Source organism: Erpetoichthys calabaricus, chromosome 2 (genome assembly GCF_900747795.2).
Source record: "Erpetoichthys calabaricus chromosome 2, fErpCal1.3, whole genome shotgun sequence".
NCBI lineage: Eukaryota > Metazoa > Chordata > Cladistia > Polypteriformes > Polypteridae > Erpetoichthys > Erpetoichthys calabaricus.
In genome coordinates, this window is record NC_041395.2 from 130,952,190 (window position 1) to 131,004,412 (window position 52,223).

General features: G+C 39.8%; 1 protein-coding gene across 1 annotated transcript; it reads right to left on the reverse strand.

The window, feature by feature from the left end:
• Nucleotides 1-389: 389 nt before the first annotated feature.
• Nucleotides 390-22,366, reverse strand: LOC114669568 (extracellular calcium-sensing receptor-like). Its single transcript, XM_028825756.2, has 7 exons — nt 22,147-22,366; nt 21,324-21,612; nt 19,467-20,294; nt 17,014-17,238; nt 16,788-16,911; nt 15,689-16,579; nt 390-538 (listed from the first exon to the last, which is right to left on the reverse strand). The coding sequence occupies exons 1-7, from the start codon at nt 22,362-22,364 to the stop codon at nt 390-392; spliced, it is 2,724 nt and encodes a 907-aa protein (XP_028681589.2). The 5' UTR covers nt 22,365-22,366.
• Nucleotides 22,367-52,223: the final 29,857 nt, after the last annotated feature.

Here is a 52,223-nt window from a genome sequence, read left to right on the forward strand (position 1 = left end):
TTTATTTCAGGGAGACAAGGTAGCACAGTGGTTTACACTGCTGCCTCACAGGTCAGACAACATTTTTGGCCACAGTTCCCTGGCCACTAAGTTAATAGGACAAAATATTGTATCATCCGCTTCATTGTGGGTTCAAAATTATGATACTATACCCTAGGCTAACATTCTCAAAAGGTGAATTATCTTTTTATGAACAACAAACATGACTTACTGTAAAATCTACTGTATCCTCTCTACATAGTATATACCAGAACATTGTATGTTCTCTAACAGCTAACAAACATGACTTACTGTAAAATCTACTGTATCCTCTCTACATAGTATATACCAGAACATTGTATGTTCTCTAACAGCTGATGATGTATTATTTTTAAAATGCTTTGAGACATTTAAAAAATTCTGTTGATATCCCTTGAAGTACGGAAGAACAAACTCAGTGGGCACTGCAGCTCAATAGCTGTGTCACGAAGCACAGCACGCTGTGAAAAGTTCTTAGAAGCAAGATATGCATGGATATTTCCATTGTTTAGATGACAATCTACATGGAAGACATGAAAAGTTTAACCATTTATTTTGATTTATATGTATTGTCTCACAAACAAAGCCACGGCAACTGATCATGGACAATACATGGTACAACATGGTGCTGTAGGTTATGGAATACCCAATTACATAATTGAAAAAAATATGTATCTTCTCTATTTACTGTACATGCAAAGCCAAACATCTATGAATAGTGTATGAAGAATGCAGTCAACAGGGAATGTAAATATAACTATATATATATATATATATATATATACTTATAACTATAAGATAGATTTATACTGTGTATTATTTTTCCTGAGTACATAAAATGTTTGCAGTCTATCAGGTGTGCTTAATGTCTTGTTACAAGGTGACAAATAATATCTTGGAAACTGTGGGCATGAAGATGTCTATAGAATACATCAACAACAGCCTTATGTAGGCCTTCTATTTGTAACAGCTTTTAAAGTACCACTGAATGATATATCAGACTAATATGTGCTAACAACTTATGACACCATTAGAAATATCTGGAGCACAAGAATCTATGGTCAATCCATGAATTCAGGCAGTAGAAGTCATTCATAGGTAATAGAAGACACTGCAAAAAAATAGTAGTATTAGTAATAATAGTAGTACTGTTATTAAGATTATTATTAATGGACCAGTCAATAATATCTTTGGGAGAAAGTATAGTATAGTGTTTTAGACTACTTCAAACACTATGTGAATGAATGTTATCAGTGCTCATCATCTCAATAAAGATACTCCAACAGGTTGCCTACTGAACCTACTGAAACATTTCACAGATTCATTATTGAAGATTTATTGAAGGATGACAACATTCATTTGAATTAACACCATACGTTTTTAGATTACTGAAATCTAAATGCAGTGAAGTGTTATTTGCCTGTTGCATAAACTAATGTGACATTATAGTAGTAGCACTCCAAAACTATATCAATCACCCAGAGACATATTTACATTGGTATTCTAAAAATCTATATGCCCAAGGGTCCCCTCTTTTAAAATCGTTGCTTTAATGATGTCCATCTTGTACATTGTATGTATCCTGGATGAACATATTATAATAGATTTGTTGCTAAGGTCAGTTTCAGTGAATAATCTCGTAAATTATGATTTAAAGGTTGGTAGAATATCTTGCCCTGACAAAAGAGAATAGTTTCTGAAATGCATTTCCCCAAGGAGCTTCATTCAATATCATCTGCGTAATAATTTTTATCTCTGCCCCATATTTTACATTTTGGGTTCAAAGTTTCCAATGTTTTTATGGGCTCAAATTAGTGCTTGTGTATAATATGAGTTGTCTCAAAAATATACTTTCTGTGCTACCTACAGTATCTAAGACAGGTTGAAGTCTAAGTAATAAACGCAGACCTCATATTTTTTATTTGATATTTGGGTTGGCCATTTTGTCTGGTATAACATGCACCCAAACCCTTTACCTTGCACTGGCATTTTCCTTTTTGGAGAGAGCCATCTATTTCAGTTGCTTCCGCTTAGCACTGCTCGTTCAATTGACCACTCTTACAGTCAAAGTGTTTTGCTGGGAAAATGTAGTGGTGGTCGCTACATGATTTGCTTGATTTAGTGACACTAACCTAGACATGCTGGGCCTTTGGTTTCCCAAAGTATGCATTGATTTATTATTATTTTCACTCATCAATTGCCTACCACATGAAGCAGGTGCAAGAAATTCACTACCACACTGCTGTTGGCTAATGGAATATACCAATAAGACCAATCTTCTTATTTTTAGACACTTATGTGCTATTTTTATTATTATTTTCTTATTTTTTTATCCTTGTTCTGCATGTTTGGCTTGTTTGTAAATTTTTATAACCCTATTCTCCAGGCGGATACAGATATACACAGTGTGGAGAATCAGCCTTGACACAGACACAGAGACACACAATTTCCAAAAGCACACACCATTTATTTTTCTTTTGCCTTTTACACACTTCACATGGGCTCACCACCTGTAGGAGGGGCCAAGGAGGTTGGGTGCAGTGTGAGTTGGGTGGTGGCTGAAGGTGGGGACCTTGGCGGTCCGATCCTCGGCTACAGAAGCTGGATCTTGGGACAGCGTGGACTCTGGAACTAATCTCCTTGAGAGGGGCTGCACTCTCTACCACTCTGGAGTTGCCCCCGGTGAGAGGTGCGAGCAGGTGTGGGCATACTTATTGCCCCCCGATTTGGAGCCTGTTCATTGGGGTTCACCCCAGTAGATGAGAGGGTAGCCTCCCTCCGCCTTCGGGTGGGGGGATGGGTCCTAACTGTTATTTGTGCGTATGCGCCAAACGGCAATCTGGAGTACCCACCCTTTTTGGAGTCCCTGGAAGGGGTGCCAGAGGGCACACCTTCTGGGGACTCCCTCATTCTGCTGGGAGACTTCAATGCTCACGTGGGCAATGACAGTGAGACCTGGAAGGGCGTGATTGGGAGGAATGGCCCCTCCGATCTGAACCCAAGTGGTGTTTTGTTATTGGACTTCTATGCTCTGTGATTGTCCATAACGAACACCATGTTCAAGCATAGGGGTGTTCTTATGTGTACCTGGCACCAGGACACCCTAGGCCTCAGTTCGATGATTGACTTTGTGGTCGTGTCGTCGGACTTGCGGCCACGTGTCTTGGACACTTGGGTGAAGAGAGGGGCAGAGCTGTCAACTGATCAGCACCTGGTGGTGAGTTGGCTTCAATGGTGGGGGGGGATGCAGGTCAGGCCTGGTAGGCCCAAATGTATTGTGAGGGTCTGCAAATACAGAAATAGCTTCAACTCCCACCTCCAGAAGAACTTTGACCATGTCCTGAGGGAGGTGGGGGATATTGAGTCTGAATGGCCATGTTCCGTGCCTCTATTGTTGAGGCGGCTGACCAGAGCTGTGGCCGTAAGGTGGTCGGTGCCTCTCGTGGCAGAAATCCCTGAACCCGTTGGTGGACACCAGCGGTGAGGGATGCCGTCAAGCAGAAGAAGGGGTCCTACAGGACCTTTTTGTCCTGTGGGACTCCGGAGGCAGCTAATAGGTACTGGCAGGCTAAGCGGAATGCAGCTTCGGTGGTTGCTGAGGCAAAAACTTGGGCATGGGAGGAGTTTGGGGAGGCTATGGAGAATGACTTCCAGACAGCTTCAAGGAGATTCTGGTCCACCATCCGGCGTCTCAGGACGGGGAAGCAGTGCAGTGCCCTCTTTAAGAAAGGGGACCAGAGGGTCCTAGTCATGGAACAGTGGACCAGCTCTACACCCTTGGCAGGGTCCTAGAGGACGCATGGGAGTTTGCCCAACCAGTCTACATGTGTTTTGTGGACTTGGAAAAGGCATTCGACCGTGTCCCTCAGGGAATCCTGTGGGGGGTGCTCAGGGAGTATGTGGTACTGGATAAGGGCTGTTCGGTCCCTGTACAACCGGTGTCAGAGCTTGGTCCGCATTGCCGGCAGTAAGTTGAACCTGTTTATGGTGAGAGTCGGACTCAGCCAGGGCTGCCCTTTGTCACCGATTCTGTTCATAACTTTTATGGACAGAATTTATAGGCGCAGCCAGGATGTTGAGGGGGTTTGGTTTGGTGGGCTCAGGATTAGCTCACTGCTTTATGCAGATGATGCTGTCCTGTTTGCTTCATCAGGCCATGATCTTCAGCTCTCTCTGGATCGGTTCACAGCCGAGTGTGAAGCGGCTGGGATGGAAATCAACACCTCCAAATCAGAGACCATGGTTCTCAGCTGGAAAAGGGTGGAGTGCCCTCTGAGGGTTAGGGGCGAGATCCTGCCCCAGGTGGAGGAGTTCAAGTATCTCTGGGTCTTGTTCACGAGTGAGGGAAGAATGGAGCGGGAGATCGACAGGCGGATCAGTGTGGCGTCTGCAGTGATGTGGGCTCTGTCATGGTGAAAAAGGAGCTGAGCCATAAGGCAAAGCTCTCAATTTACCAGTCAATCTACGTTCCTACCCTCACCTATGGTCATGAGCTGTGGGTAGTGACCGAAAGAACGAGATCATGAATACAAGTGGCTGAGTGCGGAGCTGAGTTTCCTCCGCAGGGTGTCTGGCCTTTTCCTTAAACATAGGGAGAGAAGCTCAGTCATCTGGGAGGAGCTCAGAGTAGAGCAACTGCTCCTCCGAATTGAGAGGAGTCAGATGAGGTGGCTAGGGCATCTGATCAGGATGCCTCCTGGACGACTCCCTGGTGAGGTGTTCCAGGCACGTCTAACCGGGAGGAGGCAGGACAGACTGGAGGGACTATGTCTCTCGGCTGGCCTGGGAACGCCTTGAGATTCCCCTAGAAGAGCTAGTAGAGAGGGAAGTCTAGACATCTCTGCTCAAGCTGCTTCCCCCGCGACCCAATCTCGGATAGGCAGAAGGGGATGGATGGATGGATGGATGGATGCCTTTTACACAGCACACACAGTACACAACCCACCAGGCACTATTGCTTACAGTCCTTTTCTTTCTTTCCTTCTCCTCTATTTTTCACTGCCTCCTCTACTCTCCCACAAGCTCTGTCCTCTGCCTCCTGACTCTGGCTCTCCGAATGGAGTGAGGCGGCCTCTTTTATATATACAGTATACATCCAGGTGCACCCTGATGATTTTCCTGCATTACTTCCTGGTGTGTCAGAAGTGCTGCATGGGCACCCGGAAGCAGTCCAGGTGTGCCAGGATTCTCTTCCAGCAGCACTTCTTGGTGTAGTGGAAGGGCTGCAGTCCATGGCTCCAGGATTGTCCAGGCACTCCCTGGCAGCGGCCATGGGCCCTCACAGGTTTGAGCTTCCAAGCTGTGTTCCCGTGGCCCAACACTCACCAGGGCAGCTGCCCTCTCATATTCTGGGGGATGTACTGCTCCTCTCTCGGTCCTTCTACTCTCCGGGCATTCCGGCTGGGTATGAAGCCCAGCCGTCCTCCACAACAGACACTTTTTATTTTAATAAGATGTATGTTATGGGGTTTTAAAATAATTCTTTTTTGTCTTATAAACTTATATATATTTTTTTGATTAATCTATTATTTTTGCTGTTTGCACATTAATAAAAATTAAACACAAAAAATACACATATTCTTTTACAATAAACAGGTTTTAATATTTCATTATATATTTAATATTTTATTATATATATCAACACCTGGTTTAGCACTGAAAAGTGAAAGATCTTTAATTTATACTCTTGTGAAATCAGAAAGCACGTTTCTATACCATTCTTTATATTTATTTCATCAATGCAAGCGAGCAGCAGCAACTGAACTTGTTACTTTTAAAGATTTAAAGCCACCTATTTTGATACTAGGCTAAACGTCCTGCCAAACAAATACTGTCCACAATTTTTTCTTTGAACATACACCGTTTTAAAGAAAAGATGTGTATTTCCAAAAAGGTTACGTTTAGGGATGAGTTAAGATTGTTCCTTAAGTACTATATATATTTCAGTTTGTTTCTCATATTTTTTCCAATTACTAAAGTTACAGTACTGTCTCTAACACTGCTGTAACTGTTCATGTGCTTTAATTTGGAAAAGTATTTTTATCAACTATTTATGTGTGTAGTGGTTGGGTGTTGTACCATGTTAGCCATAATGGATGCAATGAGAACTCAAGCAAAATGACATCTTTTAGAAACTGCCTGAAGAAGGGGCCTGAATTTGCCTCAGAAGGTTGCATATTGTAATCTGTTCAGTTAGCCAATAAAAGGTGTCATTCTGCTTGACTTCTCATTGTATCAACTATTTAGTCACTTAAATGGTAATGGATGATAAAAAATTTTGAGTGAAAAAAAAACATCTGACACACTTGTTAATTATCATCATGCATGTTACCAATGGTTTTACTATTTGTTAAAGGCTGCTTGTGCAGACTTCATTAAAACAATAATCATCTTCAATTAAATGCTATAGTACGCTGTTTTATTATTAATTGAATCAATTAGATACAAACATGTACATAAACATCAATAAGAATAAAAAAATACTACTTTATAAATCTTGATCTTATGTTCATTACAGCATAATATCCTAATTGATAGTCAAGAGGGAAACAAAATAATCTAATTGTCAAAAATGAATGTGTTAATTAATTAATTGCTCATCTGTACAATCCAATTTGGTGATTCGAGCAATCCAATTGCTCAATTTGATTATGTAGTGGTTTGTATTGTAAATCCATCCATCCATTCACTTTCTGAATGCTGGTTTTATATATATATATATATATATATATATATATATATATATATATATATATATATATATATATATATATATATATATACACACACACACACACATATACATGCATATATATTGTTTTAACTGTTTACCCTTAATACAATACATTATCTGTTAGGTGCTAAAATTATTCAATTAAGAATTGCGTGTGCCCGATTTTACATTAAAAGATTAATGCTTTTAAGACCTGTAAATGTGAGGATTATATGTACTTCATAGTATTACTTTAATATTCCTAGATGGTACTGTTTGATATGCCTTTTGGGTGCCAAATCCCATTGCATTATAATAATGACAGTGTTTATTTTCGTCAGATTATTTTACTGAGATACGTTTCCCCTACCTACAGTATATATGCTTTTGTGTACAACGCAATCAGTTTATAGTGCCGAACAATGGGCTATTTAAATATCACATTAATGATAATTCTTTGTAACAACCTGATGTGCACTGCCGACGGTTCCTTAAGCCCAAAGGCCGAGATGAAAAGTTCAGGCTACACATGTGAACATTTACATTTATATTTATTTGCTTAGCCAACACTTTTATCCAAAGCAACTTATAAAAGAGGTCAACATAATCAAATAACATCAGTCTGGAGAATGTTTGGGAACAAGTGTTACAGAAAAAGGGTACAAAACTGATTTCCACAAGTGAAAATCTAATTTAAATTCTCAGATATACAAAACTAACAGCTTTCACTTAGAAATTTACCAAACAAGATAGTGTTCAGATGCTTCTTGAACACACTGAGAGAGTCAGAGTTTCGAATGGAGGTGGGCAGCTTATTCCACCAGCCAGGAGTTACACATGAACTGGACTGAGATTTGATACTATGCCAAGATGGCATCACCAGATGCAGTTCATCAGCAGATCTGAGGGGTCGAGAAGAACCATAGGACCTCACAAGTGCCTCCATATATATAGTATATAGGAGCAGATGTACTGACTACTGTGTTGGAAAGCATCAATGAATGAGCACACAAGAGCAAATGTATTCTTGGAACACTAGAAAGACCAGGCACAAAGAAACTTTCACATACTCCATACTTTCTATATAAGAAACTGCATTGTGAATATTATGTACAATTAGAAAAAATCATTATGACTATACTAAGTTGAGTTTGCTATGAACATTTTTGTAATACATCAAATTATGCTAAGAAATACAGATTTTTCAAGTAAGGTAGTGATACTCGCATTCACTGTACCCTTTACACATTTTAATAATCACCTTACAGACCCCACGTGCCCTTAATACAGAGACACCATTCATCAATTTATAACTAGCTGATTACCCAGTGGCTTCGCTCACTGAGTGCATGGGAAAAAAACTAAAATGTAGTATTTATAAAATAAGTTTGTTAATTACCAATGTTATTTCTGAACAAATAAAGAGCATTTACAATAAATAGAAATTATATAAATATTAATTATTAAGTAGTAAAACATTTTGATAAAAGAATTTGAAGAAGATATAAGAAGCGTATAAATTATTAAACAGTCAAACATTAACACTTAAGAAGTAAAGATACATTGAGTACTACTGTAGTGGTTTCGGGCAAACTACGTGCTTGACAACCTTGCACTATGTGCCTGTGATTTAAGTGAAAAATTATTCTGAGAAATGTGGACGCTGCCTTTCCGTGCTTAACGGGCAGAAGGTCCAAACAATTCCCAAGTCTAATACTTAACATGAAGAGGTCGGTACATCTTTTTAGATGTAAACCCTCCATTTTCTTAAAAGAATTCGCCACAAAAGCAACCTTGAATGTTGCGGGGTTTTAGTGAACCGATTTCATCTTAAGGGACAGTAAGTAGCCGTGCACCACAATTTACCAAGAGAGTCCCGCTTCGATAGTGCCGATTACACTTATTTGCAAAGATTTCCACTGTCCCAGGAGCCGACAGGGCACTTGAAGTGTGACAAACAGTGCGAGAAGAGAGGACGCTGCCTGAAACTGCGAAGCTGCTGATCAGGAGGAAAAGCCCGACATTCCGCGCCTCCCAGCGTCCACTTTGTTCTTACGACCCCCAAAGAAAAGCAAAAATAAAACACACAAAGGAAAGAAGTCCAATATAATCCAAAACACTGAAAAACGCAGCTGATGATCCAAGGGCACATTCCAAAATGATAATGTCTTTGCAATATTTCATGTTTTGGTATGGATAAGGGGGGGATGTTATCAGCCAAAGGACACATATTATAGCCTGAATTAATGTATATGCAGCCACTCCTAACCATTTGTGTTTGGGACCAAACCATTTCAAATTATTATTACCAGGAACTGCAGCTTTAAAGCCCATTAGGACAACAATCGTCTTGCCTAGTACACTTGAAATACAGAGGACAAACGTGATGCCAAAAACTGTGTGACGAAACATGCATGACCACTGAGACGGTTTGCCAATAAATGAGATTGAGGAAAGAAAGCAGAGAGTTAATGAGAAAAGAAGAAGGAAGCTCAGCCCTGAATTATTTGCTTTGACTATTGGGGTACGTCTGTGATGGAAAAAGACTACTAAAATAGCCACCGTAAGAGAAGCTCCACAAAGAGAAAATAACACTAGCACTATTCCCAAATTTTCATCAAATGAAAGAAATTCAATTTCTTTGGGCAGGCATTGATTTCTTTGTTCATTTAGCCAGTATTGAGAAGGGCACAGCATGCAGTCAATGGAATCTGCAAAGAAGACATTCTGTTAATAATAGATTCATCCATCGCCTCATCCAGGTGGAAGAATCGTAGATTTTATACCCGAGCTCCACACCAGGTAGTAGATCTGTTCGATTGTTTATTTCCTCTACAGCAAATCTCATAGTCTGAGCAAATCTCAGTTCTCTAAAATTTAAACTGTAAAATAAACCATTAAAAAACTTCTGATTTTTTTTTTCATTTTTGGATAACCATTTTCATCTTGTATATAGGTATGAGCATTTACATGTTAGAAGAAATACATACATATCCATATGCTGCAAGTCTTAAATAAATATAAATATAAGTATTATTTGACATTACATGCATATGTATTAAGTGGAGTACCAAAAAAATAACATTTTGAGGAACTAAATTTGTGTAAAAAGTAAAGCTGAAAAGGTTGTTTAAGAAAAGGTCCTAACCTTAAAGAGTCTTAAGCTTCAAAAACACATTTCTTATTTAAACATACTTTTTGAAAGGAAAATACTCAATACACCTACCTCTGGCATTTCACATGATCTGGTTTTGTTGAAAACTGAGCTTTACACTATTTATGGTGTCATGAATTGAAAATATAGCTCCAATTATCACATGGCCATCCTTTGAAAACTGGGGAAAGCCAGGAGTCCCATATAGCTGACAAACTGGAGTTTCAGCCATTGACATCTCAATGCATAGCAGCAGTAGAACAGGCAACATTTCAGATGTGTCACGCCCTGCTTTTACAGACTTTAAGCCTGAAGCTGATGCTTCTACCATTTAAATACAGTATAACCTCTAAAGGGGCGATTGCACTCACATGCTAAATTTTGAACTTCAATGTACTTTCTTTCAGTCCCAAAGGCATAGCCTACTTTCAAATACTGTTAAAGAAAAATGACATTATGTCAACTAGTATACTTTAACTTGAATAACACACTCATTTATATTCAGTAATTGTAGATGATTTACAGTATTATCAGTAATGTTGTTATTATGCCTGTGCAAATACCAAATATACAAATGCTAAACTACACATTTATGAATAGTATATTTCAATAAAAATAATATGATGGAGAATGAATATATCACAAAAGTACTGCTACTACTACTACTAATACTAATAATAATAATAAATTCAAATCCAAAAAAATGAACTGAACAAAAATTAATTTGCAAAGAAAACACAAAAAAATTTAATTATTCCTGACTTACATACTATGTGTTTACTGTTTTACATTATTTCAGTTGTCATACTGTCATAAAATATAAAAAAAGAATCTGCACATTATGGCAGAGTAATGTAATAAGATTAAGTAATAGATTAGTTTTCCCATTTCTTTGCTCATTTCAATAAAATCAGTGTTAAGCAGTAAAGATTCCTTCTCTGATTTTTCTGGAAGTAGTTATTTAATATTTTTTTAAAAATGAAGAGTTGGTCCCAATAAATCCTAATTCTATGAAAAAACTTTATCTCCATTCTCCATGAAAACATGATGTTTAACAGATTTTCTCAGTCTATTACTAAAAACTACAAGTTTTAGGGTAAGGGTAAGCAATGTATAAAAAAATAAATTTTTTGGTGGAGCATTCCTTTAAAAAATCCCGGGCCTTACCAAAAAGTATCCCAATTATTTACATAGTCTGCGTTTTCCTTGCTCAGCAGGTTGATAACTAGTTGGGAAGAGATTGCAGGCTGTTATAAATCACATCCACTCCATATAATTTTGGGAAGTTCCAAATTTTTCTTTAAGCTTTGGTCAGTAGCCGTACCACATGAACTTCAGAACAGGTCCTCCATCCGAAGCTAAGCATGTTTGGGCCTGGCCAGTACTTGGAAGGGAAACCAATCAGGAAATGTTTGGGTTACTGCTGGAAGAGGTGTTGGCAAAGCCAGCAGGAGGCACTTATGCTGTGGTCTGAATGTAGATCCCAGTGCACTGATGGTGTTATAAAAATGGTGCCGTCCTTTGGATGAGATGTAAAATCAAGGTTAAGACTCTCTGTGGTCATAAAAGATCACTGGTCATCTTTTGTAAAGAATATTTTTTTCACAGTGTCCTGGCTATTTTGTTTACCTCAGACTAGTCCCTTTGACCTCCTAATCATCTCCTGTCCCTAACTGGCTAACCTTCTTTCACCCCTTCAGTAACTAACAGCTAATGTGTGTTGAGTGTAATGGCACAAAATGGCAGCCATCGCCTCATCCAGGTGGATGCTGCACATTAGTGGTGGTTGAAGTGGCTCCCTACTCACTATGTGAAGCTCACTAAGTAGTGAGAAAATTACTAAAGCTCAATTAGAAATTGCCAAATTATTTAAACATATCCATGTCAATCCATATTTTAGTTTTTCCATGACAAAAATTAAAGTAACAAAAGTACCAGGATTGAAGTTGATCTCACCATCTCTGTAAAACCTTTGCATGGGCACCATTACCATCATGCTCACATTATTACCTGTCAGAAAAAGGGGTGTACTTATCGCACTTTATACAGTACATGTCAAACTGTAATGGAAAGTCATAAAGAAGTTGCGTACTTTGGCATACTCTACAATTTGTAGACATGCAATCTGACATACTCAGATGATGAGATCAGCAACAGCCATCATAAATCTGACCTCCCTCTTGACTAGAAATCATGTAATGTTATATCAGGTTTTGTTTTCACACATGAGACAAAAAAATTAAGACATCCATGTATTGAGAACCCCAAGTACTTTTATAAGTTGACACTAAATTTGTTGCATATAATGTATACCTAACACATCTGTTGTATTCCTTAATTTTTTCTACCTATATTTATGTAAGAATTCAGATTTATTTCTCCTAACTAACAAAGAACAACAATATGGGGTTTCTTAACACTGCTGATACTATGTAATTTTTGTTAATATATAATAATAATCTTTTATATATATATATATATATATATATAGATATATAATAATCTTTTACAATTTATTACAGAATGAATTATTAAACACAAGGAAAAGGATTGTATGTAACTCAAGGACTAACTAAATGTAAATTAAACCAGAAAGTGAGGTCTCTTCCTCCTCTTAGAGTAGCTACCAACATATTTTTCCAAGGTTGGAATGAGGTAAATGAGTAATAAACACCCCTCCAGAAAGTGGAGATAAGCTGATGGGAAAGCCCATACATTCCTCCTATGCAGCAGTGCTAAGATCAATAGGACTATCCGTAAAACAACCCTCTTAATGAAGTGGTATTCAGAATAATGGGAGAATCGACATGAGTCAGAAATTACTGGTGATGTTTGTTGATTGGCAGAGGTAACAAATTTCTGCATATTAAACCTAAATTATATTATGGTTTACTTTGTGTTGTGTTTTTTTACTTATCTCTTCAACAATTTCTTAAATGTTCAGCCAAAAAGCATGTTACTTTTGTTGACTTCAATATTTTGGATGAGAACAGATTCCTGGAAATGGATTCCAATTCTAATGTAATCACAGCAGTTATTTAAAAGGGTCAGTAATATGCAAATGGTTACCCTTTATTATTATATATTTGTGCTCACATTGTTATGTGAATGCATATGTTTAAAATGTATTTCATCTTTATAGTTCAAGGCTATGTTATACATGAATATTTTATAACCAGAAACTTTATGGAGACAGTGCGGTGTAGTGCCTTAGCACTGCACCCAAGTAAAAAAAGCATAACTATTTATAGCCAACATGTTCTCATGTAAATAGTTAAAACAGTGCCCTTTGTTGTTGTTTTTTTTCCCTTTCTTTCGTTGCAACATCAGGGTGGGTGCTCAAAATGCACTGAGAGCATCACCGGCATCTGAGGGTGGCGGTAAATGCGATGTTGACTGCTGGTCCTGGAATAAAGCCAACCTTAACTGGTACACACCGGTTACCTCAGCAGAGTAGCCGCCATGAAGTGGAGACAAGTGAAAAAAGGAGTCAGGTTATGCACAGAAAAGGGCTAGGAACCGCTGGAGAAATAAGCCGCCGGGCTCCGAGCATGGAGGAGAGTGCTGCAGTATCACAAAAGCACACATTTATAAGAGTTTTTGGGAGGCCAGCAACAAGTAGACTGAGATAGGGTGATGCTCTGAAGCGTCATCCGTGATTGGCTGCTAAGAATCATGTTGCCATATAAAATGAGTGAAGTGGACGCTAGAGGTCATCTGTCTTTGGGCCAAATCTGGGTTGTACAGTAGAATCAGTAGGTGGCAATACAGGTGGCGCAAAGGCAGACAGAGAGAACCCCACCACTGAATATAGAGTGGAGGATGTTGACGAAGAAAGAGAGAGGAGCCGGGGAGTTCCTGATTGCGAAGACTGCAAGGAACTTTTTAAATATTAGATTTTTTGCTTTTTGATTTCACCTGTGGAAGAAAGTTGTGTTTTACTTTCTTTTTCAACCTGCACAATTAAATGTGCAGAACTCGTATATATTGTTTTTGAACTGTTGTCATTTTATAGTTTTAAGTTAAGGTAGTACATTATTATATATAGTAGGTTTAACCTTAATTTCCAATTTTGCTAGAAGTTATGGCTATGAAGTCTATTGTTGTGTTGGCACTCACAATTATGGGGGCAAAAAGGATAGATTAGAAATAGCTTGGTCTCTGTCTCTCCTCCCCCGCCTGACATGCCTAGACACAGAACATGTCCAGAACAAATTGTAACTAAAACGTAAAAGTAGCAGAGAAGGAAATAAGATGAATCTATTGTAAATAGTACCTTAGTTTTTCCTCCTCAAGTATTCTTTGGACTTTTGATTTTACAACAGAGTGGGTGTAGACACAAGTTTTGATTTTTTTGTTTATGACATTCAACTTTTACAGTTTTGCACTTGAATCTTATTGTAATAAAGGACATTAATTTTTGTATTTTCAAGAGTCTTTGTTCCTTTTCTAACATACCGCTGGTTTCAGTTTGACTATGAACTACTATTGTTAAGGTTGTGCGACGGGTTCAAGAGCATGGGGTTCCACAGGTAGTAGTTAGACACTCAGTTTTTCTCTTTGTGATTAGAATTGTCCCACAATAGAGCCAAGAGAAGTCCACTTCCAACTGATAAAAACTCTCATATTTCAATGGCTCCTCACAATACATAATTTCTTTTAGGTGCCTTCTTCATACAGGAAAAGGAGTTGCCAGTGGTGGAGAGTCCACTTAACTTCATCAAGGAATGTTCACAAAAAAGTCTTGCACTACACAAAACATTCTCCTAAAAGTGCCCATCCTTTTTCACTAGTAGCATAGGTAGGTGAAGTGTCATGCTTATGGCAACACAGAGCAAGTCGCAGGATTTGAACCCACAAACTCTGGAAATGAAACCTAAAGCCTTAACCAATACCCCAAACTGCTTGGTTATATTGTTTAATTTGTTACTTCTTGGGTTGCTCTATGAATATTATAATGTAGTGTCTTTGCTGGTGCAAAAGTATTTAATGGTGTCAAAGGGCAACATAAAGTCATTTAGAAAACATTCAAACAGTAATAGCAACACTAGTTAAGATTTGGGGGTGAGGTGTGGTGGGATCAAATATAGGTATGATAAGAATTGTGATTTCATCAAAATGATACTGTTTTTTCTTATTTGGAAGCCAAAGGGGAAATTCTGTACATGTTAGTGTAAATTGTCTAAGTAGAACATGCCCTCAACAGTGGTAGCCCAGAGGTAGTAGGAAAGAGATTGTGGCAACCACAGTGGATTAACCCAGTTTTCAGAGGACAATTGATATAGCAGATGCCAATGATTCCTTGATCCTCCACCAGGTAGAAGAGAGAGAGAGAGAGAAAGAGTGGAGGAAACATGAAGAGCTGGCAAGAAGCCATAAGAAACCCTTTGAGATAGGTGGCAAGTGCTGGGAATTGACACCTTTGACACTGAGGCCAAGGAGAACTAAGAATAGGGAAGTATTTTGTCCAGGAGGATGCTTCAGTTTTACAGTATATGCATACTATAATTTAAAAATATATATATATATATGTGTGTGTGTGTGTGCGTGTGTGCGTGTGTGTGTGTGTGTGTGTGGGTTCGGGTGGGTGTTCAGTTTATGCTGATTTTAATTTTATTTTATTTTTTTGCCCTTCCATTACTTCCATTACTTTCTTCAACATTTCCAATATAAGAACATGAAATATAATGTACAATTCCTTAAACATCAGACATATTTTCTGAAACTCATTGGTTCAATGTTGATTAAATTTGAATACAATACCTACTATATTTAATTGAATGCATTGTATGTATTTGTATTACTTTTGCCAAGAATACCCTTCTTGGTATTTTTTTCAGGTTTCAGTAAAATAATATAACATTTTGGAGCAAATATACAGAAAAGCAATCCAAAACTAGAAGCAAGAATGGCAAATATTTCCACTGCAACAGTGTATTTGCCAGGTGAGCTGACATATGCTGGAATAAATGCCAGCCACACAGAACAAAAGATGAGCATGCTGAATGTTATGTACTTGGCTTCATTAAAGTTACCAGGGAGTTTTCTTGCCAGAAAAGCCAGAACAAAACACATGCAAGCAAGAACTCCAATGTAGCCCAAGACACACCAAAAGGCCAAAGCAGAACCCACATGACATTCCAGTATTATTTTAGAATTGTTGTATTTGGTATTTTTGACAGGGAAAGGGGGCATAGAAATCAGCCAAATTGCACAAATAATGATCTGAATAAAGGTGCAGCAGAAAATCATGATTCTTTGCTGTAAAGGCCCAAACCATTTCATGATGGTGCTTCCAGGTTGTGTGGCTTTGAAAGCCATTAACACAACAACTGTTTTTCCAAGAATACAGGATATACATAATGAGAAGGTAACACTAAACACTGTGTGCCTAAACATGCAAGACCAATCAGCAGGCTCGCCAATGAATGCAATGGAGCACAGAAAGCAGAGGGCCAGTGAAATAAGAATGAAAAAACTGAGTTCAGAATTGTTCACCCGGACAATCGGGGTACTTTTATAATAAAGGAATATGCCAAGGACCCCAAATGTAAGGCAAGCACCAAATAAAGCGATCACAGTTAATGAAGCTCCGATTTCATCATAAGCAAGAAATTCAATCTCTTTTGGTATGCATTCTGTTCTTTCAGCATTGGACCAGAAATCTGAAGGACACTGAGTACATTCTATCGAATCTGAAAAAGAAAGTGTAAATAAAAACAAATTGCAGTTAAAACATGGTGATACTTCAAAGGCACTTGAGCATTTGTGAAAGAAAATCTGAATGTGCTTAGGTTTACAAATACCCTTTTAAAAAAGGATCTGCTGAGATAAACTTTATGATATGCATCAAATCATAATAAAATATGTATGACTGGCAGGGCATCAGGAATAACACCATACCTGTTTGATTACTAGTTTCGCCGTCAGTACATGGTAAGCAATCAAAACAACACAGAGGTTGTCCTCTGCGAACTCCTTTCCTTGTACCAGGGTGGCAGCTTTCAGAACATACTGATGTTGGCACCTTAAAATAAATATTAAAAAAGATCTATCATGTTGTTAAAATTGGTTTTAAGTATTTCTATACCTTTTCATTCCTTTTAATGCTAAAACGTTCACAGCTTGCCTTAGTTTGATGGTTTGTCCAGATGATTGCATCTTCGTGAATCCATAGCTCCTTTCCAGCACCATTAGATGTATCATAGCGTCCAACTGTGACAAATTTAATATTTCCATCTAAACCTTTTTGCCAGTTTATGATATCATATGATGCAATAGGGTCACCACTTTGATCAAAGCTGATTTTTTCTCCCATGATGGTGAAAGAAACATTTTGAATATACTGTTGCAGCTTAAATAAAAAAGTATATAGTACTCATAGTACAGGTAGTAATTGTTACATTTTTGTACATTTTGTACATTTTTGATACTTAAAAGTACCTTAAAGGTAGTAAATGACTACTGCTGGAACATAATAGGTCTGTAGAATGTAATTTAATTTAGTGCGGATTTCATTTGTTTTATCTCTCTATATAAAATCCAACATCTGTCTGTCCACTTTTCATGAGAGAACTACATAACAGATTTAGATTTGTTTTTTTTTTTCTATACTTTGCTTGAACATTCCAGTTGATATTGTGACCTCTCATTATGCTATGTATCATAGTTTGCTTGCAGTACTGATTTATTTGTGTGAATCCGAGAGACACGCAGCGGGCCGAGGGGAGAAAGGGGCGAGGCCCTCCTCACTCACACTCCTGGGTTGGATGTTCCTTACATCCACTTAACTAGCAAACGAGAGAACTACTAAACGGATTAAGATCAGGTTTTTTTCTATAATTTGCTTGAATATTCCAGTTGATTTTGCGACTTCTCTCATTGTTCTAAGAATCACAGTTCAGGAGCGATATATTCACACTAATCCAAGACAGAGGCTGCAGGCCGAGGAGAGGGGGAAGCATGACGTAAGGAGTAGGGAGCTGGGCAGGGCCCTCCTCACTGTACTGTTTCACTACTATGTGGATGGAGCTGAGGGGATGGCTAGTGTATAATATGTAAAGTTGTGCAGTACGTAGAGCACCCTAATTACTGTCTATAGAAATGTGATGGTGTTGAATTCAATAATATCTTGCTTTATTCTATTATAAATCAGCTGTTGTATATCTAACTCTTATTATTTATGCTGAATTTGAGGATCCATCAATAAATGTCAATCTGAAAAATTTCACATACTGAGTTGAGTTTTGTTTCTGCCTACAATACTGGTGCTGAACATGTTGTGCTGCCATTCATATTTTACACTCAGGCAAATTCTATGCATAATTTGTAAACTGTTTTTTTTTTGTTTTTTTGATTCATGTCAGAGAATTTGCAGATTATTTTGCAAAGACCCAATATTTCTTTATTAATATTATTATTACTATTATTATTATAACACAATCTAAAATTCACAAACCTAAGGTCAAAGATTTGCTGGAGTCTATTATTATTTATTTAGCAGACACCTTTTGTGGAGGTGACTTAGAATAACAGGACAAATTAGAGCTGTAAACATATATGTTTTTACATTTGGAGGCAGCTTTGTGTTTTAACATTCATGATACACAGTCTTGTGGTGGTGTTTGCTGTGCAAGATGTTAAAATAGTTAATTGCCTAATACAGTAGTTCCCAAACTCGGTCCTAGGGACCCACTGTGGCTGCAGGTTTTTGTTCCAACCAACTTGTGTTTTTCATTGGACTCCTGGGCTAATTAAAGGAGTCATTATTTCCCAGTTTCTGTGTTTTGGAGTGAATATTGAAATTACAAACTAAGTTTGGTAGATTTTTATTACAATGTAATAAACAGTTATATGGGGAATATGTAGTTTTTTTAAGTCGTTAATATTATTTTCAACTTAATTTCATTCTGCCTTTCCAGGTGTTTTGGTTATTTAATTTATTATTTACTAATTAGCGGGTCTGACACTGAAGTTGTTGCAGCTTTCATGATCCTGGGTGTCTGCTATACTTGTTGTTAATTGTCACTATTAAGATTAAATGAAGGGAACAATGCACTCAGGAAAAGGAGACGATAATAGGAAAACAACAAAAGAGAGTTAAGCATTTATAGCTTTAGAAAAAAATAGAAATATTTCTAAATGTCTTATAAATGTAAAAACCATACTGTTGTTTTTCTGAATGCAGAATAAGAGAATGCAGAATGCAGAATAACACTGATTGTGAATCTGGTTGGAACAGAAACCTGCAGCCACAGTAGGTCCTGAGGACCGAGTTTGGGAACCACTGGCCTAATATAATAATACATGATTAGCAGTGTAACTTTGAAATTGTAACTTTAAAAATTGCTTTATAAAATATATTATTAATCAGAATTATTTTTTGTAACACTGCTCAGATAATAAAGCACACAGTGTATATGTTTCTGGTAATTATTTTTATAACAACACAACTACTTAAAGTTGGTATAATAAGAAATAAGATAATCAAAACAAAGTAACCAGTCAATACTGCCACATTTACGACTATCAGACTACTTTAGAAATTTACTGCACAATGATTTGGCTGAAAAAAGATTTTACCTGCCATGGGCTGATGTTGGTGATATCTGCACATGAGGAATTTTCAAAGGGTCCTTTGCCAGCTTCACAGCTAAGCAGATTATGTAATGAGTGAGCGACTGCATATACTGCTTTATAAACATTATAAGAAACTCTAGTGTTGGACATATCCAAGTAAGTAGAGTATTTTTCTTCTAAGGACTCATGACCAGAACAAAAGGGAAGCATTTTTCCAGACTCATCACTTACATTTAATGGATAGAATGAACAACCAAACATTGTACTCCAAAACTCTTTGACAAGAGAGTTATTAGGGTTGAGTGTTGGATTAACTTGAAGGAGAAAATCCTTTAAGCCTGGGATTTCTCCCCTGCGAATGGCAAACCCTATTATACCACCAAGCGATGGATAGAATTCCCCTGGTGAAAACAAGGAAGCTGTCACCCAAGCCTCACTTGCAATCCATTGAATGCCAGTGATATTTTGATACGCATACTCAGAAAATAAAGGGTAGAGTTCACCTTCTCCAGCAAATGATATGACAACTTTTGCAGTGGACTTCTTAATTACATCTACAATTTCAAGAATTCTTTTTCTGTTGTAGACTTTAGGAATAATTTCATAGTATGCCACGCATACTCCAATTTTTCTGAACTCTTCAAATAGACCTTGAAATGCATATCTGCCATAATCATCGTCTTCAGAAACTGCTGCCACCCATTTCCAGCCAAAGTATTTAACAAGTTTCGCAATTGCTTTTACTTGATGATCATCACTGGGAACCAACCTAAAAAATGTTGGAAATTCTTGTCTGTTGCCAAAGCAAGAGCATGTTGAAAAATAACTTATCTGAAAATCAAAAATCCAAATTATTCATGAAAGTAATATTCTTAAACCTTTTCAATGTATTTTACTGACACTACTTTAATCTTAAGAACAACTTTGTTACTTTATCACGTTTTTTAATAGCTTAAATTGACAGACCCCAAAAATGTATGTTATCTGAAAATAATTTGAAGTTCTGTTCCTCTAATCAATTTCCTAAGGGCAAATATCTCATTTAACATAATTCTGCAGTGGCTTCAACTGCTGATTATGACAATACTAACAGTGAAACGTTCTTTGTACAGAACATGTATACTGTGTCATTTTACATGATCGAGTCACTTCACATTCATACTTCACAATGAGAGCAAAACAGAAACCTCAGAGATCACACAAACAAAAAGTATCTAGCGGAAGATATAAAATTTAAGTTCACAGTATTGTGATTTAAACAGATTAACAACCATTCTGCCAATTTTGTTTTATTTTATTAATTAACTCTTTGTTCAGCCCTATTTTTAAAATAGATACATAGCAAAATATATAACACTCAGCTCAATCAAGTGTGAACAGATTCTCTCTTGGCATCACAGGCACAAGGTAGAAAATGGCTGTGAATAGCATCCCACTCCATCACAGAGCCCACTTTTGCACACACTCACCCAAGTGTTAGTTCAGAATTACCAATTAACCTAACATGCACATCAAACAGACATGGTGAAGATATACAGTACAACATCCATACCAACAATAAACTGTGCTGCTTGTCCAACCATCCACCTTCTTGGATTCATGAAGCAGCTGCATTAGCCATTGCACTACTAGCTTAATATACAGTATTTTAATCTGAAGGGACCCTATTCCGTTGAAAAGAAAAAAAAATCTGACAGACTGCCTGACAGCTTGTCATTTAAAGGTCCTTGTAGCTAAAGCATAAGTAAAATGGTGGGAGGAGGGATTTTGTGAAGCATATGCACCAGATCATCAGATTTAAATAGCTGGAGTTTAACTGACTTTTAATACCCCATTACAATGAAATAAATGATTACATACCATTGGTATTTTGAATGGCTGCAGTAGTCTTGACACCACTGCTGACTGCGATGATCCAGAATCTCCAATAATCATTTTTAATGATGAATGTACAGAACACATTTTACTTGAAGATTCCTTTGGTTCATTAAATATGGATAGGGTGGCCCTTAATGCAGCCACATGTGTAGCACAAGAATCATGAATTTTGTAGCCCAGCTGCACCTTTGGAAGTAAAATTGGATTTGCATTAACGTCTTTTATTGCCAGTCTCATTGTCTGAGCCCAACGAAAGGATCTGGTGTCAAAGCTGGAAGAATAAGCAATAACAATACCATTGCCCAGTTATAAAGGTTTGTGTCTCCTCATAATCTTAATATAGAATGCATCACAACACTAAAAGGGCCACAAAACTTAGCTCAAAATACTATATTAATTTTCAATAAAAATGCTTATTTTTTATTGTTTATTCCCTGTTTACATTGGAAATGGTGAATTTATTTGGATTGAAACAGCCTACAGATTTTATATTGAATATCACATTGTCATTTGTAACCACTGTATAAAAGTCACATTTATTTACCTTAAAATAATACTCAAAATATGTGAAAGAAGCTTATTAAAATAGTTAAATAACAAAAAGTTGTACTTAAAATGCAAAGCTACAAAGTTTTTCTTCATAAATGAGAAGAAAAAATAAATCCTTTGTCTAAAATCAAGTGGAATAAGGTTATTGCTTAGCTGTAATAATACAGTATTATAGTATTATAATAGCTTTTAGTTCTAAAGTTTTATTGTTTTATATATACTGTAGGTAAGTAAGGCTTTACAATATACTGCTTACCCATGACATCTTGGAGTTGCCGGTTTGTATGTTAAGTTCTGATCTGGTTCAGCTATCCTGTAATGCATGGGGAACAGCCCACCAATAACAATGTCTCCATCAGCAAAAAATCCTGGCAGATCAGAGAGGTCCTGGTGTACACAAGCATTTTCTGTGTTTTCAACAGAAAGCAATGGTGATGTAAAGCCAAACAGAATCCACACAAAAAGAAAATGCATTACCATAGCCTCAACTGATGCATATTGCTTTGGACTTCTGCTTTTATTTGCTAACAACCCTAATTCATGTCATCCAAACAATCTGATATTTCACCCTTGAATAGACAGTTGAAAAAAAATAACAAAGTTTCTCACTGTATTGCTTATGTAAGTTATGCAATCCCCATAGGTTATTTCAATAAATTCCTAAAATGAGCAAAAAAGTCTGTTTTAAGAAAGAAAAGCATATTTTTGTAATATTGTTTTTGAATAGTAATATTTCAAATGTCATCCACTTAAGAGCATATAAAAACATGAATAATACGCTTTCTTTAATGTACTTAGTCAAACAAAGCCCTATTAGAATAAGAAAGTGTGCAAAACTAATAAATGATTGAATCAATTTAGGAGGTAATTAGACATTATAACTAATAATGGAAGTTCTGCTAACATATACTACACATTAGGGTTGAAATATTGCCACATATATAATAATTGAAAATTATTGCCCTTTATATTGTAAACATGATTATTAATTTTGGATTATTAATTTTGCCCTAAAGTTACTTGGACTTAGTGCTGTTTGTTTTGCCTTCATTCACATACTGGGCTATGTGGTTGGAGCTTAGATTGCTGTAAATGTTTCAGTGCTTTCCTGCATTTACACAGAATGCTTTTTTGATCAACTTCATTGCTTCTAACAGCAATATAATTCCAAATTACAGACAATTCCCTTCAATTTCGTACTAAAATGTCAAAAAGGCATTGAGTGATATAAGTTCAACATTATTTATACTTCTTAGTTTTTCTGAAGGCTGTTGGAAATGAAACAGAAAGAAATCCTCACTTTTTAAAAGATGTTGTTAGGGATCAGACTCCTAAAATAGCAGTTAACACAAGTCGCCTTTATGTGAGTACCTGTGATTCGCCAATACATTTGCACTTAGTAAATGTATCAGTGATTGGTTACAGCAATCTATTTGCTGTTTATAGCCTGGGAAAGCTCAGTCTTTGACAGAGAGGGAGCACTAAATGGAATGCTACAATCATTTCTTTTCACGGAATGTTTGTGGGAGCTGATAATGGTGAGAAGGAACAATAAAATGACAGAAGGAGTAAAGAGGGAGGGAGAGTGATAAAAAGTAGGGTAAAGCAATATGACATGGAAGATTCTGAAATGCAACACTAGGAACTGAAGGATACTGTTATTAAAAGCATATTTAGTCATTGTATACTGGGTTGCGAACAGACTTATAAATATGTATAAAAATTCTGAGGCAACAGCAACAGAAATATAGTGTATATTTTGTGTAGAGGTTGCTGCAACAGACAAGCTCATGTTAGCAGAAACAAATGTACTCTACATAAATTTATATATATGTGTGGCCACCAGGGGGTGATCCAGCTTCCCAAACACCCAATATAAACAGGCTCTGGACACAAGTCTGCTACAAACAGACTTTATTCATGGGAAGCTCTTCAGTAAGCATTTCCCACACGACAGCCACAGTTACAAAGAACACAGTGACAATAAAGCACTCTGCAACTCTCCACCTTCTTCTCTCAACTCTCTGCCTCCCCTGCTCCTCAGAGCAAGCTTCATCCTCATCCTCCCGACTCTGGCTCCTTGAGCGGAGGCAGGCAGCTCCTTTTATGTAATCCCCAGAAGTATTTCCAATGTTCCAAAGGTTTGGCCCTGGAGCTCTTCCTGGTAAGACTGGAGCCCCATGAATTAGGGCTTGCTAGTCCTATCTGTGTCCCCTGATGGCACCCGCAGAACCCAGCAGGGCTGAGCCAAAGGACTCCAGTTCCCATGATACCCTGTGAGAATCCATAGTGCTGCTGCAAGCCAGGGTGGCTGCCATTTCGTGATCCAGGATAGGTAACACCCTGTGCAGGCTGTCACCCCATGTCTTTCCACACTGAGTGTGTCCCAGCCAGATAAGGTTCCAGGCCGTCCCTCACAATATATATCCTCTTTAATAAAACCCCTGTGTGCGTCCAGTGTCCATGTGTGTGTGTCTTTTGGTGAAGTGCGCATACGTGGGGCACGGTGCGATGCTTCAAAGGCCGCCTGACACGTCACTCAAGACAGAGAGGGCGGGACCTATAAAATATTGCGCGGCCAATTCAGTCGGATTTCGGTAATGAGGTAAGACCTAAAACATAAAACATGAAAAATCCAATTGGGTACTGAGGCACGGAGACCAGCTTCCCCATTGTTGTGCAAGTGTTCACTCTGAGGATGTCAGATTTGCGATTAAGAAGCTTGGCCCGGTAAAGTGTAAAGTGTCAGTCGTTGAAGGGGTTTTCCTAAATATACGAATTTTAATGATATTACAATACGATGACTTTTAAAAGTAGATATATTTTCGCGCACATTACATCCGTTGCAAAGAAGAATCTGTTGATTGCCCACTGTTGTGACAGAAAATTAAACACATATTACGGACAGCAAAGCCAGTATTACTGTCAGAGAAAATTACAGGCATTTTATGGAAAAAATTTACTGAGGTAAAATGTCCCTTGCCATTTAATATAGACTGTTCCTACTAATGTTTATGGACTACTGTTCTAGCACCCGTTATTGTAACAGGCTTAATGTCTAGTATATATATATATATATATATATATATATATATACATATACATATACAGTGGCCACTACGGATTGTAACACCACCCTGAATTCCACAAACAACAATGCAGACATTGATCCAAAGTTCAATTTTATTAAACATAATACCTTGTAAAGGCTTCATCTTTAACTTTACAGACAGCAGCAGTTACAAACCTCTTCTTCCACTCCTCTCCCAGCAAACTTCGTTCACCACTTCCCAACTCTAACTGCCCTGCCTAGGTAGAGTGGCTTCTTTTATAGAGGACCTGGGAGTACTTCCAGGGTCATAGTGTTGGACAAAAGAAGCACTTCTGGGTCAAGTGGAAGTCCCATAAAACAGGGAGATTTTTCCCAGCAGCACTCGCTGGTGCACCCAAGGACCTTAACTACTATTCCCAGGCAACTCTGCAAGTATCCAAACTGGGACCATGACAGAGAAACGCTGCCACCTCTCATGTTGGGGGAGACATTGTCCCCAACATCAACATTTCGTTAGTCCCTCCATTATTGCCTCTCCCTGACTGGGATTAAAACTGGGAATAATCTTTGGTAGGTTGCACCTACATCCACATGCTCCATTCATTATGGCCTCCCAGCTGGGTAAGGTATTGAAATCCACCCTAGTTGGGATGTCTGTCCATCCGTTACTGTAGCTTCAATATATGTATTTATAAGGGGTGGGCAAAAGTGTGTTTACAGTGAGTATGCAAAACACAGAGTTTATTCTTGTATTATTTTTTATTTATTAATTTGAATAGTTATTTGTTTATTTGTTACACACGACCTGTATCTTAACATGCTCAGGGACACTGTTTTACCACAATTACATGGACAGCATAAAAATGATGACAGACAATTGTAAACCTACTTTTGCCCACTCCATATATTTTTATTTATATATACAAACACACACATACTAGCTGTGTTACTCAACTTTGAGTATTGGATATATCCAAAGTACTATGTAACTAACTAAACTATTTTCTATATACAATATTTTCAATATTATTAGCAGGTGGTGTATTGTAGTGGTTAAGGCTTTGGACCTAGAATTTCAGACCATGGTGTTGTGTTTCAAAGTGACTATGAGCAAGTCACTTTATATACCTGTGTTCCAACTGGAAAAGAAATGTAACCGATTGTATCTTAAATGTTGAAAGTTACCTTGGATTAAAGCATAAGGAAAATAATAAGTAATAATATTATTACTATTACTATTACTAGGTCACTGGAGCTGCTTACCCTTGGGAATGCTGTACAAAGGAGTCCATGAGTAAAACAATCTTGCATTAGATCAATTCCTGTTTTTTTAGTCTTTTCCAAGTGATTTGGCTTTTGTTAATGGTTATTGCAAAAAATCATTTTACAGGAAAGTGTATTCTTTTGAATTAAAACATTTATTCAGTAGGAATAATGTGAAATTTGAGTATATATTATTATTTATGTTTGTCATTTGTGTATGTCTTTCACTCAGATACATCCTGTGTTTCTCATCAATTGCATGTGGTCCCCTTTAAAGTCTTCAGAATGTACGTATATGCAAATCAGGGCTTGAAGTGGATATGCACAAGTTTCAGTACTTTATGTGTTACACTGATCTGTTAATGTGAAGAGTGAAGAATGTGGAGCATTTCCCTATTATAAATTCAAGTGTAACTACCTAAGTCCAGCATTTCTTCTTTAGAGTTTGCAGCACTGTGATTGAAGAGCAGGGAAAAAAGTGGGAGTTGGTTTTTAGTTTCACTAATGCGAACAGGAAGTCAGCAAAGCAAAACAAATAACTAAGATGCGATCCTGCATGCAGAATATTAAGAGTGCCGGTAGTCAACAGCAAAAAGCGCTTGCTAACCATTGAGCTTAAACTTTATTGGAACTTTCTCTTTCAATTTTACAACATGACCATTGTGTAGCCCATCAACACATCCATGTCTGCTGGCTGAGAGCCTTCAAGTCTGCGCATCTTCTGTGCAGGCCTTGTTGGGTGTCCTTTGGGGTGACACTTCAGACGCTCCTCTTCTAGCTCTTGTCTTTCGGCAAGCCATACACCAAGATCATAGTCACTCTCCTCTCTTGACCTCACCCCACCGTCGTCCCACAGATTGATGTGCTTTGGCCACAAACACGGATCCGGACATTCATCATCAAGGAGGTAGGCACATGGAACAGACATGAAACAGTCCCAGGGCAAATCATCCTACCTCGTTGCAGATCCCATCTTCCAGGGGTTCTTTCTTCCAGGTGACCTCTCTTCTTGGCATGCTAATCCTGGTGTCATTGACAATGGCGTGCATGTGGCCACCCACTGCCCTTGGGTCTCGTGTGGTCTTCCTTCTCCCCATCAGGGACAGAGCGATTCTTCAGTGAGTTTTTTTCTTTATCAGCAACTTCAGTGTGTGCTGTGGTGCTGCTGTGTGTACGCGCCTCATGTCGCTGTGCTGGCGCATGTGTGCACCTCGCGCTGGTGTGTTGGGTCGCCACAAGGATAAAATTGCAGGTCCCTGCCTTGCAGATGGCCAAGGATCCTGTCGATTACACCACTTGTGGCCTGCAGAGGGCACTCCTGCTGCCCAAACCCAACACAGACAGAGGCAGGACACAAGTTCAGCACACACGTTTTATTTCCAAATGGGAAAAACCTTTCCCCGTTTACCACCTGCACAACACAGTTTAAGCACAGTACAATGCACAAAACACACTTCTTTCTTTTTCTTTCTCTTCTCTCTTCGCATCCAGTCCTCCTCCAGCATGCTTTGTCCAACTCCTCCCAATTCTGGCTCCTGGAGTAGTGGCGGTTGGCTGCTTTTATGGTGCCACTGGAAGTGCTCCAAGTGTCCGAGATCTTCTTCCGTCAACACTTCTGAGTGTGGTGGAAGTGCCACACCAAAGGGCTCAACAGTTCCTGCAGCACCCCCTGGCGGCACTCATGGAACCCAATAGGGCTGCGCCAAATACCAACTCCCATGGAGCACTGTGGGAGTCCAAGGCACCGCTGCAACCAAGGAGGGCTGCCATCTAGCGCTCCTGAGAATGTAATACCCTGAATAAGCTCTCTCTCTCTCTATAGACAGAGAGAGTAAATGATGCAACCAAACATTTTTGAAACACTCATGCAACTGTTCCATGTATTTCAAGATATTAATAGGTTCAAAGTCTTGTTCCTCCCACATTTGTTTGATCAGATCAAGGATGGCACTTGGCTATCTCACATAATCAGCTTGAACGGGGAAAAACCTGTGGAGGCCTGAGGCATCTCTCTACTGGCAAAGAAAATGCATGGAATAAATTGATCTCAGTCCCATGACTTTGCTGATGATGCTGTGATCTTCATGGAGTAAATGGATGCTCTGATCAGGTCTCTCGAGATACTGAGCAAGCAGTCTAAGTGTCTGGGATAAAAGCCAAAATCCAGGCCTTTAATGATATCTTAGGCGCAGCCATCAGCAGTGTGTCTGTCTGCAGAGAGAGTGTTGACCTTGTCGAGAGTGTTTACTTACCTCGGCAGTGACATTCATGTCTCTCGTGACTCTTCCTATGAAGTCAGTAGATGGATTGGAAGAGCATGGGGAGTCATGAGGTCGCTGGAAAGGGGTGTGTGGCGCTCCTGACATCTATGAAAAAGGATGAAGGTCCAAGTCTTTAGAGTCCTGGTGCTTCCTGTCTTGCTATATGGTTGTGAGACATGGACTCTATCCAATGACCTGACACAAAGACTGGACTCCTTCGGTACTGTCTTTCTTTGAAGAATCCTTGGGTACCACTCGTTTGACTCTGTGTCAAATGAGCGGTTGCTCATGGAGTCCCAAATGAGGCACATTAACTGCATTGTGAGGGAGCATCAATTACAGCACTATGGTCATGTGGCACAATTCCCCGAGGGTGATCCAGCTCACAAGATCCTCATTGTTGAAGACCCAAGTTGCTGAACTAGGCCAAGGGGACATCCACATAACACCTGCATGTGGCAGATACATGGTCATCTTTGGAGGGTGGGACTGGACCGCATATCTGCGTGGGGGTTGCCATCCAGGATCCCAAGCTGTTTCGTCATACGGTGGGTGTGACAACGCTCTGTACCGGTGCATGCTTTCCAACCTAATCTGACCTGAATCCCATCCATCTTCTCTGTCCATTTTCTTTAACATCAGTTTGTCTGATTGAACCTTTCAACCAGACCATACATTTGCAGATGGTAAAAAGACATCTTAATATTTTTAATACATAGCAGGGCGGTTGGCTTTTTAAACATCTTTGACATGCAAGGAGTGCCTTGATCCGTTAGGATTTCTTTCGATGCCTTAACCCACTGTGAAAGATAGAGGCACTGTCGACCCCTTGAACCCTCAGACCAGACGTCAGACATCAGATAAAAGTCCAATATGACTTTATTTTATAATAATTATGTGCACCAAGCACACTCCACTCCACTATACTCATAAATAAACACAATAATAAATCAATACAACAATCCTCCACTCCCAGATGCGTTGTCACCCTTCCACCCAGCTCAGCTCTTCGCGTCGCTTCCACTGTCGGAGATGCAGCTACTAAGTCCCTGGAACCATGCGATCCTGGAACGAATTCGCTCGCACCTCCCTTTTCTTTTATGGTATCGGTTTTACTCACCTTTACCGCCACAAACCCCCGGCCAAAGTTTCCAGCATCGCGCCCTTCCGCCCTGTGACGTCCCATCTGATGTGACGCGACCGCCTTCCTCTCCAGCTCGTCTACACAGACACGAAGGTCGTGTTCTACCTGCTCGACCATCTGCCTTAATCGAAGTATCCTCCTCGATATGTCCTGATCTGCAGGTATAAATACAGCGCTAGCCAGTGGAGGACTTACCTTAAACTCGGTCCTACTCACCGGCTGTACGCACTGGAGCTTTCTTCCGGGTTCCACCGGACCCTCCCCTCACTCGAGATGGACGTTTGCCTGTCCCATCTTCAGCCAATTACCGACGGGCACACGGCACACACTGTCCAATCCCTCGCCTGTCACGGGGCGGGACTTCCGGTCTTCGGTCATCTTCTCCATTCTCCTGAGGGGCCTGTGAGACTCCTTGCAGCCACTCTGCCTTGGCTTCTGGAGACATGGCGGATTCTCCCCATCCTCTAGCGATGCCGTCCCGGCTTCATGGACCATATAAGCACACCCCTGCCACTGACACGATTCCAGGAAAACTCCTCCGGACGCGTCAGTGGTTGTGCCAACTGCAGTCCCTACAGCGAAGACGAACGCTGGGTAATCCCCTTCTCCTCTACCTTGGCTGGCATATCTCAGCCCCCTTGGGTGGAAGACAGCACTCTGGAGAATCTCCGACGGCCTCAGGGCGATTCGCGGAACGTCCGCGGTGCGTGTGCGGACCGTCTCCATGCCGGACGTATGTGTGGCCGACTGAGGTACCGGGCAGCTTACAAAAATTTTATTTGTTGGGTCCCGTCCCTGTTCGGGTGCCATTGTGAGACTTGCCCGGACACCACCAGTAGGAAACCACATCTTTATAAATTGCACACGTTTATTAAACATTAATAAACACAGTCCCAACACTACACACAATGCACACAGCAATAATCACCCCAATAAATCTGTTTCTCAGTCCTTGGCCGCCTCTATTCTCCTCCTGGGAGCTTCGTCCTGCTCCTACTCCCGACTCTGGCTCCCCGACTGTAGGAAGGCAGCGCCTTTTATCCCTGCCCGGATGTGCTCCAGGTGTCTGATAACGTCCATCCAGAAGCACTTCCTGGTGTGACGGAAGTGCTGCCCTTTGCACCGGAAGCACTCCAGGTGTCTCTGGCAGGTTCCTCTGCCATCTTGCCGAGTGTGGTGGAAGTAACTATTTCCAAGTCCTACGAGGTTTAAGGCACCCCCTGGCAGTGGCCACGGGTCCCAACAGGCCAGAAGCTCTTTGTACTTCTCCCGTGGTCCTCTCCTGCTCCAGGGCGGTTGCCCCCTTGTGGCCCGGAAGCTATTCCTGACGCCTTCCGGTCCTATTAGGCATCCCGGCCAGGTAATGACCCCAGCAATCTGCCACACCACATAAATACACTTTATAGTTATCAACTCATTTGTGTTCTGTTGGCCAGACGCAAAATGTTTTTTCTGGGTAATGATTAATGTAGTCAACAATAACTTGGATATATTTATGCCCATGGATGGACGGCTTAAGTGGCCCAACAATGTCCATGCCCTTGTGCTCAAACAGAATGTCAGTAATAGGCAAGGAGACCAAAGGAGCCATCTGACGTCCAGGTATTTGCCGTAACTGACACTCTGTCAAATATGCACTGAAGTGGCAGACCTCCTTGTTTATTCCAGGCTAAAAGGAGCAAAATTTAATACATTTGAGGGTTTCATGAAAGTCAAGATATGCGCCAATTAGGTGAGGAGTGTGTGCCAACTCACAAACATCATGACAGTATGGGAGGGATTGGCAGTGATTGGCACACTTATCACTGGTGCTCTGCTACTTGATACAAAAGGTCATTTTCTATAATAAAATATTGCCTCTTTGGTCTGGCATCTGCAGTGGATGTTACAGTGTTGTTCGTACAGCCTATGCTGGTAGTATTGGCCACAAGAAAAGAATGTGAAATGTAAATGTACTTACACAAATATCATGTTAAATGAATTGCTTCTTTTCTTTTATTCTTTTATTTCTGGTTTTGTGACTGGTTTAGCTTAATATTTTACTATGTTATTGACTGTTATGCCTGCCTCGCACTCTCCACCTTGCACTTTTTTACTTGTACTGTGTTTTTATCACTCTTTAATTATTGTTTTTATCTGTATGCTGCTGCTGGAGTATGTGAATTTCCCCTTGGGGATTAATAAAGTATCTATCTATCTATCTATCTATCTATCTATCTATCTATCTATCTATCTATCTATCTATCTATCTATCTATCTATCTATCTATCTATCTATCTATCTATCTATCTATCTATCTATCTATCGACTTTACAATTTAATCATGAATATTTAAGCACATTCAGAGTATAATTTATTAAAAGGTAAACAGATGTACATATATTTGTATATATGTAGAAATTAAATAGTGTTTTAAATTTAACAATGGGTTTTTATAGTTTGTTGCATGTTATATTTTTTTTTAACATACTGTATGTGAGATGTATTTTAAACAGGTTTAGAGAAGTTCACAGTGTAAGAAAGAACTGAACCCATTTGAATTACATTGAATTAAAACTGTTCATGACAATATAGTAATAAATAAACACAAATATAATCAAATTAAAAACACATCCATTAAATGATTAGCTTTTGGTAGTTGGCTCTTGTGTACAGAGTAGGATGAAGTTTTAACTCCTTCTTTACATGGAGCCATTTGGGCCTGAAAAAGCATAAAACAGTTTAATTGTCTTTATTTAGACATTCATTCGTAATCTTTTTTATATTGTATACTGTTGGCAGAAGCAAATGCAAAAGACATCAATCCTTAAATTGGATGGCAAGCTTCTCTGGTTAAATGGCTTGTTCTTGAAAAACTGTTTCAGTTTTCTGCTGTTCTAATCATATTTTTTCTCCTTGTAGTACATCATCAACCAGGTATATTTTATTTTATTTTAATCATTCATGCCCTTGTAATTTAGTAACTATCATCAAAAAGAATCATACAAACGCACCCTACAAACTGCTCAAATGAGATATACCACTCACTGCAATAATAGGAGGTCACACAAGTTTTCACACAGGTTACCGTAATTAGTTTATGGAAGCCAGTGAATCTCATGGAAACTCTTCTCACCATGTTATTATATTATAGACATCCACACAACATTTGGAATTGAGGAAAGTAACATTTATATTTACTTTTTGAGTTTGTAGTAATTTGAATATATGTAGTCCACTGACAATATTATTTCATTTACCATGAGATTTGACTTGTAAGGATTGCTTTGTCTATTGCAGTTTTGCACATCTGTGACACAGTATTTAATTTGAAAGAACTAAAATATCAGGAAGAAACAAAAAATAAAAATTCAGCCTTTGTAAAGCCATGCATCCATTTACTCAACTTGCTTAATAAAGTTTTAGAATTCAGTGGAGCTGGCGTATAACTCCTCTGACTGAAATAAATACAGTAAGAAAAGAACATGTGAATCTTAATTGCTAATTCAAATAAGTTTAACTAATTATTAAATGATTAATTTTAAATCCTTTATTAATGGGACCTACAAGAGACATTCAAAAAGTTTTTGCACTTTCGTATTTTCGTTGGAAACAGTGAAGGCAAGAGGAATAGTAATTGGGCATTAAAAACTTGGTACAATGCTGGGAAAATTGCATCGCAAAGGAAGGTGACGTAAGAAAAGTGATGTAATTTGTTTTTGAAATTCTTAGTAAATAGAGTTAAAAAGTCCCTCGTACAAGTGACTAAATTATAAAACTTGAATTAATTTTCTCCAGCTCTCATAATGTAGACATTGATGACAGGGAAACAATTACAATATGGTACTGTGCAATGTGGCTTATGGCCCTGAAGTAATGCAGCACTCAGATTGACATGATGTTCATACTGTGCCAAAATGAGCCTTCACTGTGGTATAGAAACATGCAGAACTTTACATTATAGGGCAAAAACACATTGGTAATACATACAGTTTTAGATATGTAATAATGAAGAAGTGAAAGAAATCATACAATCTTAAGCGGCTCATTTACATTAGAGCAAGACTTCATGTTAAAAAATCAGCTTAGCTCACTGGAATTTGCTTCATTGAACTGAATTAATTTGATATTCATGATAAATGAATAAATTTGCCTATAGCATTAAAATGTAGTGAAATGATTGTGCTGATTTCCCAGGATATGAGGTGTATTCCCAGTAACCATAATTATAATGCAATAAGCCCAGGATGTCATATTTGTCTAAGCAGTGTTAATAACATGCACACGAGACAAACATGTCTCTAGAATAGGCAGAAAACAAAAACAGGTTGTAACAAGTGTGGTAAACAGAATCAACTCTGTTTATATCCCCATGTGAGTGTTTCCTTTACACTCACATTCTATTTAGTACAATGGCAGTTCTTGGTGTAGTAAGATAAACTGTGGTGTAAATCAATATGCAAAAGTTCTAACTATAACAGAAAATGTACTTTTATTTATAGAAAAACTTTATTTTAGAATGATTGTTAGTGTATCAGCCTTTGGTTGAGTACTAAGAGAAATTACACAAAATGACAGAATGAAAAATAATCTACTTGTATTTCAGAGGTATGCAAAGAACAAATCATTGTGAACAAAAATATGTAAAGTTTATTATGTTGACAATTTGAAAAAACAAAGAGTTTTATGTAAATTAAATTAACAAGTGAGGCTTAAAAAAATAAAAAATATGAAAATCCAGTAATTACATTTCACCTTTGGATTATTTTCAAAATAACTATAAACAAGAGAAAAGATACAGTATGCTCATTAATTGCTAAATTAATAGTGTTTCCTTTTTCATTTGTCATGACCATTCTTCAGAAGATTAATATTCCTGCTTTACTGTTGAACGAATTGGCAGTCAATTATTCTACCAGCAATCAACAATTCTCATAATAAACTTAATGTTTCCTGTTGTGGCTTGTTGACATTCATGCACATACTGTAGGTATTTTGTTTACATTGATCAAAAAGAATGTCTTTTTTTGAAGTGAGTGTAAAAAATTGTCTTGAAGGAGTAAGCAAGAGGATGTCTCAATGATTTCTGTTGTGGATCCTCTTGCAGAAATGGTAGACCAAAAGGAGAATGTGGAACTTCTCTTATTTTAAATGAAATAACTGGGAGATGACAAGCATTCAAAGGGGAAAACCAGGAGAATAACTATTAGGCATGCAGGAGTCAGAGCATGTTTAAATTGTAACACTGTAATGAAGGTATTGCTAAGTGGTAGCCTCCACAATAATACACTGCTGAATCAGGAAGTTGGACCCACTGCAGATGTCAGAGACAAGGAGACACAAGAAGTCTTCCAGAATAACCAGTTTATTTGTTTACCACTTTGTCCACACTATATGAAACTGGGAAAGGAATCTCTTTCACCTTACATGCATGCTAAATTAAGTATGTGTTTGGATTTCTCTCAAAGAAAACAAATCATCATGCATATAAATGAAAAAGTACTAAACTAATAACATTACATATGTAATGTAAATGGCAGCAATAGATTAATAGTGTACCCTACTATTATTACTTGGAAGAAATGGCACCTATAAATATATATGTACAATATTTAAAATATTAACACATGGATTTGGAACTTAACAGTTGATGCCACATTAAAGTAGCTAAATGTATGGCACACATAAAAAAGATTAACTAGTTGCTTTTAAACAGTAACCAGCATGTCACTGTCTTAGCATTGACACACATCCAGCTTTGCATGTAATGGATCTTTATGCAATAAAATTGACCTTAAACATACAGTACAATGTAACACTGATACCATCCCAAAATATGGCATCCCCTGATAACCTGAAATGAAACAAAAATGCTTACTTTATATTCATTCACACTACAAATATATAAACCCTAAACACATTAGTGTCCAGCTCACTGTATTATGAAATGGCATCCTGTCTTGTCGCTTTGTAAGCGGGAGAAAAAAAAAAGAAGGACTTTCAGAAGAGTTAGGAGTGATACAGCGTACTTTTTTTTTATGAATCGGAACGCCGGCCTTCTTAACAAACACTTAATATGAAAGCCAGAACAAAACCAAAAGTCAGAGTCAGAAAACAAAAAAAATACTGTAGCTCTAAATATGTAGCCTTTCCAGTTGACAAGAATTAATTGATGTTCTTTACCAATATTTATAAAAATAAAAATATCCCTTTACCTTGCATCAGCCTTTTCCTCTTCAAATACAGCCTCCTATTTTCATGGCCTCCTCTTGGTGTCACTCATTGAACTGACCACTCTTATAGTTACAGTGTTTTGCTGGGAAAATGTCTCGGTGTTTGATACCACACTAACATGGTCTCGAGACTATAGCCTATTCATGTGGGGCTTTGGTTTCCCAATTTGCACATCGATTTATCGTTATTTACTAACATCTCAAAGTTATCAGTCATTAACATTACACCTATAAACCTTGTTTTGATGGCCCAAGCAGTACAAGAAAGTTGCTACTATACTGCCGTTACTGTCATATAATGCCAGCAGAGCCGGCCTTAGGGCGAAGCAAACGAAGCGACCGTTTCGGGCCCACAGCTGGAGGGGGCCCACTGTGCCCTCGGTATCAGTTTGCTTCGGGCCCAAAATTGTCTAGGGCCGGCTCTGATGCCAGACAACAGAATAGGCTAATTAAACCAATTTTTTCATTTTCAGACCCTTATTTGGTATTTGTATTATCATTTTTTAAATTTTTTTTTTACCCTTTTTCTACATGTTTTTGAACATCTGGGGACAATGGTGGCGCGCATAGACGCTGCAGCTGTGTGCTGTCCGACTCAGAGTTTGGTTTTTCCACCCTGCCTGGATAAATACACGCATAGCCGGCAGGATATTTTATCTATCAGATTACGGTGCAAGAGTTGCTCGACATCCGAGTTTCTCCGCGTCCACAACATTCCGGACGACATCGCACGAGCACCGGGCTCTCCATGGATTACAATCCCAGCTTCGAGGAGCCAGCGGCAGCACATTGAACATAAACAAAAGAGGGGGTGCCGAGGTGGCGTGCTAGTGAGGCTAAGGAAGCAGCCACACAAACCACAGCTTCCAAGCATTTTCTCCTCAAATGTGAGGTCGCTGGCAAACAAACTGGACGAGTGGAAGCTGCAGATTGCAATGGAAAAGATCATCAGGGACTGGTGCATCCTGCTGATCACGGAGTCGTGGCTTAATCCACTCATACCGGACACAACAGTCAAGATAGCAGGCTACACAGCACACCGACAAGACAGGACAGAGAGCTCCGGTAAGAAAAGAGGAGGGGGGCTGTGCATTTATGTGAACAATAGCTGGTGCACAAATTCCACCATAGTCACCAGACACTGCTCTCCAGACGTGGAGTTTATGACAATTAAATGCAGACCCATATATCTCCCCCGTGAATTCAATGCCATACTGCTAACTGCTTTGTACTGTATATAGCACCAGATGCTAATGCTAACTCGACTCTGGGGCTTTTGCATGACACCATCAGCAGTAAACAGAGCAAGTATCTTGAGGTTGTTCACATCATGTCTGGGGACTTTAATCATGCAAATCTGAAAGCAGTTCTCCCCAAATTCAATCAACACATAAAGTGTGCAACCAGGGGAGTAAAAACACTGGACAAGCTGTACACAAACATCAGACAGGCCTATAGGGCTAAACCCCTAGCACACCTTGGCCAGTCTGATCACATGTCCTTGCTTCTAATCCCTACATATACTCCCCTCAGGAAACAAGCTCCCACTATGACCAGGACTGTTACCAAATGGCCTGAGGAGGCCTCCCAACAGTTGCAGGACTGCTTCCAGAGAACTGATTGGGAGGTTTTCAATAACCAAGACTTGGAGAACCACACTATGGCAGTCCTGGATTACATCAGGTTCTGCACGGAAAACATCACCAGGAACAGACGCATAAGGATATATCCTAACAGGAAGCCCTGGATGACGAGGGATGTCCAGAGTCTGCTGAAAGCTAGGAATACTGCTTTCAGGTCTGGGGATGGGGCTCTTTACAGTGTAGCCAGAGCGAACCTGAAGAGAGGCATCCGAGAGGCCAAGGCAGTGTACAGAAGGAGTATAGAGGACCATCTAAGGAGCAACAACACCAGGCAGTTGTGGCAGGGTGTCCAGCACATCACTGGCTACAAATCCAGCAACTCCTCTGCTGCTGAGGGAGACGCTTCTCTGGCAGAGGAGCTGAACATCTTCTTTGCCCGCTTTGAGGCGACACCAACAGCAGCTCCATCACAGCAGCCTATTCACAACAGCAACATACTCATAGTGGAAAAGTGTGAGGTGAGGAGGGTGATGAGGAAGGTGAACCCGTGGAAGGCTGCAGGACCCGACGGTGTGGCTGGACGGGTGCTGAAAGACTGTGTAGATCAACTGGCCGGAATCTTCACTAGGATTTTCAACCAGTCCCTGTCCCGGGCCACTGTCCCATCCTGCCTCAAGTCCTCAATCATTATTCCACTGCCGAAAAAATCCATCACAAACAGTCTGAATGATTTCCACCCAGTGGCACTCACATCTGTCATCATGAAGTGCTTTGAGAAGCTGGTGCAGAGTCATATCATTGCCTGCCTGCCAGCAGACCTGGACCCATTTCAATTTGCTTACAAAGCAAAGAGATCCACAGAGGATGCTGTGGCCAGAGCCCTTAATGCTGCCCTGACCCACCTGGAGCAGCAGGGGAGTTACGCCAGACTGCTCTTTGTAGACTTCAGCTTGATGTTTAACACCATCCTCCCACAACGACTGGTGTCCAAACTGGCAGATCTGGGACTTTCATAACTCACCTGCAGCTGGATACTGGACTCCCTGTCTGATCACTCCCAGAGGGTCAGGCTGGGTGTCCACACATCCACTGCTGTCAGCCTCAACACCGGGACGCCGCAGGGTTGTGTGCTCAGCCCGCTCCTCTACACCCTATACATATATGACTGTGTCCCCACTCACCATAGCAACAAGATTATAAAGTTTGTGGATGACACAACGGTGGTCAGACTCATCTCGGGCAAGCAGGGTGATTTGGCATACAGGGACGAGGTGGAGCGGCTGTCAGAGTGGTGCACAGTCAATAACCTGCTCCTTAACACCACAAAAACGAAGGAGCTTGTTATTGACTTTAGAAAAAACAAAACTGACATCCAGTCACTCATCATTGGCGGGGCCTGTGTGGAGAGGGTCCCGGTGTTCAGGTTTCTGGGCATTGAGCTGGAGGATGACCTGACCTGGAGCGCCAACACCAAGACGCTGCTGAAGAAGGCATAGCAGAGACTGTATTTTCTGAGAATCCTCGGAAAGAACCATCTCCCCAAAAATCTGCTCCTTGTCTTTTATCACTGTTCCATCGAGAGTGTGCTCACGTACGGACTGTGTGTGTGTTATGGCAGCTGCACTTCCTCAGAATAGAAAGCATTCCACAGGGTTGTCAGGACAGTGGAGAGAACAATTAGTTGTACCCTCCCCACTCTGGAACAAATCTACACCTCCCGATGCCACAAAAAAGCAATAGACATTTCACAGGATTCATCACATCATTGCCTCTTCCAGCTTTTGCCATCGGGCAAGAGATACAGAGCAATGAAAACCAGGACAAACCACCTTAAGAACAACTTTTATCCAAAAGCAATCATGGCCCTGAACTCAGAATAAAACTGCTCCATATCATTCTCCCAATGTGCAATATAGACCTTAAGTCAACAAGTGCAATTGGTATATTTTGTAAAGTACTTTTATTACTGTTCGGTTTGTTATTATTTTCTCTCTTCTTGTCTTTTTAATTCTTATGCCTCACACTGAGTCGATTGCTCCTTCAATTTCATTGTTCCTTTGTAAAAGTGACAATGACAATAAAGATCTATTGATCAATCGATGTTTTGCCTATTTAAATTGTTTTTTTCTATCCCTAACAACCGAACGGACACACAGATACACACACACACACACACGCACACACACACACCCACACACGCACACACACACGCACAAACACACACAAAACAATTGCCCTTTTATTAAGGTGGATTTTTCCATGGACAGCATCATGTTTTAAATTGGTTGTGTAGATACTGCCAGATTGTTTACAGAAATGGCCACTCTTGCTAGTTACGTAGTTTGTGACCTGGAATGTTATCACACCTTCCCAATGAAAGAAGGTGGCATACTCAATAGAAGGTTTGAACTTTGGATTGACTACAATGAAAGGCATCAGCATTAGGTGTTTCAAACTATTTCAAAGAATTACTTAGGGAACGATTATTAAGAAAAGAGTTTTGTTTGCTTTTGACTTTGACTTAGGTTAATGCCTTGGGTTTGGTAGTTTGACCTTTTGATAAAGATGAAAATAAAAATGAATAATGTATGGAAACAAAAGCTAACATAATAGACACATTACTGACACATTCCTGGTAACGGGATGATGTTTAACACTAGAACGCGACTGAGAGAATAAAACTGATTTAAAAAAAAAAAAAAGCTAACCTTTACAAATATCATACATTTACTGTAACAGACTGAAATCAAATGTATGTTTTTATTCTAAAATACTAAGAATAAGAGCTGCTCACTTCTCAAAACGGACTCGTCCAGGGTCAAACCCTTGAAGTTTTGATTAACAGTCAACAGTTGATATCGTTGCGCCACCAAAGCGGTTGTAGCAAATGCGTGTCAATGTCACACCCTAACGCGGGTTCTTTTTCTGCAGTTATATTTTTGAATAGAAGCACACTTGTTCTGTTATATTTGTACCTTTTGTGAAAGTGTTTATTTGATATTTGGAATTCAGGCTTAACACATTATACACTTCATGTCTACATTTTGTCAATTATTACTAAAACATGAAAAACCTTTCTGTTTTAATGATGTGTTTACATAGATTGTTGTAGACATGGAACACACATGAAATACATGCGTTCCAAATAACGATATAGTATTTATAAAAGGTGTCATTTTGCTTGACTTCTCACTCTATACAACTCTAAGCAACTGACACACAGGTAAACAGACTTGAGCTGAGAAAACTGTGTGGCGGTGGGGGATGTGATAGTAGGCTGTTTGCTGCTTATCGACACATTTACAGGACAAAAGACGCTGATTGAGAGGTGCGAAGCGATTTAAGGTGGGACGGATCTACAAGTTTTTTCGTAGGCTCTGGTAATCCTAGTGTTAACAGTAAGGGCACTATGCAAAATAAAAAGCGGTTTATTCAACAAATAGAATCACAGTAAGAATTGCTAACTCACTCTAGTACAGAGAGTGTTATGGATATCTCTATTTGATTTGCATAACATAATATTCCAAAAACTGCTTGATTCAATTCAGGATGATGGGGGAGCCTGAGTCTATCTTGGCAGCACTGAATGTATGGCACCAAAACTACTCTGAAGCATGCCATTCCATTGTAGAACTGACTTATACACACACCTATTTGAACTGTTCAGAGCTGTTTACAAACAGACCTATCAAGTTAATCAGAATTGCTGCCTTTGTTCTGAGTATTGGAGTGGTCTCTTTATAGGCAGTAGCAAAGAGATAAAATGTTGGCTAAACTGCTGTAATGAATTACTTCACTACATCCCAAACATATGCATGCTAGATTAAAAGACAACTCTAAACTGATTCACTGAGTGTAGATGTATTAACATGAGTCTGCAATATCACAGAATGGCATCCCTTGGAAGGTTGGTTCCTTCCTTGTGCCTAATGCTGCTTGAAGAGACACTTTCTCATTAGGATACTAAACTAGATTAAGCTGGCTAGAAAATTGATGGATAGATAGATTACCTACTAGAACTTTAATTATTGTGTACAACATAAAGTTATTGAATCACTTTTTTAACAAGACTTAGTGCTGTATGTGACACTTACACTGATTTTGATTCGTGCATCTCTCCAGTAATCAAAACTTCATACTGCTTTATGCATTATGTTGTCACATTCTGTCCCCCTTAAATCTTTTCATACACTAGTCCTTTATCACAACTTTGTGACTGATTGTCATTCTCTCTTTTCTTTCTTCACTAAAAATGAACAGACTTCAACTAGATTAGAGTGTATCTGACATAGTCTTAGCTCATATTAAACCGCCAGTGACATCAGCTTGTTCAACTTTGATGACTTATGTATCAATACAGAATCATTAATAAAATTCTGTTTTTTAAATTTGCTGTCACCATCAACACCCAGGAATGCCTGTCTATATTGCTTAATTTAACTCAATTCAGTTCATTTTTGTATAGCACTCTTCACTGAGTGTGAGCTCAGGGTGCTGTAACAAGTTTGAAGACAGAATTCAATTACAAACTTTACAAATTACTTAAATGCATAATGTATACACATAAACATACAGATTTGTTTAACCACACAATAAAAAATAATTAACATAAAAGGAAACTATCAATATATGTCAATTAACAATACCATTGAACTATGTGTAAAACTAAAACTCTGGTCAGCAGAATCCCTGTCATGAGGGTCTATGATCAGTTATAACAGAAAGCCAAAGTCAGACACAGTCCTGGAGACCTAGGCCACCTGGCTGCCCATCCCCTTCTGGGCATTCTACAATTATAAGACTGTGCTGAGCTCTCTAATGTGATGATGGAGTCTTTTCATTGTTTAATCCCAAGGCTCCCAGTATCTCAGATGTATTTCTATTAGCAGAAAAAAAAAGCTTGGAGGTAGAGCAGTGGCACCAAGTGCCACAACACTACACCAAGAAGAGAAACAGAATAGTGTCAAAAAAGTTGGCTTTCTGATTCATTGAAAGAAAAAAAGATATGCAGCATCACTCTGTCTCCCCCAAAAGTCGCTGTTGTAAAGTTTCTTGCCTAACAATACAGTGACTGGGAAACTGCAGTATTCAGAGTTTGCTTCTTTTGAATTGTGAGTAAATATAAAGTAAGTGATTTCACTGAAGACCACTATCATGGTCACAGCTGTCCAAGTCATTTCCAGTGCTAGGAACTACCTTGTTTTTAGTACAGGAATACCAGGTTAGAATTTCCTGTCGTGGTCCCTCTATACCTACACTTTTGAGTCTTGAGTCTCTCAAGTAGTCTCTCAGCTGTCAATTCCCTTAAGAGGAGATTAAAAAAACAACATGTTCTGTATTTTCCACAAAAAGTACTGGTCACCTCTCAGTCCTCCAGAACAAACGCTCTGCTAAGATGGAGTGTCAAGGCATCTCTGTCATTTGCTGAGGGAGCTATCCCCAGGCACCCTGATGGAACATAATCTTTTGTACTGGTGCAGTTGCCAACTGCTCTTCTGGCATTGTTTTGATCTCATCGTAATAAATATTCAGGCTGCTAAACTCCTCCCTGTATACTATTTAGCAGCTTGGAGACCAGCTTAACTCGAGGCATGCAAGTCTCCAATTTATTTTTAAAAAGCACATGTGAAAGTACACAGAAAAGAAACAAACAGTATTCACTACTTGACTCAAAGGATTGTGAAACAGTACAAATAACCATCAAAGTCACAAAAACATCTTAGTGGCCATTGAACAGCAGCACACAAATAATAAAATAGTTTGGAACCTTTTTTTAGCTATAAGTAGCTTTACATATATAAATTTACCAACTATGCTACCAAAGGCTTCAATAGGCAGGATGAATCTGGGTGCTTAAAGAAGCCATGTGGTTGCAGCAGACAGACTAATTTAAATTAAGAACACCCCAGTGTAATGTGGCCCAAGAAGGACAAACATTGCAAGGCACACATATTTAGAATATTAAACACAACAGCATAGGAAAATAGAAAAAATGATTCATATTTAAAAAAATACATCTTGCCCATTTTGCTTTAGCACTTTTACAGGGTTTTATCCCAAGTGGACACCTACATTATAATAATTGAATTTGCATTACCTTTCCTGTGGACAAAAAGGTTTACTTTTGACTCTTAAGGTTTCCAGTGTAATTTAAATTTCCCTGTGCCATTATAGTGGTGTCTCTCCCCAAGGAACCTCTTCTCACTGAGGATCTGCACACAAACTTCAATTTCTTTACTTTTCTTTTCTATAACTGCTATTCCAGTAAGAACTGTCCAAACTGACAGAACTACTGTACATTATAGCATAATACAGGTTTTATATGTTCAAACAATTCATCTTTTCTATTCTTGACACCAGAGTCTTATTAAGGATCCTCCTAGTGTCTCTCAAAACTGTATTATTGTTGTTATGGTAGATGTTTTTATTTATTTTTCACTGTTAATTGGTAATAACTGATTGATTGGTTAACCATTGAGGAAGAAAAAAAACATTATTAAGTGTAATGATTATAAGTAATTAACTCACAAATACCAAGGACTGTATTTTGTATTAATCATGCTGCAGAGAGCAATATGATTTATTATTTCAATATGATTTGTTCTTCATTTAGCTAGAAAAAGAATTAAGCTTGTGCACAGTATATGAGACTGGTTTGCATTATTTTATGAGAAAATGCTGACCTCTTGATACTAACAGAACACCCTGTGATATTATAAATCAATGTGATAGTTTCTGAATCCTTGCTTAAAACTATAAGAAACACGTCACTAATGGATTAATAAATAAGGATTTATTAATATAAGCAGACAAAATCTAATGAATATATTAAAGCTATAAGAATGTAAATTCTTTATAACTAATGTACTGAACTATAAGAAACTGCTTTAAACTGGTCTTGTGTGCTGATAAAGGCATATTTGTAGGAATGTGAGTGCCCTGATGACTCTTTAAGTTGGTAAAAAACGCTGTACACTCTTGCATGTAATAAATTAGGATGTAACCACAATTTACAGCAATCTATGTATGACCTCAAAATGAACTGCCATGTTTTTCTCTCTTTGGTTAATGAATAAGCTAGGTAATATAAGGGAGGATTTCTTTCTTTTTAGAGAGATTGTCTGTACTGACCAGTCAGTGGCACTGAGCTGGGTGGGGCTCCAGTCTCTTCGGAGGCGTTGGAGGAGGCTGCAGTCTCTTTAAACTCACCAAGAATAAAGAAATTGCTTTTTATTTTAAATTGGTGTTTTTGTCTCTCGTTGTTTTCGACTTCAGCCTCCACACCATCTATTTGAACCTGAAAGTATGAAATTGTTAGTGACTAGTGTTGATCGTCGAATTTCACCAAAGTGTTTTTTGCAGCAAATTTTGCTGAGTTCACCAGCAACCTTGTTTGCTGAATTTTTCTTTGAAAATCGACCATGCATCAATTCTAGGCAAACTTTTTCCCCCTGTGCCCCTTGATGCTTTACGGGGCCAGTGACATCACAGAGCTGTAGCAGCCAATGTTGGATAGGAATATCGCTATTATCAAAATATTTCACTGTTCTGCACAAATTCATTGTATGTTCTGTCTTCACTGCTTGAATAAGTGTGTAATGCTCCTTGCTAGTAGCACATATTTGGTAGTGACAGGGAGAGCCCCCTGAGTATGTAATCCTAGTCCCTTGCATTTGGATCTGTAGATGTTAATAAGTCATAGTGATAAGAATTTGGGAGACACAGAAAGAGATAAAGAATTCGAAGGATTGTGGATTCAAAGTATAATTTTCTTTCAGGGAGACAAGGTAGCACAGTGGTGTACACTGCTGCCTCACAGCTCAGACTACATTTTTGGCCACAGTTCCCTGGCCTCTAAGTTAATAGGACAAAATATTGTATCATCCGCTTCATTGTGGGTTCAAAATTATGATACTATACCCTAGGCTAACATTCTCAAAAGGTGAATTATCTTTTTATGAACAACAAACATGACTTACTGTAAAATCTACTGTATCCTCTCTACATAGTATATACCAGAACATTGTATGTTCTCTAACAGCTGATGATTTATTATTTTTAAAATGCTTTGAGACATTTAAAAAATTCTGTTGATATCCCTTGAAGTACGGAAAAACAAATTCAGTGGGCACTGCAGCTCAATAGCTGTTTCACGAAGCACAGCACGAAGTTCTTAGAAGAAAGATATGCATGGATATTTCCATTGTTTAGATGACAATGTACATGGAAGACATGAAAAGTTTAAACTCAATATTAGAAAATGTTTATTTTGATTTATATGTATTGTCTCACAAACAAAGCCATGGCAACTGATCATGGACAATAAATGGTACAGCATAGTACCAGGTTATGGAATACCCGATTACATAATTGAAAAAAATATGTATCTTCTCTATTTACTGTACATGCAAAGCCAAACATCTATGAATAGTGTCCGAAGAATGCAGTCAACAGGGAATGTAAATATAACTATAAGATAGATTTATACTGTGTATTATTTTTTCTGAGTACATACAATGTTTGCAGTCTATCAGGCGTGCTTAATGTCTTATTACAAGGTGACAAATAATATCTTGGAAACTGTGGGCATGAAGATGTCTATAGAATACATCAACAACAGCCTTACGCTAAGCCTAATTGTTTATTTCAAACGAATTTAGGACTTCTGTTTTTAACAGCTTTTAAAGTACCACTGAATGATATGTCAGACTAATATGTGCTAACAACTTATGACACCATTAAAATATCTGGAGCACAAGAATCTATGGTCAATCCAAGAATTCAGGCAGTAGAAGTCGTTCATAGGTAATAGAAGACACTGCAAAAAATAGTAGTATTAGTAGTAATAGTAGTAATAGTAGTAATAGTACTACTGTTATTAGATTATTATTAATGGACCAGTCAATAATATCTTTAGAAGAAAGTATAGTATAGTATAGTATAGTATAGTATAGTATAGTATAGTATAGTATAGTATAGTATAGTATAGTATAGTGTATTAAACTATTTCAAACACTATGTGAATGAATGTTATCAGTGCTACCTTGCGCTGGCCTTTTCCTTTTTGGACAGAGCCGCCTATTTTACAGTAGCTGCTTCCGCTTGGCACTGCTCGTTGAATTGACCACTCTTACAGTCAAAGTGTTTTGTTGGAAAATGCAGTGGTGGTCGCTACATGATTTGCTTGATTTAGTGACACTAACCTAGATATGCTGGACCTTTGGTTTCCTGAAGTATGCATTGATTTATTATTATTTTCACTTATCAATTGCCTACCACGTGAAGCAGGTGCAAGAAAGTCACTACCACACTGCTGTTGGCTAATGGAATATACTGTACCAATAAGACCAATCTTCTTATTTTTAGACACTTATTTGCTATTTTTATTATTATTTTCTTATTTTTTTACCCTTGTTCTGCATGTTTGGCTTGTTTGTAAATTTTTATAACCCTATCACCCAGGTGGATACAGATATACACAGTGTGGAGAATCAGCCTCGACACAAACAGACACTGAGACACACAATTTCCAAAAGCACACATTATTTATTTATTTTTTTGCCTTTTACACACTTCCCATGGGCTCACTGTGGTATAGCGGGTCCACAGCTCATGTCAAAAAGGGCCAGATTTAAAATAAATAATTGCCGCACTTGCGGCCTAGCGAGGGGGCGTGGTGGTGTGTGGCTGAGCGGTTCTTGGGGAATTCGTGATGCGGGTGATTCTCACTTAAGTGCATAGGTGAGGAGTCGTCCGCATCCGTAATTGTTCCCAGGAGCTGCTGATTTGCCACAGCTGTTCCACATCTCCGTAATATATAGTAGCACGAGGCGGCTAGCGAGGGAGGATGAAGAAGAAAAGTAAAAGAAAGAAATGGAGGTTGCAGGAAGCAGTGAGGAGAAAGCCAGAGTGTGTGAGAGAGAGCGAGCAAGCGCTCATAGGCAGCTGGAAAATGAGCCCTACCGGGATGTTTGACTAACACCCAGGGCAGTTTGGCAGTGGTTGCTCCCGCTGAGCATTGTAAGGAGCGGGAGTGACTTGCAGAAGGATGGCTCGCCGTGGAAGACAGCGGGAGTTGGGAGGCTTGGGTGATGGATTCCTCAACGTGAGCGTCCTGGCCGTTGGCGGAAGCCAAATCTCTATTTATTTAAGGATTTTGAAGCACTGCACTTTATTTAATTTGGACACTTTGTTTTTGTTGTTGTTTTAATAAAAGCACTTGGCACTTTTTTACACCATCTCCTTGCTCCGTTTGTTGTGTCTCACTGCCGAGCTCATCTGTGACATTACCAACAGTGCAGGGTTCAAGGGCTCCTGTAAAGACAATGGGAGCATGGATTGAACTCGCATCGTCACACTCACCACCTGTAGGAGGGGCCAAGGAGGTTGGGTGCAGTGCGAGTTGGGTGATGGCTGAAGGCGGGGACCTTGGTGGTCCGATCCACGACTACAGAAGCTGGCTCTTGGGACATGGAATGTCACCTCTCTGAAGGGGAAGGAGCCTGAGCTAGTGCGTGAGGTCGAGAGGTTCTGGCTAGATATAGTTGGGCTCACCTTGACGCACAGCGTGGACTCTGGAACCAATCTCCTTGAGAGGGGCTGGACTCTCTACCACTCTGGAGTTGCCCCCAGTGAGAGGCGTCGAGCAGGTGTGGGCATACTTATTGCTCACCAACTTGGAGCCTGTTCATTGGGGTTCACCCCAGTAGACGAGAGGGTAGCCTCCCTCTGCCTTCGGGTGGGGGGACGGGTCCTAATTGACAGTCTGGAGTACCCACCCTTTTTGGAGTCCCTGGTGGGGGTGCTAGAGGGCACACCTTCTGGGGACTCCATCGTTCTGCTGGGAGACTTCAATGCCCACATGGGCAATGACAGTGAGACCTGGAAGGGCGTGATTGGGAGGAATGGCCCCCCCAATCTGAACCGAAGTGGTGTTTTGTTATTGGACTTCTGTGCTCATCACGGATTGTCCATAACGAACACCATGTTCAAGCATAGGGGTGTCCATATGTGTACCTGGCACCAGGACACCCTAGGCCTCAGTTCGATGATCGACTTTGTGGTCGTGTCGTCAGACTTGCAGCCACATGTCTTGGACATTCGGGTGAAGAGAGGGGCGGAGCTGTCAACTGATCACCACCTGGTAGTGAGTTGGCTTTGATGGTGGAGGGAGGATGCCGGTCAGGCCTGGTAGGCCCAAACGTATTGTGAGGGTCTGCTGGGAACGTCTGGCAGAGTCCCCTGTCAGAAAGCTTCAACTCCCACTTCCAGCAGAACTTTGACCACGTCCCGAGGGAGGTGGGGGACATTGAGTCCAAATGGGCCATGTTCCGTACCTCTATTGTTGAGGCAGCAGATCGGAGCTGTGGCTGTAAGGTGGTCGGTACCAGTCGTGGCGGCAATCCCCAAACCCGTTGGTGGACACTGGCGGTGAGGGATGCCGTCAAGCAGAAGAAGGAGTCCTACAGGACCTTTTTGTCCTGTGGGACTCAGGAGGCAGCTAATAGGTACCAGCAGGCCAAGCGGAATGCAGCTTCGGTGGTTGCTGAGGCAAAAACTCGGGCATGGGAGGAGTTTGGGGAGGCCATGGAAAACGAATTCCGGATGGCTTTGAGGAGATTCTGGTCCACCATCCAGCGTCTCAGGAGGGGGAAGCAGTGCAGTGTCAACACTGTATATAGTGGGGATGGTGCGCTGCTGACCTCGACTTGGGATATTGTGGGTCAGTGGGGGGAGTACTTAAAAGACCTCCTCAATCCCATTAACATGCCTTCCAATGAGGAAGCAGAGCCTGGAGACTCACAGGTGGGCTCTCCCATCTCTGGGACTGAGGTCACCGAGGTGGTCAAAAAACTCCTTGGTGGCAGGGCCCTGGGGGTGGATGAGATATGCCCGGAGTTCCTCAAGGCTCTGGATGTTGTAGGACTGTCTTGGTTGACACGCCTCTGCAACATCGCATGGACATCAGGGACAGTACCTCTGGATTGTCAGACTGGGGTGGTGGTCCCCCTCTTTAAGAAAGGGGACCGGCGGGTGTGTTCCAACTACACAGGGATCACACTCCTCAGCCTCCCTGGAAAAGTCTGTTTGGGGGTCCTGGAGAGAAGGGTTCGTCAGATAGTTGAACCTCGGATTTAGGAGGAACAGTGTGGTTTTCGACATAGTCACGGAACAGTGGACCAGCTCTACACCCTTGGCAGGGTTCTGGAGGGTGCATGGGAGTTTGCCTAACCAGTCTACATGTGTTTTGTGGACTTGGAAAAGGCATTCAACCGTGTCCCTTGGGGAATCCTGTGGGGGGTGCTTGGGGAGTATGGGGTACTGGACCCCCTGATAAGGGCTGTTCGGTCCCTATACGATTGGTGTCAGAGCTTGGTCTGCATTGCTGGCAGTAAGTCGAACCTGTTTCTGGTGAGAGTTGGACTCCAGCAGGGCTGCCCTTTGTCACCTATTCTGTTCATAACTTTTATGGACAGAATTTCTAGGCACAGCCAGGGCGTTGAGGTGGTCCAGTTTGGTGGGCTCAGGATTGGGTTACTGCTTTTTGCAGATTATGTTGTCCTATTTGCTTCATCAAGCCATGATCTTCAGCTCTCTCTGGATTAACTCTGGTTCACAGCCAAGTGTGAAGCGGCTGGGATGGAAATCAGCACCTCCAAATCCAAGACCATGGTTCTCAGCCAGAAAAGGGTGGAGTGCCCTCTCAGGGTTGGGAGCGAGATCCTGCCCCAAGTGGAGGAGTTCAAGTATCTCGGGGTCTTGTTCACAAGTGAGGGAAGAATGGAGTGGGAGATCGACAGGCCGATCGATACGGCGTCCGCAGTGATGCGGGCTCTGCATCGGTCTGTCGTGGTGAAAAAGGAGCTGAGCCATAAGGCAGAACTCTCAATTTACCAGTCAATCTATGCTCCTACCCTCACCCATGGTCATGAGCTATGGGTAGTGACCGAAAGAACGAGATCGCGAATACAAGTGGCTGAAATGACTTTCCTCCACAGGGTGTCTGGGCTTTCCCTTAAAGATAGGGTGAGAAGCTCAGTCATCCGGAAGGGTTCAGAGTAGAGCCACTGCTCCTCCGCATCGAGAGGAGTCAGATGAGGTGGCTCAGGCATCTGATCAGGATGCCTCCTGGACAGTTCCCTAGTGAGGTGTTCCAGACACGTCCAACCGGGAGGAGGCCCCAGGGAAGACCCAGGACACGCTGGAGGGACTATGTCTCTTGGCTGGCCTGGGAACGCCTCGGGATTCCCTCAGAAGAGCTAGTAGAAGTGACCGGGGAGAGGGAAGTCTGGGCATCTCTGCTCAAGCTGCTGCCCCCGTGACCCGATCTCGGATAAGCGGAAGAGGATAGATAGATGCCTTTTACACAGCACACACAGTGCATAACCCACCAGACACTATTGCTCACAGTCCTTTTCATTCTTTCTTTCCTTTCTTTCCTTCTCCTCTATTCTTTCACTGCCTCCTCTCCTCTCCCGCAAGCTCTGTCCTCTGCCTACCGACTCTGGCTCTCCGAATGAAGTGAAGCAGCCTCTTTTATATATACAGTATACATCTAGCTGCACCCTGATGATTTTCCTGCAGCATTTCCTGGTGTGGCGGAAGTGCTTCATGGGCACTTGGAAGCAGTCCAGGTGCGCCCGGATTCTCTTCCAGCAGCACTTCTTGGTGTAGTGGAAGGACTGCAGTCCATGGCTCCAGGATTGTCCAGGCACCCTCTGGTGGTGGCCATGGGCCCTCACAGGGTTGAGCTTCCAAGCTGTGTTCCCGTGGCCCCAACACTCACCAGGGCAGCTGCCCTCTCATATTCTGGGGGATGTACTGCTCCTCTCTCGGACCTTCTACTCTCCAGGTATTCCGGCTGAGTATGAAGCCCAGCCGTTCTCCACAACAGACACTTTTTATTTTATTAAGATGTATGTTATGGGGTTTTTAAGATAATTGTTATTTGTCTGATAAACTTATATATATTTTTTGATTAATCTATTATTTTTGCTGTTTGTACATTAATAAATATTAAACGCAAAAAATGCACATACTCTTTTACAAGAAACAGGTTTTAATATTTCATTATATATTTAATATTTTATTATATATATCAAACACCTGGTTTAGCACTGAAAAGTGAAAGATCTTTAATTTATACTCTTGTGAAATCAGAAAGCACGTTTCTATGCCATTCTTTATATTTATTTCATCAATGCAAGTGAGCAGCAGCAACTGAACTTGTTACTTTTAAAGATTTAAAGCCAACTATTTTGGTACTAGGCTAAACGTCCTGCCAAACAAATACTTTCCACAATTTTTTCTTTGAACATACACCATTTTAAGAAAAGATGTGTATTTCCAAAAAAGTTACCTTTAGGGATGAGTTAAGATTGTTCCTTAAGTACTATATATATTTCAGTTTGTTTCTCATATTTTTTCCAATTACTAAAGTTACAGTACTGTCTCTAACACTGCTGTAACTGTTCATGTGCTTTTAATTTGGAAAAGTATTCTTATCAACTATTTATGTGTGTAGTGGTTGGGTGTTGTACCATGTTAGCCATTATGGATGCAATGAGAAGTCAAGCAAAATGACATCTTTTAGAAACTGCCTGAAGAAGGGGCCTGAATTTGCCTCAGAAGGTTGCATATTGTAATCTGTTCAGTTAGCCAATAAAAGGTGTCATTTTGCTTGACTTCTCATTGTATCAACTATTTAGTCACTTAAATGGTAATGGTGATAAAAAAGTTTGAGTGAAAAAAAAAAACATCTGACACACTTGTTAATTATCATCATGCATGTTACCAATGGTTTTACTATTTGTTAAAG

Bases quoted from the DNA above. Each gene is read 5' to 3' on its own strand.
- LOC114669568 (XM_028825756.2), bottom strand. From the start codon at position 22,364: ATGCATTTTCTTTTTGTGTGGATTCTGTTTGGCTTTACATCACCATTG. The intron at 16,912-17,013 runs GCAAGCTGTGAA...ATTTATTTTAAG, and splicing joins GGACAAACCATCAAACTAAG to GTGCCAACATCAGTATGTTC. The intron at 16,580-16,787 runs GTATGGTGTTAT...TTTCTTTTTCAG, and splicing joins CGAAACTAGTAATCAAACAG to ATTCGATAGAATGTACTCAG.